This window comes from Arachis stenosperma, chromosome 9 (genome assembly GCF_014773155.1).
Source record: "Arachis stenosperma cultivar V10309 chromosome 9, arast.V10309.gnm1.PFL2, whole genome shotgun sequence".
Classification (NCBI taxonomy): domain Eukaryota; kingdom Viridiplantae; phylum Streptophyta; class Magnoliopsida; order Fabales; family Fabaceae; genus Arachis; species Arachis stenosperma.
In genome coordinates, this window is record NC_080385.1 from 122,806,056 (window position 1) to 122,877,651 (window position 71,596).

At 38.0% G+C, this 71,596-nt stretch overlaps 4 protein-coding genes and 2 non-coding genes across 7 annotated transcripts; 3 read left to right on the forward strand and 3 right to left on the reverse strand.

Annotated features, from left to right (window-relative positions):
- The first annotated feature begins 6,756 nt into the window (after positions 1–6,756).
- On the forward strand, positions 6,757–10,714 carry LOC130948620 (guanine nucleotide-binding protein subunit gamma 2). The gene is made up of 4 exons (XM_057877416.1): positions 6,757–7,414; positions 10,065–10,117; positions 10,211–10,255; positions 10,349–10,714. The coding sequence occupies exons 1-4, from the start codon at positions 7,280–7,282 to the stop codon at positions 10,431–10,433; spliced, it is 318 nt and encodes a 105-aa protein (XP_057733399.1). The 5' UTR covers positions 6,757–7,279; the 3' UTR covers positions 10,434–10,714.
- Positions 10,715–10,939: 225 nt separating this feature from the next.
- LOC130948619 (uncharacterized) lies at positions 10,940–14,090 on the reverse strand. The gene is made up of 2 exons (XM_057877415.1): positions 13,857–14,090; positions 10,940–11,299 (listed from the first exon to the last, which is right to left on the reverse strand). Exons 1-2 carry the CDS (start codon positions 14,046–14,048, stop codon positions 10,940–10,942), a joined length of 552 nt encoding a protein of 183 aa, XP_057733398.1. The 5' UTR covers positions 14,049–14,090.
- Positions 14,091–14,990: 900 nt separating this feature from the next.
- Positions 14,991–15,488, forward strand: LOC130949888 (B3 domain-containing protein At2g33720-like). Its single transcript, XM_057878494.1, has one exon. The coding sequence runs from the start codon at positions 14,991–14,993 to the stop codon at positions 15,486–15,488; it is 498 nt and encodes a 165-aa protein (XP_057734477.1).
- Positions 15,489–16,988: 1,500 nt separating this feature from the next.
- On the reverse strand, positions 16,989–19,380 carry LOC130947490 (uncharacterized). Of its 2 annotated transcripts, none has more exons than XM_057876193.1 (3): positions 19,176–19,380; positions 18,752–18,962; positions 16,989–17,577 (listed from the first exon to the last, which is right to left on the reverse strand). In XM_057876193.1, exons 2-3 carry the CDS (start codon positions 18,941–18,943, stop codon positions 17,218–17,220), a joined length of 552 nt encoding a protein of 183 aa, XP_057732176.1. In that variant the 5' UTR covers positions 18,944–18,962; positions 19,176–19,380; the 3' UTR covers positions 16,989–17,217. The 2 variants fall into 2 exon arrangements, with proteins under 2 accessions (XP_057732176.1, XP_057732175.1); XM_057876192.1 differs by having other exon boundaries at positions 18,752–18,989.
- Positions 19,381–28,925: 9,545 nt separating this feature from the next.
- On the forward strand, positions 28,926–29,033 carry LOC130952268 (small nucleolar RNA R71). The gene has a single exon (XR_009074448.1). It is a non-coding gene; the product is annotated as a small nucleolar RNA R71 (small nucleolar RNA).
- A 7,733-nt stretch (positions 29,034–36,766) lies between these two features.
- Positions 36,767–36,874, reverse strand: LOC130953439 (small nucleolar RNA R71). Its single transcript, XR_009075610.1, has one exon. It is a non-coding gene; the product is annotated as a small nucleolar RNA R71 (small nucleolar RNA).
- Positions 36,875–71,596: the final 34,722 nt, after the last annotated feature.

A 71,596-nucleotide genomic window follows, 5' to 3' on the forward strand; every position in this document is an offset into this window, starting at 1 on the left:
GGTGTGGTACTAGGTATTGGTTGGATTTGGTAAACGGGTAGGCATAAATACTAGGTAAACAATGTCCTTTACCATATATAACCACTACCATTTAGAAAAGGTCAATTTCATAGTACTTATAAATTATTGTCTAAATTTTGTCTAATTAATTTTTTGTAATAAATGTTAATTTTTTAAAAATTATTTATTTTTATATTTTTTAAATTAAATATTAATTTTTTATTTTTTTTAATAAATAAATACCACCTTTTTAGATACTATAGCATTTATCGAAAAAAATAAAAGCATGCATAATGAAATTTGAACTCCTATACGAAAGGTATGAAAGTAAGAATAATTAAAAGTAGGATAAACTAGTAAACTACCAAAATTTCCTAAATTATTTTGGTACTAATAAAAATATTTTTAAATTTTGTTATTAATAAAAATGCCTTCAAATTATTTTAAAATACAATAAAAAATGTCTAACATTAAATATATATTTTTTAAAAAAATTTTAGAAAATAAATTTTGATGCGATCTTTTATAACATAATTTAAAAAATGAGATATTTTTGTCCTTAAAATTTGATTAAATTTCGCTAAATATATCTTTTTTTGTGATTTGTTGGTCAATAAAAAACCAATAATACTTTTAAAAATACAAAGAATCTAGAAAAATCAACCTTTTATCTGATTTTTTGCGTGAATTTTCTAAATACTTATATAAATATTCTTATAAAATTTTAAATCAAATACATAAGTATTTTGTTAAATATAAAAATAGTTTGTCACATATAAAAAAAATAATATTTTTTAGATATTTTTGTTGTATTTTTAAATAATTTAAAAATATTTTTATTGACAACAAAATTTGAAAGTATTTTAATCAGTGTCAAAATAATTTAGGTATATTTTTTTGTGATTTATACGTAAAAGTATTTTAATTGAGTTGCTAGAGCCTTAAATTTAGACATTTAAACATATATTCATTGCTAAAAATTTCAACCAAGTAAATTTATATGGAGTGTAAGATTTAAAAGTTAAAAACTGGAGTTTATCATGCGTATATGCTCTTCATGGGACACGCACAAGATTTATCCTATTAGGCAATATGCATCCTTATTATACCTAAATTGCTAAATTCAACGTGGCTTATATTAGACATTAACAATGATTCATGCCTTCTCAAATTCATCATCAACTTTAAAGTATATATTTCTTAACTTAAAAAAAAAAATAAGCTGTCACTACAAGAAATATTATTTTTAGCGGTCATTTATTTTATTTTTAGCGGTAATAAAAATAGTCGCTAATACATTTACCGACAATTAGACATTAGCCGTGTTATGTTTTGTTGCTAAAAAATTTTAGTAGCAATTATAACATTTGCTGGTAAAGATCTTTTTAATGGCCACAATAAGTATATAATTTTTAACGACCATATTTTTAGCAATTTATATGGCCACCAAAAAAAATTTTAAAATTGCAATATTATTCACTTTTAGTGGCCATTACTATTGCCGCTAAAACCCATTTTACCGACAATTTATATGGCCACTAAAAATAATTCTAAAATTGTAATATTATTCACTTTTAGTTGTCATTACTATTGCCACTAAAATTTTAAATTTTTTTAATTGTACTCATTCTTAGAAATAATAACCTATCATTTTTCTAAAATTTTAAATTATTTTAACCATTAATTATTATTATTATACATAATATAAATATACTAAAATTAATTACTATAAAATAAAATATTTCATTAAATTCAATTAAATATTTATACACAAAGTTCTCTTGAAAAGTAATAAAGCATAATACAAATTTAAACAACACAAATACTACAAACCTATGTTACATCAATGATTAGCACATAGTTTATGATCAAAAGAAAACAAATAGAACCTAACACAGATGCAATACAATAATACAGGAGAGAATGAAGCAAAGTTTCCAATTGCTCAATTATGAGACTATTTATGTATGGATTGCTCCGCTACAATTCAACTCTTCAGCTTTGAACCAACTCTTTTTGCCTAATCAATTGAAAACCAGCTTTAACAAAAAGATTATAAACTGTAATGTGTCTATCAACATTTACGGTTTTAATAAGTTATTGGTATGAATTTATCCAAGACTCTACCAAGATCACATAAGAAAAAAAATCATTACCTTGACTATCTTTTATTACCATGCTGGAGATTTTCAAAACGATGCTACTTTTATTTGGTACCTATTGCTAGGTAAAATGATGTTGTTAAAGTGTAAACATTGGGTCACAGAAACTCGTTCGCCTTCTACACCTTCATTCTCATTCGTTCTTCTTCTTTTCTTTATCAATAGCGAAATGTTAAGATTTGAAATAAGTAAATTTTTTTGTATGTATTTTTTTCTCTTTTTTTTGTCCTCTCAGAAAAATGATCAAATCATTTTATTACTGTTTCAATAATTTTTTCAAGCTCCATCCTTTTATGATTATTTTTATTGCTTTCTACTTTAGTGTACCAGTTTTCATCTTCTTTTCCTTCTACGAAACCATCACAAGGCGCAAAATGAGTGCTATTATGGTAAATTCGACTTTGCTTCGAAAGATTACCCTTTTTCAAACCCCTAAAAAATCTTGTCATGGTTGTTGGACACTCAGTTTACATTAGTAGTAGCTGTGAGAAGATTGAAAAGGGGGATTCTTAGTTCTTGGAGTCGTATAAGAAGAATTCTGGTCAATCTGCAATTTTTATGAAGTATATTTAAAAAGGAATTGATATTAGAATGCTTTGCTTTTGTTCAATGGAGGAGAGACTCGAAAAAATGCCAGCCCTCGTAGCAAAGCACAAAGTTACTAGACTGTTGCAGATTGCAAGTGATGGTTTGGTGAATTTTTGTTTCCTTTAGTAACTATTTTTGTCATCATAGGAGTTGAAATTGGTCGTGTTCTCAATCTAGATATTATTCTTAATGTCAAGTAATTGCATATGATCGCCGAATTTTCATTAAGTAGAAGAAAAAGAAAAGTAAGAAGAAGAAGAACGCGACCTAAACATTGGGAATGAATTAGCATTTTATAAAACCGAAGGACCAAATTGAATTCAATTGTAATCTTGCCATATCATTTAATCGTTGAAAATCTCTAATGTGGCAAACGATAGCCACATTAGCACTCTGTCAACTGAGTCAGCATCGAAAATGATTTCAGAGACCATTATGGTATTTAAAACTAAATATAGGAGACTATTATGGTGAAATTGGAATAGCAAAGACTAAATTGAATAATCTGGTGAATCTTAACTACTACTATAAAAATTTATTTCATTTTAATTAATTTGGGTTAGGTAACTAATTAGATCACTTATCCATTAAAATAAATATTAAAATTTTAAATTCCATTTTATATATCTAACAACTAGTTAACTAATGACAAAAAATAAAAAATACTCTATGTATTAATATTTTTAATATACCAAATAATAAAAATTGTCTATTTTAAAAAAAATAGAAAGAAAAATAAGGACAGAGCCTCATTTATAGTAAAAAGGCAATGATCCCTCCAAGACTTTAATTCATTTTTATGAATTATATATAAATTTTAGTTTAGTTTAAAATTTTTATTTTAGTTCATTTTTTATGAATTAGTTTTTTAATTTTTTTTCTAAAATTTAACCTAATTCTACCGGTGGTAAAATTGCTTATTAATACATCATGCTTTATAAAGGAAAAGCATCAGACAAAGAGGAAATATATAAAATCAAATTTTGAAAAAATAATTTGGAAGAGTCTCTTATTAGTTATTGTAAAACAGTGATGTTATAAGTAAATTTTTTTTATAATTAAGTTTAATTAAATTGGTACAAATAAAAAATTATACGTATATATTATTGTTTGTTTTTTCGTGTTCTTTTAGTACACAAATTTTTATTGAAAAGTATAAAAATTTATTAACATAGCATAAAAATTTACACATAACATAAAAAATTTTGCAAAAAACAAAAATTTATCGATATAACATAAAAATTTATATACATAGCATGAAAATTTTTGTTTATAGTACATAAATTTTTGTTACGAATGTAATTTGTTAATTAGGTGAGTCAATGTTTTAGAGATATGGTCCTTTAAAATATTTTATGTTGTACATAAAAATTTCTATGCTGTGCATCAAAAAATTATATAATGTGCATTAGAATTTCTGTACTATATATATTTTGTTGGTTAGATATCAATATTTTGAATATGTAGTCTTTGAAAAATTTTTGTGATATGTACCAAGTTTTATATATTGTGTATTAAAATTTCTATGCTGTACGTATTTTATTGGTTTGGTGTCAATATTTTAGGTATGTGATTATTTAAAAATTTATGTATTGTATATCAAAATTTTTGTGATGTGAACATATATATAGAAGAAGAAGATGATGATAATGAAGAAGAAGACGACGATAATGATGATGATAATAATAATGGAGGATGAAAAGGAAAAAAAGAAAGAAAAGAAATCAAACAAAAACAAAAGAAGACGGTGTTGAAAAAGAACAAGAGAAAAAGATGACGACGACGATCACGAAAGAGGGAAAGGAGGGAAAAAAAAAAGATTAGCAACAATGCATATATACATATATTTAAGAGAAAAGGACAAATAAGTCCCTAACTTTTTTTTTTCTGCAGATATTTTTGTCCCCAAAGATTGAAAAATACATTTATATTCCTGACCCCTCCAAAACCTAGACAAATTTACTCCTTCCGTTAAAGTGACTCTGTTGGATCTGACGGAAAAGTCTGATGTGGCTCCCATTGCGCTGACCTAGCCGTTACGGGAGCAAACGTGGCATGGACCTTTTTAAAATAGGACATATTCGTCCTTCCATCCAAAACACGCCGTTTCAATGGAGCCCCAATCTTTCAAATTTAACATTTGGTTCATATTCAAACATAGTACTTCCAGTTCATCAACACTTCTCCTTTCATTCTTATTACTTTCCAGATTCTCACTTTGTTGTTCTGTGTTTACTGTTATTATTGTTGTTGGATTTGGTGGAAGCCATTAATGAAGCTTTGTTGTTGTTGCTACTGCTAGTGCTAATGCTACCACCACCACCATTGGCTTTTTCTGATAAAGAACTAAGAGCATGAACTTGAGTGTTCTTGAATAGTTCACTTAGCTTCAATCCACGCATTTTTGTTTTATGACTCCTTTTTTGGTTTTCTTGAATTCCTTTTGGATAAAGTTCTCACTTTAAAGAGACAGTAACATGAAGAGACAGTAACATGGAGTGTGAAAAACTTTGAGGGAGACAATGATGATGATGTTCATTCTCCTGCACGTGCTTCATTCTAAAACGAGAGAGGGAGGGAGAGAGAGAGATTTGAATTGAATTGTTACAAGTTAGTACAGATTAAAAAAAGGTTATAATTGTAGCAGAAAAGGGGAAAGAGAAGTTTGTTGGAATTTTGGTGATGCATTTTTTGAGAGAAAGATGATAGGGCGGAGTGGCTCGAGTCTCACACCACATGTTCCACTCTAAGTGGGTCGACGAGTGACTCGAGTCTCACACCACGTGTCTGGTTTGCAGAGCCAACCTCTTCCCACAATTGAGAGACTCCGTACATGGCACCGCTGCCGTCGTGGTTCCGAAGTTGACAAACGACTTGTCCTCGCCTTGTGATTTGGAATCGCAGAACCAATTCTTGTTCAAAGCTGAAATCCATCACCACCACCACCAACAACAACAACACACCTTCAGCTATTTCAAACCTTGTTGCATCTCTTTAGCTTCCTTCAACTGAAACCATTGAACCAACCATAGAACTTTTTCTTAAGCCAATCAACCTCATAGATTCCTTAGCAGAACTCTATAACAAAATGGAGTGTTCTTTTTCTTTTTCACCATCACAGCCACAGAAAGAAGCGTTGTTTTGGTTGTTGTTGTCGAATTGTGTTCCGATGAAGGGAAAGAAGAAAAGGAGGTGAAAGAGAAAGAAGGATAATTTCGTCATTTGGACGGTTATGCAAAACGGCGTCGTTTTGGAGTGGGAGGATGAATATATTCTATTTTAAAAAGGTCCATGCCATATGTGCTCCCGTAACGGCTAGGTCAGCGCAACGGGAGTTACGTCAGATTTTTTCGTCAAGTCCAACGGTGTCACTTTAACGGAAGGATAAATTTGTCCAAGTTTTGAAAGGGTCAGGGATATAAATGTATTTTTTAATCCTTGGAACGAAAACGTCTACAAAAAAAAAAGGTTAGGGACCTATTTGTCATTTTTTCTATATTTAAAGAAGAAGCGCGCTATAATTTAATTAAATACTTAATTAAAAAAATTTTGGCCATGTGATTTTATTAATTACCAAATTGAAAGAGCAAATAGAAAAGAAAAAAAAAAAGTAACCTTTGTTTTGTCTGTTTGTGAACGATTTAGTACCTTTTTTTATTTTATAACTCTTTCACTCACCGCACACTAATCAGAGGAAAAAAAAACCACCGTCACCAGTCACCACATGAACCACATGAGACTACTTTCAGTCCTCAAAACTCAAAAGAAGCCTCAAAGTTGGAATGTAAAGGAGAGAGGAAAATAATAAATGAATTTTTCTTTCTTTTTTCAAAAAGTTAATACATAGAGAAAAAGACAAAAAAGACACCACCCAAAAAAAAATTGGAGAAAACAAAAAAGGAAACAGCTTTTTCAGTTTTTCCTCCTCCAACTCCAACACAGCACAACAACGACAACTTCAACACACTCTTGAAACCCAAGTCCTCTATTGTCTATTCTGTTTTTCTTTTTTTCTTTTTTAATTTTTTTTATCACCCCATAAAAAATCAAAACCAAATTCCATTCCCAATGTGAAAACACTTCCAAAAGCTTGAGCCTTTGAATCATCCAACACACACCAACACCACAAAGCTGAAACCTTTTCTTCGTTTGCTCTTATTCATATTCTTATTCTTATTCTTCTTCTCTCCTTCTATTCCTACTCTTCGTCACCAACAAAACACATCTCTGACCTGTCTCAATCCGTGTCTTCAAAGTACAAACCTTAGTTAGATCCACTTGGGTCTTTATTGCAGAGGCTTCTTAATGGCCAACTCTTGATTATTCATGGGGTCGATCAATGATTTCTGTGTCATCCTTGTTCTCGTCAAAGATGGAGCCTTTGCATTCAAATATCCCTTCTTTTGAATCATAGGCTTTGTGAACTTTTCTGTGTGGGTGGGTGGAAGCTAGGGATCTTTCATTTCTCATTTCTTTTTCTTCTGTTTTTATTCAATTGCCACCATTTTTATATTTTTAAGCCTCGGAAAATGCAATCCAGTGGGCCTGAATCAGCAAGCCCCATCACAAACCGGGTTCAGTCCTTGTCTTCTGCTGAGACAAGAGGGAAGCATAGGGTACATGCAGAAGTGAAGAGGTTGGAACAAGAAGCAAGGTTCTTAGAGGTATCTTCTTGTTTTTTTCTCATCGTCAATCATAATGTTTTGGAGCTTTGTTATTTGGTGGTGGTGTTGCGAATTGGTTTTCTTTTTGTTTGTTCTGTCTCTATGTGTGTCGTTTACTTGTTAACCTTGTACTTTTTTTTTTCTCTCCCTATGGTTTGCTTTTGTTCTTCTGTGTGTTATGGTAAAATGGTATGTGAAAGTTTTGAACTTTTCTTTATTGTGATGTCAATACTGTTAGAGACAAATTTGTACACAGTGCCTCTGTTGGGAAATAGGTTAACAATTTAGTAGCTTTTGATTCAGTTTATTGATGGGGTAATGTTCTATCAGCTAGATTTTTGAATTTGATCTATGGAATTTAGCAAAACGCATGTTATGCAGTAAAACTTATCTTACTATTGATTTTGCTGGCAATCATAATATTTTTGAAACCTGACTTTTTTACAAAGTTGTGACTATATCATTTGTGGATTTAATTGTGCTTAGTGAATTTAATATTCTTTTAGATGGCAATTTTGTCTTGAGAAAGGTATGAGTATGGACATTGAAGCGGAGTCTCCGTCCAGATTCCCAGCATAGTTATTGAGTCTTAACATTAGAATCCCTTTTTTTTCTACTCTGCTTCTTTTATTTTATTTTATTTTATTTTATTTTCTAAACAATTCATATGCAATCTAATCATTCTCGGTGTATTGTCAATTTTATAACTGCAATAGTAGATTGATGATTTGAATGACAAGCTAAATGGATATTCTATTAATTTAACTTCTTTCTAATTGCATTTGAGCTGATTGGTGTTGCTTACACTTTTTACTTTTACCTTTTTTTCCCGTTCATTCTGTCAGAAATTACATGTAAGTCCATTTATTAGTGTCAAGGTGCATAAAATCTCTTAGATGACTTACAAATTAAGGGGAGTACAGTCTCATTGAGATGACATGATTTTGAGTTAGTTCGTGTTAATGTAGATGATGAATGTACCATCTTCCAATGACTTCCATTATGTTATTTTCTGAGAAGGGTTTATTTGAAATCGGTATTCATTCGAACATAGGTCTCACAGTTTACATCTCTCTCTCTCTCTCTCTCTCTCTCTCTCTCTCTCTCTCAAACTATATTTGGAAGCTTTTGGTCCTAAACATTTTGAGCCCAAAATAAGTTCATCCAAATACAAAAGTTATTTTCTATCGGTAATTTATTGGTTTAGCATTTGAATTTTTCATTCAGTTATTAACATCAACAACTGAAACATTCATACATTATCCGCGGAAAATAATTGATTCAAGCTGTCAATCTTAAATTGCGTCCTGATTCCGGAAGTAGAAGTTCTTCCAGTCTTATGATGCCTCTTTAGAGATTAAGGTAACATTCAAAATTCTGTGAGCATGAGCGACCAAAAGTTGGAAAATTATATCAGCTGTAATAAGGTTCACTCTGTTGAATTGTGGATTGAGGAGAATCCTGTATGAAGTTGATATAGATCGAACTGAAATTAGAGACCCTTTTCCTTTATTGTACTTATAACATTCTAGTTTAGTTGTACAACAATCTGGAAACATCACATTTGGGGTTTGTCAAACTATATATCAGAAAGAATTCCTTTTTGTGCTCATGTTCTGGAAAGTTAAGGATACACAATTATGCAATCACCACTGAATGTTCAGAGAGCTAACAAATCCTTTCTGCAATTATCTTTGTAACATCAAAGGACATGAGGATCAAAACAGTACTGCCAGGATATCTCATGGGCTCCCTAGGCTCTTTCACAGATTTGTCAATTGATACGGTTGATAGGGGCCACAGTAAGCCTTTTCAATTAATAGCAGTCATTGTGTCGAACAACGGTTACATCTTTTGAATATCAAGTCCATTCCTAGTTGAGATTAGCTCCATTTCAACATTTGAGGATTGAAGCAAGCATTAAGTTCTCAGATTATTAGGTTGACATCCATATTAGTTTCAAAACATTCTTTATGGTGGCCAGCTGTGTAGATTCGTTTCGAAGTGGATGTAGCATGGTATATACCCTAATGTCTAGCAGAACATCATTATTAAGATTCTTCTATAATTCTGAACACATGGTTTTCTGCACGCGTTTATAGGTTTCAGAATATTGTGTGGGGCTGCGGTCTGCGGTCTGCCTAGGTCCTAATACATGCTTTAAGAAAGAGAGTTGCTAAGTGTAGGACTAGATGAAAGACTATTGCAATTTCCGACATTGCCTTTTACCTTCTCTTTTTAGTTGTGTTGCGTACATGTCATCGGTGACCTGGGATGGAACGAAGATGGTTAGCACAAGGGTGTAGGTGAAGCAGCCTGTGAGCCTGGTGGAGATTTCATCATGTAAACAAACAATCCTTATTGCGATCTTAGTTCCACTTTGAGCTAAAACTCTCCGGAATCAACTTTTTGTTTTTTGTTTTTGTTTTTGTTTTTGTTTTTGTTTTTTTTTTTGTTTCACTATTACAAATATATGCTCATATTTTGAATATTCCGCGGAATTAAAAGTGCTTCGGCATTGTGTTGCTTTTGCTACAAATCTGTTGGTTTGTTTTAGTTATTTTCATCCTTTTCACATTCCTACCATTTCATTCTAGGTTTCTAAGTTATGCTGCAACTGTTTTTAACATTCACTATGAATCGAATGCAGGAAGAGCTGGAACAACTTGAAAGGATGGATAAAGCATCTGCACCATGCAAAGAGTAAGCTTGAAAACCAAAAAAAAAAAAAGACTATTGCACATTCAATTATAGTATATAACTCCTAACCTCCAAATGGTACTTTGTTTTTTGCAGAACACTCAGTAATGTGGAAACAAGACCCGATCCGTTACTACCAACGTAAAAATCTCCCTATAGCTTCATCTGTTTCGGTTGCATCAACTGTTTGAGAATTGTGTTCTAACAGAAGTTATGTTCATTCTAATTTGGCAGAACTATTGGCCCCCTAAATCCTTCATGGGATCGATGGTTTGAAGGCCCTCAAGAATCTAAAGGCTGCAGGTGCTGGATTCTCTGATGATCAATGGATACCTGCTATATTTCATTGACCAAGACCTCACCAAACACATTCTACAGTTTTACCCTTTCTTTTCTTTTTTCCTATTTTCTTTTTCACCCACCTTCTTTGATCCAGGATTGAGCAGAGAATTTGAGAGTTTTGAAACAGTATTGTTATTGGCAAATTTTAATGGAATGCTTCCTTGTGCAGATGACAATTTATAGTATAAACATAGCTATATGTGCTTCAGATCATAATTACCAATACCTTGTTAATGATTATTTGAGATTTTTTCTTTCCTTTTCACCACCATTGAATGTATGGTAAATAGAGTTTCAGTTTGATGATGCCTTTTGTTAAACGTTATACTTCACTTATGAAAAAAAGAAACTGAAACCAATTTACAATTAGCTTGTGTGATTCTCAAGTATAAAATGATACAAAGATTCTTTATCACTCATCACTTAAATTCAACACATGAAAAATTGAATCTCATCCAAAACACTAGAGTAACCCTTCTACAATCATGTTGGCACTTTGCCAGTTACTCGCCGGGCGATCCATCCAAGACCATCATACAACCCTTCTCCGGTGAGGGCACAGCAAGCTTGTATATGCCAATCATGATCCTTGATACTGTGAAGAGAGAGCGCATCGGTGATCTCTGCAGGGGTCATGGCATCCTTGATATCTTGTTTATTAGCGAAGACAAGAATGAGAGAATGCTGCAATTCGTCATGCCCCAGCAATCTGAAAAGTTCGTCTTTCATGATAGAGATCCTCGCTCTATCGCTACTGTCTATCACAGCAATTACCGCATGCGTTCCTCGGTAATATGTTGCCCATGATGTTCGGAGTCTTTCTTGTCCGCCGAGATCCCAGACCTGAAATGAATGACACAGAAAGAAGTACGTAAATAGGTCATCCTAAACCCCCTCAACAATGCATGCACTCTTAACAATATCAACAGCAAGATTGTAACAAATGTTATTACTGAAGTACCAAAATCATTCTCTTTTTTTAATTTTTTATGCGGCCTTCAATAAGATAAAGAAATAACAAAATCAAATAAAGACGTTACACCTCTTCAAATCATTTATGAACTATGACAAAACAGAGGTTATAATCCAATTCTTACCTTTCCAAGAAAGATTTGGCAGAAATTAATACTTACCAGGTTTGGATACCCTACAATAACAGCCAAGCCATGTCTCTCTATGTGGAATCATTCTGTTATATGGATCTAACAACGATATTAGAAATCCAATTCCTAAAGCATTCTATTAGAAATCACGTTGATGTTCGACTTCAAACTGGAAAAATTGAAAAGAACAACAGAAAACGTTTTCTTAAACCAAACAGACCCTAAATATCTCTTAATATATTCACCTATAGTTTCTCTAAACCTTGCTAAAACCTTTAGCTATTTAAGTGTATGTTTGGATTACGGTTTGTAAACGGAAGTTTGCATAAAATTAATTTTGCAAACTTGATTTTGATAAAAAATAAGTTTGGTAATTTTTATATTAAAATGGATTATAGTAAAATAAATGTTGTTTGGCTTATACCATTCAAAATCACTCTTAGATAAAAAATTATTAAAATGGACATCAACTTAAATTTTTTTTTTTATGTTATCCTATTATTTTAATGTAGATATTTAAATACATCTTATTAGTTAATTTTATAATAAAATTAATATTTACTTACTAAAATAAAAATAACATATAAAAATAGATAAAATATATTTTTAAATAAAAAATAAAAAATATAAATTATATATATATATATATATAAAAGAATATTTAATCAAATATGTTACATTTTCTAAGTATTAAATGTTATTTTAGTATTTTTTACATTGTATTCTTATTCTAGTACTCTCAATAATCTTATTCTTAATATTAATTTGGAATTCAACGTTTATGATTTTATTATTATCTATGATTAATTTTTTATTTAATTTATCTTTTTTAATGGAATCATATTCTATATTATAAAAAAATTACACTAAAACATAGTATACGAGAATTACAATTATAAAAAAGAATACTGAAAATAATAAAAAATTAAATATTTATTTTATAGTGATTGAAACAAATCTAAAAATTTTTGATGATCTTTTTATATAATATATTTTTAGTATTTTTGGTACTCGTTTTTTAGTATGTTATAATTTTTTTTATTATTATTTACAGTTAATTTTTTGTTTAATTTACTTTACCTAATAGAATTAATAAATTATATTATAAAAAGATAATAACAAACATAATACACAAAAATCACAATTATAAAAGTGTATAATGTCAAACAAATTATTGAAAAAAATAAAAATAATAATTAATAGAAAATAGAACTCATATAAATAGAAATAACAAGAATTTTATAATTAATACAATAACATATACAAAGGATAAAGTTGGTAAAAGGTAAATAAATTGTTAGTATCTATGGCTAAAAGCCAGTTAAGAAAACGCAGAAGCTACAAGTTGCTTCTTGTAAACGTAGTTTTGGCAGCAAAATCACTTCTGCGTTCATGAGAAAAAAATTTGCCAAACCAAAAATTAAAGCTTTCAAAAAATTTAAACGTGCTTCTTCCTTTCAAACGGGTTTCCCAAACACACCCTAAGTATACTCCATCTTCTACAAGCCTTCTGCATCAATAAAAATAGGAGTGTTTGCGGTGCGATTTGGTTCAGTTTTAAGGAAAAAAGTCATCCGATTCGAACGCTTAATTTATGTGTGGTGTGATTTGGATTGGATGAATTTTTTTGGAAATCCGATCCGATTCGATCCGATTACAAGCGGTTTGGATCGGTTTGGATCCAACAATAATGACATAACAAGTCTTAACAATATTTTAAAAAGCCAACGATAACATAACAATAGAAATAAAATTATAAGTTAGTTAAAATAAATAAATAAATAATATTTTGAACATAAAATATTTATTAAATAATAATAATACATGAATAATAGAAAAATATATAACAAATTGAATATGTTATAAGTATAATTGTAAATATAATAATAAAATAATAATATTATAACACATTGTGCGGTTTGGATTGGATTGGATTGGATCAGTTATTAAAATAGATCCGAAATTCGATCCAATCCAACAATTTGCAAAAAATATAATCCAATTAAATCCGAATTAGTACAGTTTTAATCGATTTTCGATTTAAATTGAATTGGATGAACGGTTTAATTTGGATCGGTTTAGATTTACACACCCCTAAATAAAACTGACTCCGCCTATTATTTCTATTTCATCAGACGAGTGAATGGCTAAGAAGCAACATTATATACACACACACACTAACAATGCTAAATACAGAAACATGGAAGGAAGCATTGAAGCAAGAATGCAAGATAAGCACATTAAAGCAAAGTGAATGGTGTGAATTGATGAAAGAAGGTTAAGTAAGTGAAAGGCACCTCAAATCGAATGTTCTTGTAGACAACCTCTTCAACATTGCTACCAACAGTAGGGTTGGTAGTGACAACCTCACCAAGATGCAACTTGTAAAGGGTAGTGGTCTTCCCAGCATTATCCAAACCAACAACAACAATCTTATACTCCTTTGCAGGGAACAACATGAACCAGAACCGCGATACCATTGCCCCCATCTTCTTCCAATTCCTCTATCTACTCAAACACTTTGATATTATTAACCTAAATCAAACACCGATTCTATTAAAACCCCATTAATTACGAACAAAAAGGGTATGTGAAAATCTAAACTATAACAAAAAAAGCATGCAACTTGCACCGAATCAAATCAAATGAATTTTAAGGGTTTGCAGATCGATCAAATGCCAAAATATAAAAAAGGCACGAAGGAGGAAAACAAAATCGAAAAAACCACGGTTTGTCTTGGCAAACATAAAATTTAGCTTTGATAAAATTCAAAAGATTTGTTCGGTTTAAAAAAAGATAAGATATTAAATGATTGATATCATTGCTTAGATAATTGATATAACTGATTAAAAGATTTAGATATGAAATTAATATAAATCAAACAACGACTCTATTAAAACCCCATTAATTATGAACAAAAAGGGTATGTGAAAATCTAAACTATAACAAAAAAAAAGCATGCAACGTGCACCGAATCAAATCAAATGAATTTTAAGGGTTTGCAGATCGATCAAATGCCAAAATATAAAAAGGGCACGAACGAGGGAAAAAAAATCGAAAAAACCATGGTTTGTCTTGGCAAACATAAAATTTATCTTTCATTAAATTCAAAAGATGTGTTCGGTTTAAAATAAAATAAGATATTAAATGATTGATATCATTGCTTAGATAAATGATATAACTGATTAAAAGATTTAAATATGAATTTAATATGAATGATAAATGAAATGGTACTTGAAACTTAACTTCCCGAAAATTAGTATATATAGGAGAGTATGGGTTCTTTCAAATAAGAAATGCAAAGTGATAATTATAATCCAAGAATGATGATAAAGAAGAGAAAGAGTTGCTGCTTGCATTTGAGATTGAGAAGTAGAGAGGAATGCGATTCTTGTGATCAAGAAAATTATGATTCTTTTACTTGCTTATCAATGGCGGTGGATGCATGTCCTGAAGAAACCTCTTCTTGTTTGGAGAGAATCAAGAAGACGAACAAGAAGAGGAAAAGGGAAGAAAACAAGAAACCGTCGTTTTCATGGGAATGTTCAACTGAGCTAATGATGTATGACGATCCATGGAAGCTGAAGAAGGTGCTGAACAGCAGCGACGTGGGGGGCATGAGTAGGCTGTTGCTTCCGAAGGAGATGGCGGAGCCGCTGGTGGCAGCAGTGTTGGGGTACGACGAGAACCAGAAAGAAGGAATGGAGGTCGAGATATGGGACGTTGACACACAGTCAATGCACAGTCTTGTGTTCAAGAGATGGGGTTCTTCTAGAAGCTATGTCTTCATGGCCAATTGGATTAAAGACTTTGTCAAAAGAAGGTCTCTCAAGTCCGGCCATGAGGTTGCCTTCCACTGGAATCCTTATGCCAACCGCTTTCATTTTTCTGTTCTCAAGGCTGCCACAGAGGAGGATTTCTCAAACTGAAACTATTTGCTTTGGAAGAAGAGGGAGACGAAAGGAGGAAGAAGACAAGAGATTCTTTTATTATTACATTTGTTGGTGTAAATTTTGCAGAAAGAACATGTCTCTTTTTCATTCTTTTTAGGCAAAATTTTGTTTAATATTTTCAGTAGTCTAACTTCTTTTACTTTCTCTTCTTCAATCCTTGTTTCTTATTATTTTTGTTATCAATAACACAAAATTGAACTATACAAAACTTTTTTTTTTCCAGACTTGCCTTGTAACAGATATATATTATATTTCTTTTCTTTCTCTCTTTCTCTTTGTTAAGGGTAAAATTATAACTAACTAATACCTTTCATAACATTCAGAATGATACTTAGAGGTTTCTTGGCGTTGCTGGTAATATTATTAAGTTATTAAAAGATCGAGTCTTAATTTTGCATTATTTAAAACTAGTGGAAATTTATTCTGTATGATGTTTAGTTTGTTCTTAATCCAAACTTGGTCCTTGCAGACTGGCAGACCGAACAACGTTTGTTAGGTTTTATAATTAAAGTTAAAGATTAAAATTATTTGGATAAGAAGTTATACTGAAACCAGAATCGAGTAAATCTGGTTTAGGTCAAAAACAACTATGGCGATTTTCTCACTCTAATGTGATCCTTTGTTCTATTATGCCATGCTGCATAATTTATAGGGTTACAAGTCCAGGGTTGGTAGCTCTCAAAACAAGTTCGGCATGATCAAGCTGTCTAACTGACATTGTTTTGTGCATGTGTGTTTAGGTTTTAGGGTTTAGTAGTGGCAATTATAAATAAATTGCAAATGTTGATTCCTAATCTCCACTTTGCTTTATTATTCCAATACTTGCCTCTTCGTTTGGGTGGATCTCTGTCTAAGTGTAAAGAAGAAAGCCTAACAGCAGTAAGGAAATAGTAGCCAACATCTCAGGTGAATGACAGGAATATAGTAATGTATTTTACAGTTTTATGATAAATTTTATACGTAGCTTTCTTGCTTGACAAGTTATGCGGTTGACACTTTGTTTCGCCTGTGTATACTAGTCATGATGCTACCTCCATCTGACTCTGTACATTGTTGCAGATGCAAAAGGAGCATGATTTAATTTCATTGCATACTCAATTCCAACATCATCCTGTTGCAGCTACAAAGGACATAGTTGAACAAAACTTCCAAGATGGTGGTATTGACCCACATAATGTTGAATCCGGAGAATTGAAGAAGCTTGATAGTTTTGTAATTTCTGTTATTTCGGAATAGGAATTTAAATTGTGATTGGTGTAATTTTAGAATAGCCATTTGAACGGGTATTTGTATAATTTTGCAACCATCTAATGACATTAGACAAAGAATTGGTACGGATCAGTGTACTTTAACGGACCATCATAGAAGTCCATCAAGGAATTTTCTCCTCCTAGCTTCAAAAAATAAAATAAAATAAAATAAAAAAGAGTTCGTTTTTTATTTTTTTAAGTCTTCTAGCTATTTAACATCCAAACATAAAACAAATTCTATCATAATCGATTTTAAAATTTCAAGTATATTTGTATACATATATAGTCAGCTATTGAATAAACTTTCATAACTAATCCAAACACACTTGTTTGGCTTGAGTGGTCGACTCTTCAAAGTATAAATGATACATATACTTTTGTAACTGATCAGTAATCACATCAATTCAGTACATGAAAAATGAATCTCGTTCAAAAGACTCCAGCAAATCCTACAATCATGATGGTGCCTTGCCGGTTACTCGCCCGGCAATCCATCCGAGACCATCATACAACCCTTCTCCAGTGAGGGCACAACACGCTTGTATATGCCAATCATGATCCTTGATGCTGTGAAGAGATAGTGCATCGGTGATCTCAGCAGGTGTCATGGCATCCTTGATATCTTGTTTATTGGCAAAGACGAGGATGACTGAGTGCTGCAATTCGTCGTGCCCCAGCAACCTGAAAAGTTCATCCTTCATAATAGAGATCCTTGCTCTATCGCTACTATCTATCACCGCAATCACAGCATGTGTTCCTCGATAATATGTTGCCCATGATGTCCGGAGCCTTTCTTGTCCGCCTAGATCCCAAACCTGAAATGAAGAAAACAGAGTGAGTAATACGGTCACCATGCACAGTAGCAAAGCTTGGAACTGTCTTACAACAAGCTAACTTCATGAAAATATGCAGAATGTATATTGTCACCAGGAATACAGGACAAATTTGAAAAATAATTAGCAAGAACTCGAACGAAGGTTGAAACTGTCAGCCTTTAGAAAACCAAAAGAATAGAAGTAGAAACATAGTTTTAAGTCATAAGGAGATGTCTTCCTTTTCAACTGTTGATTTAATTTGGGATAGTATCATTTGTCTTAGCTTCGCTTCAGTGCTCATGACATGTTTCTTTAGTGGATATTCAAAGAGATTGGCATGCACTGTTATAGCTAAGTAAGCTTTTTTTTTTATTTTTCCATCTTGATTCTTGGCTAATACCTTTTGTATCCATGCAAGGATGGCCGTCTTTTGGATGTTCTCTTATTCTTATAAAATTTCTTCTTCTATCCAAAGAAAGGTCTAACAAATGTTATCATCTTCCAGTAACAAACTAACCCCGTCCCTTCCTAACAATATACTAATGTAAAACAACTAAGACAAAATTAGTAACTGGTAAACTATTGAGAGGAGATCATTTCCACACAAACAGAAACATCCAACATTCAATTTAGTAGGCCAAAATGGTGTTTTGATATTTTGAGACTTAAGGGTATCCAAAACAGTCTTAGAAAACAGACATGAAAACTGATTAATATCCACAAATTTTGTCAACATCTTCAGTACACACGTTTCATCCAACTATCTCCAGAACAAGATTTTCAATCTTTTATGTTGGAAACCCAGAAGTTTGAAGGACTCAGATGATACCAAATGCAGTCTTTAGTAATTACCCTGTCATGCACTCATCATTCAAATCCTCCCACTCTTCTTCTTCTTCTTTTTTTTTTTTTTTTTTTTTTTTTTTTTTTTTTTTTTTTCTCTTTAGTAAGACCTTTAGCTGTATATGTTCTATGATAATCTATCATTCAAGCAAACCAATGAAAGACTGAGAAGAAACATTTATACACATACACAAACCCCTACCCGATCACCAACAATACTAAATAAGTAAACAACAGGTAGATGAAAGGGAAGCATTGAAGGAGGATAAGCACATTAAAACAAAGTGAATGGTGTGAATTGATGAAAGAAGGTTAAGTAAGTGAAAGGCACCTCGAATCGAATGTTCTTGTAGACAACCTCTTCAACATTGCTACCAACAGTAGGGTTGGTAGTGACAACCTCACCAAGATGCAACTTGTAAAGGGTAGTGGTCTTCCCAGCATTATCCAAACCAACAACAACAATCTTATACTCCTTTGCAGGGAACAACATGAACCAGAACCGCGATACCATTGCCCCCATCTTCTTCCAATTCCTCTATCTGCTCAAACACTTTGAGACTATTAACCTAAATCAAACACCGATTCTATTAAAACCCCATTAATTACGAACAAAAAGGGTATGTGAATATCTAAACTACAACAAAAAAGGCATGCAACTTGCACCAAATCAAATCAAATGAATTTCAAGGGTTAGCAGATCGATCAAATGCCAAAATATAAAAAGGGCACGAAGGAGGAAAACAAAATCGAACCTGGTAGCGGTTTTAAGGAAATTGAAAAAAGAAAGTGGAGCTGTTGGGTGCGATTGGAGTCGGATGAGATGGAATTGCAGTTGCAGGAACCCCAAAGTGTAAATCCATATATATATATATATATATATATATATATATTAGGAATTAATTCCATGAAGATGGCGAAAAAAGAAAGTGGGTATTGCCACTTTCCAGGAAGGTCATCAGTGACACCGTGGCTGCTAACTAATGCCTAAGGTAGCCCATATATGTCACCAATTAGCAAGGTTGAAAACTATGGCCAGTTTGGATTGATTTTCAAAGAAAGTATTTATTTTTTTATTTTTGAGATAAATATTAAATTAGTATTCAAAAGATTTTAACATTGATAAAATAATATCTGATTTTTGTTACTGATAAAATAATTTTTAAAAAATTTTAAAATTTGATAAAATCATAATAAACAAAAAATGCTGATGTGACCATCGAAAGAGAGCTCCGATGATGGCAAAGAATTTCGGCGACGTTTTCGATCTTCTTCTTCTTTGCCATGGTAAAAGGGGATGAATCGGCGAGATATTGCCATAGCGGAGGGGACGCGGAAGGGACACAACCACGTGTTGAAGAAGAAGATGCGGCGAATATAAGAATGCGACGAGGTACTGCTATGGGAAAAAAGACGCAGCAGTGTGCCATGGCGATGCGAAAAAAAACACGGCAGTGTGTTGAAGAAGTAGAAGCGGCAAACACGAAGAAAGTGGCGGGATGCAGCGGCGTGCCATGGCGGTCTTCTTCTTCAGCTGCCATGGCGGAAGGGGACGAAGCAGCGTATTGAAGAAGAAGAAGCAACGAACACGAAAAAGAAGGTTGTCGAAAACGTTGCGGAGCTCTCTACCATCATTGTAGCTTTTTTTTACCGCCACATTAGCGTTTTTTATTCGCTGTGTGACGTCATCTTTTCATGGTTTGGTGATTTTGTCAAATTTTAAAATCTTTTAGGGGTTATTTTGTTAATAACAAAAATCAGATACCATTTTATCAGTGCCAGAATCTTTCGGGTGCCGATTTGGTATTTACTTCTTAATTTTTTTAAGAAAGATATTTTTTTAGCAGACAAAAATAATTTTATATTTAGATAGATTTTTTAAACAGAATTTTTAAGAATTAAAAATATTTTTTATTTTTGCTTTTTTTAAAAGCAAGATATTATTAATTTTTAGAAAAAAATAAATAATTTGCTTTTATAATAAAAGTACTTTTTCTAAAAAATGTATTCAAATATGTTTTAAATTGGATAAAAGTAATTTATTTTTTAAGAAAAGTACTTTTTTTTTTCACTCAAAAAAGTCAATCCAAATTAATACTAAATCGGTTCTCGAATCACTCTAATTAGTAATGACTGGTTTATTAGTTTAACTGGTTTAATTGTGATTCAATTGAGAATAATTATTTTATAATAAAATAACAAATAAAATATAAACAAACACACTAAACCATAATTATAGTCTAATATAAATTTTAAAATATTACCTAAATTAAAACATTACATCAACTATAATATTATAATTTCATCTAAATACAAACTCAAAAATCAAATAAAAAAATCAAACATAAAATACTAATATCAAAGTTTGTCTCCAATGATTAAAATTCACGAGACATAAATTAAGAACAAAACAGCAATTCGATGTCAAGAACAATAAATTATATTCAGTGATACTGTCATCTAATCAATAACATAGTTTAATTAACATCAACTCAATAATAAAAACAATGAATTGAAGTTAACAATATAAATTAAAATCAAAACAACAATAATAAGATCAAGATAAAAAATAACAAGTATCAAATTAACAAATTATCAAAATATCAAAAACAACACAATAACTTAACAATTACAATTTATATGGATTAAGTTATTATGTGTACACATCTTCAGACACAAAATGAATTTATAACTATAAGCACTTCATCAAAATCCATATATATAGATCACAACTTTACAATTTGATTATTAATAATCCCCAAACAATTTTGTTTAAGTACTAAAAGAAAAAAATGGGGTAATAAGTACCAAGTCTTCATTAAGGATATAACAAGCAAGCTCATCATCCTAGCCATCATGCAAGCTCTTGTCTTTGACTAAATCTCCAACATCGATGTGGCAAAGCTCTGTTGCTTCAGCTAGAGCAGTACATGTCATAGATTTTTCTGTCCTCAGGGTACCGCTCACCAAAATGTTTAGCCTCTTCCTCCTATTTTTCTTTTCACCATCGCTACAACTTAAAAACCTGCACCAAAATAAGAAATTCAATTGGAAAACACTGTTCCAGTTCATGTCACATGCATTGTTACATTTCAAAGTGCTTTAGCCAATTAAAACTCAACAGGGGGATCCAAATATTTTAACAACTAATATTAAATCATTAATTATTCTAACAAAAAAAAACCCCACGCAATCATGCATAATAAAATAGCAAAATGCATGAAATTCAAAAATTGTAGAACAAAACCAAATATATAATTGGTCACAAAAAAATAAAATAAAAAAGTAACAAAAATTTATAAAAATTCAACAACTAAGCACAAACAACAAAAACCAACATCACAACAAGTAAGAGTTTCTGAGAATGGTCAAAGAGAAATAGAAAGGACTAAGAGAGGTACAATTTACAGACAAATTGAAAGTCTTGACAGTTCTCCTGAGAAAATGACATAAAGACAACTTTAGCGAAATGAATAAGAAAATCATGAAGTTTGAGGAAGAGATCAAGAAGATTGATGATATGGCGGGGGATGGGGTTTATGATGGAACAATGGAGGATAGAAGACGGGTGTTTGTGGCCTGCTGTGAGAAATGGTAAGTAAGGAAAAAACTACATTGGAAGCAGATGTCCCGCTCTAAACATACGATGGACATTGATAAAAACACGAGGTACTTTCACAACTTAGCTTCTGCGAGAAGGAGGAACAATAGGATTGATGTGCTACTCATTAATGGAAGACTGGTAAGGAACCAAGCTAGAATTAAGATTGCAATTAGAGACTTTTATAAGAGATTATATCTTCAGGAAGAGTCTCCTGTGGTGGGGTTCAGAAACGGCTTGGTGGAAAGGATTAGTAATGAGGATACTTTGGCGTTGGAGGTACAACTGTCTCCAGAGGAGGTTAGAGAAGCAGTATGAGATTGTGAGTCATTTAAAGCTCCAAGAAGTGATGGGTACAATATGAACTTCATCAAGAGGTGTGGTGCATGGAATTGTGATACACACTTTTCACAACTCCGATGTCACTAACCAGCAAGTGCACTGGGTCGTCCAAGTAATACCTTACGTGAGTAAGGGTTGATCCCACGGAGATTGCCGGCTTGAAGCAAGTCGTGGTTATCTTGTAACTCTTAGTCAGGATATTAATAATAATTCTCAGTTTTGATTGCAAAAGGTAAAAGAGCATGAAATAAATACTTGTTACGCAGTAATGGAGAATAGGTTGGAGTTTTAGAGATGCTCTTTCTTCTAAATCTCTGCCTTCCTACTGTCTTCTTCTTCACACATGCTAGACTCCTTCCATGGCAAGCTGTATGTTGGTGGATGGTGCACGAAATTGTGATCACTACAACTCCGCACAACTAACCAGCAAGTGTACTGGGTCGTCCAAGTAATAAACCTTACGCGAGTAAGGGTCGATCCCACAGAGATTGTTGGTATGAAGCAAGCTATGGTCACCTTGTAAATCTTAGTCAGGCAGACTCAAATGGGTATAGATGATGAATAAAACATAAAGATAAAGATAGAGATACTTATGTATATCATTGGTGAGAGCTTCAGATAAGCGTATGAAGATGCTGTGTCCCTTCCGTCTCTCTGCTTTCCTACTGTCTTCATCCAATCCTTCTTAATCCTTTCCATGGCAAGCTTATGCAAGGGTTTCACCGTTGTCAGTGGCTACCTCCCATCCTCTCAGTGGAAATGTTCAACGCACCCTGTCACGGCACAGCTATCCAGCTGTCGGTTCTCGATCGGGCCGGAATAGAATCCAGTGATTCTTTTGCGTCTGTCACTAACGCCCCGCCCTCAGGAGTTTGAAGCACGTCACAGTCATTCAATCATTGAATCCTACTCAGAATACCACAGACAAGGTTAGACCTTCCGGATTCTCTTGAATGCCGCCATCAGTTTTTGCCTATACCACGAAGACTCTGATCTCACGGAATGGCTGGCTCGGTTGTCAGGCGAGCGCTCGGTTGTCAGGCGATCAACCATGCATCGTGTATCAGAAATCCAAGAGATATTCACCCAATCTAAGGTAGAACGGAGGTGGTTGTCAGTCACACGTTCATAGGTGAGAATGATGATGAGTGTCACGGATCATCACATTCATCAAGTTGAAGAACAAGTGATATCTTGGAACAAGAACAAGCGGAATTGAATAGAAGAACAATAGTAATTGCATTAATACTCGAGGTACAGCAGAGCTCCACACCTTAATCTATGGTGTGTAGAAACTCCACCGTTGAAAATACATAGGAACAAGGTCTAGGCATGGCCATGAGGCCAGCCTCCCAGCGATCAAAAGATTCCAAGATCTAAAGATGTAAAATACAATAGCAAAAGGTCCTACTTATAGAGAACTAGTAGCTTTAAGGATTACAAAGATGAGTAAAAGACATAAAAATCCACTTCCGGGCCCACTTGGTGTGTGCTTGGGCTGAGCATTGAAGCATTTTCGTGTAGAGACTTTTCTTGGAGTTAAACGCCAGCTTTTGTGCCAGTTTGGGCATTTAACTCCCATTTTGGTGCCAGTTCCGGCGTTTAACGCTGGGAATTCTAAAGGTGACTTTGAACGCCGGTTTGGGCCATCAAATCTTGGGCAAAGTATGGACTATCATATATTGCTGGAAAGCCCAGGATGTCTACTTTCCAACGCCGTTGAGAGCGCGCCAATTGGGCTTCTGTAGCTCCAGAAAATCCACTTCGAGTGCAGGGAGGTCAGAATCCAACAGCATCTGCAGTCCTTTTCAGTCTCTGAATCAGATTTTTGCTCAGGTCCCTCAATTTCAGCCAGAAAATACCTGAAATCACAGAAAAACACACAAACTCATAGTAAAGTCCAGAAAAGTGAATTTTAATTAAAAACTAATAAAAATATACTAAAAACTAACTAAATCCTACTAGAAACATACTAAAAACAATGCCAAAAAGCGTACAAATTATCCGCTCATCACAACACCAAACTTAAATTGTTGCTTGTCCCCAAGCAACTGAAAATCAAATAAGATAAAAAGAAGAGAATATGCAATGAACTCCAAAAACATCTATGAAGATCAGTATTAATTAGATGAGCGGGGCTTTAGCTTTTTGCCTCTGAATAGTTTTGGCATCTCACTCTATCCTTTGAAATTCAGAATGATTGGCTTCTTTAGGAACTCATAATCCAGATAGTGTCATTGATTCTCCTAGTTAAGTATGATGATTCTTGAACACAGCTACTTATTGAGTCTTGGCCGTGGCCCAAAGCACTCTGTCTTCCAGTATTACCACCGGATACATACATGCCACAGACACATAATTGGGTGAACCTTTTCAGATTGTGACTCAGCTTTGCTAGAATCCCCAATTAGAGGTGTCCAGGGTTCTTAAGCACACTCTTTTTGCCTTGGATCACAACTTTATTTCTTTCTTTTTCTTTCTTTTTCTCTTTTTTTTTTTCGTTTTCTTTTCTCCCTTTTTTTTCGTTTTTCTCTTTTTTTTTTATTCACTGCTTTTTCTTGCTTCAAGAATCATTTTAATGATTTTTTAGATCCTCAGTAACATGTCTCCTTTTTCATCATTCTTTCAAGAGCCAACATTCATGAACCACAAATTCAAAAGACATATGCACTGTTCAAGCATACATTCAGAAAACAAAAAGTATTGCCACCACATCAAAATAATTAATCTGTTATAAAATTCAAAATTCATGCAATTCTTCTCTTTTTCAATTAAGAACATTGTTTATTTAAGAAATGTGATGGATTCATAGGACATTCATAACTTTAAGGCATAGACACTAAGACACTAATGATCATAAGACACAAACATGGATAAACATAAGCATGAAAATTCGAAAAACAAGAAAATAAAGAACAAGGAGATTAAAGAACGGGTCCACCTCAGTGATGGCGGCTTGTTCTTCCTCTTGAAGGTCTTATGGAGTGTTTGAGCTCCTCAATGTCTCTTCCTTGTCTTTGTTGCTCCTCTCTCATGATTCTTTGATCTTCTCTAATTTCATGGAGGAGGATGGAATGTTCTTGGTGCTCCACCCTTAGTTGTCCCATGTTGGAACTCAATTCTCCTAGGGAGGTGTTAATTTGCTCCCAATAGTCTTGTGGAGGAAGGTGCATCCCTTGAGGCATCTCAGGGATCTCATGATGAGAGGGGTCTCTTGTTTGCTCCATCCTTTTCTTAGTGATGGGCTTGTCCTCATCAATGAGGATGTCTCCCTCTATGTCAACTCCAACTGAATAACAGAAGTGACAAATGAGATGAGGAAAGGCTAACCTTGCTAAGGTAGAGGACTTGTCCGCAATCTTATAGAGTTCTTGGGCTATAACCTCATGAACTTCTACTTCTTCTCCAATCATGATGCTATGGATCATGATGGCCCGGTCTAGAGTAACTTCAGACCGGTTGCTAGTGGGAATGATTGAGCGTTGGATAAACTCCAACCATCCTCTAGCCACGGGCTTGAGGTCATGCCTTCTTAATTGAACCGGCTTCCCTCTTGAATCTCTTTTCCATTGGGCGCCCTCTTCACAAATGTCAGTGAGGACTTGGTCCAACCTTTGATCAAAGTTGACCCTTCTAGTGTAAGGATGTTCATCTCCTTGCATCATAGGCAAGTTGAATGCCAACCTTACATTTTCTGGACTAAAATCCAAGTATTTCCCCCGAACCATAGTAAGCCAATTCTTTGGATCCGGGTTCACACTTTGATCATGGTTCTTGGTGATCCATGCATTGGCATAGAACTCTTGAACCATTAAGATTCCGACTTGTTGAATGGGGTTGGTAAGAACTTCCCAACCTCTTCTTCGGATCTCATGTCGGATCTCCGGATATTCACTCTTTTTGAGTAAAAAAAAGGGACCTCGGGGATCACTTTCTTCAAGGCCACAACTTCATAGAAGTGGTCTTGATGCACCCTTGAGATGAATCTCTCCATCTCCCATGACTCGGAGGTGGAAGCTTTTGCCTTCCCTTTCCTCTTTCTAGATGTTTCTCCGGCCATGGATGCCATAAATGGTTATGGAAAAACAAAAAGCAATGCTTTTACCACACCAAACTTAAAAGGTTTGCTCGTCCTCGAGCAAAAGAAGAAAGAAGAGAGTAGAAGAAGAAGAAATGAGAAAGAGGGGAATGGCTTTGTGTTCGGCCAAAGAGGGGGAGAAGTGGTGTTTAGGTTGTGTGAAAATGAAGGAGTGAAGAAGGGTTTATATAGGAGAGGGGGGCTCATGGTTCGGTCATGTATGGGTGGGTTTGGGAGGGAAAGTGGTTTGAATTTAAATGGTGAGGTAGGTGGGGTTTTATGAAGGATGGATGTGAGTGGTGAAGAGAAAGAGGGTGGTGGGGTTGGTGGGGATCCTGTGGGATCCACAGATCCTGAGGTGTCAAGGAAAAGTCATCCCTGCACCAAATGGCATGCAAATTTGCGTTTTTAGCCAATTCTGGCGTTAAACGCCGGGCTGGTGCCCATTTCTGGCGTTTAACGCCAGGTTCTTGCCCTTTCCTGGCGTTTAACGCCAGTCTGGTGCCCCTTTCTGGCGTTAAACGCCCAGAATAGTGCCAGACTGGGCGTTAAACGCCCAACTGCTAGCCTCACTGGCGTTTAAACGCCAGCAGGTTCTTCCTCCAGGGTGTGCTGTTTTTCTTCCTATTTTTCATTCTGTTTTTGCTTTTTCAATTGATTTTGTGACTTCTCATGATCATCAACCTACAGAAAACATAAAATAACAAAGGAAAATGGATAAAATATAACATTGGGTTGCCTCCCAACAAGCGCTTCTTTAATGTCAGTAGCTTGACAGAGGGCTCTCATGGAGCCTCACAAATGCTCAGAGCAATGTTGGAACCTCCCAACACCAAACTTAGAGTTTGAATGTGGGGGTTCAACACCAAACTTAGAGTTTGGTTGTGGCCTCCCAACACCAAACTTAGAGTTTGACTGTGGGGGCTCTGTTTGACTCTGTTTTGAGAGAAGCTCTTCATGCTTCCTCTCCATGGTGACAGAGGGATATCCTTGAGCCTTAAACACAAAGGATTCTTCATTCACTTGAATGATCAGTTCACCTCTGTCAACATCAATCACAGCCTTTGCTGTGGCAAGGAAGGGTCTGCCAAGGATGATGGATTCATCCATGCACTTCCCAGTCTCTAGGACTAGGAAATCAGTAGGGATGTAATGGTCTTCAACTTTCACCAAAACATCTTCTACAAGTCTATGAGCTTGTTTCCTTGAGTTGTCTGCCATCTCTAGTGAGATTCTTGCAGCTTGTACCTCAAAGATCCCTAGCTTCTCCATTACAGAGAGAGGCATGAGGTTTACACTTGACCCTAAGTCACACAGAGCCTTCTTGAAGGTCATGGTGCCTATGGTACAAGGTATTGAGAACTTCCCAGGGTCCTGTCTCTTTTGAGGTAATTTCTGCCTAGACAAGTCATCCAGTTCTTTGGTGAGCAAAGGAGGTTTGTTCTCCCAAGTCTCATTTCCAAATAACTTGTCATTTAGCTTCATAATTGCTCCAAGGTATTTAGCAACTTGCTCTTCAGTGACATACTCATCCTCTTCAGAGGAAGAATACTCATCAGAGCTCATGAATGGCAGAAGTAAATCCAATGGAATCTCTATGGTCTCATTTTGAGCCTCAGATTCCCATGGTTCCTCATTGGGGAACTCAGTGGAGGCTAGTGCACGCCCATTGAGGTCTTCCTTAGTGGCGTTTACTTCCTCTCCTTCCTCTCCAAATTCGGCCATGTTGATGGCCTTGCACTCTCCTTTTGGATTTTCTTCTGTATTGCTTGGAAGAGTACTAGGAGGGAGTTCAGTAACTTTCTTGCTCAGCTGTCCCACTTGTGCCTCCAAATTCCTAATGGAGGACCTTGTTTCAGTCATGAAACTTTGAGTGGTTTTGATTAGATCAGAGACCATGGTGGCTAAGTCAGAGGGGTTCTGCTTAGAATTCTCTGTCTGTTGCTGAGAAGATGATGGAAAAGGCTTGCCATTGCTAAACCTGTTTCTTCCACCATTATTGTTGTTGAAACCTTGTTGAGATCTCTGTTGATCCTTCCATGAGAAATTTGGGTGATTTCTCCATGAAGAATTATAGGTGTTTCCATAGGGTTCTCCCATGTAATTCATCTCTTCCATTGAAGGGTTCTCAGGATCATAAGCTTCCTCTTCAGATGAAGCATCCTTAGTACTGCTTGGTGCATTTTGCATTCCAGATAGACTTTGAGAAATCAAATTGACTTGTTGAGTCAATATCTTGTTCTGAGCCAATATGGCATTCAGAGTATCAATCTCAAGAACTCCTTTCTTCTGATTTGTCCCATTGTTCACAGGATTTCTTTCAGAAGTGTACATGAATTGGTTATTTGCAACCATTTCAATTAGTTCTTGAGCTTCTGTAGGCGTCTTCTTCAGATGAAGAGATCCTCCAGCAGAGCTATCCAAAGACATCTTGGATAGTTCAGAGAGACCATCATAGAAAATACCTATGATGCTCCATTCAGAAAGCATGTCAGAGGGACATTTTCTGATTAATTGTTTGTATCTTTCCCAAGCTTCATAGAGGGATTCTCCATCCTTCTGTCTGAAGGTTTGGACTTCCACTCTAAGCTTACTCAATTTTTGAGGTGGAAAGAACTTTGCCAAGAAGGCATTGACTAGCTTTTCCCAAGAGTTCAGGCTGTCTTTAGGTTGTAAGTCCAACCATATCCTAGCTCTGTCTCTTACAGCAAAAGGGAATAGCATAAGTCTGTAGACCTCAGGGTCAACCCCATTAGTCTTGACAGTGTCACAGATTTGCAAGAATTCAGCTAAGAACTGATGAGGATCTTCCAATGGAAGTCCATGGAACTTGCAATTCTGTTGCATCAGAGAAACTAATTGAGGCTTAAGCTCAAAGTTGTTTGCTCCAATGGCAGGGATAGAGATGCTTCTCCCATAGAAGTCGGGAGTAGGTGCAGTAAAGTCACCAAGCACCTTCCTTGCATTGTTGGCATTGTTGTTATTTTCGGCTGCCATGTCTTCTTCTTCTTTGAAGAATTCGGTTAGGTCCTCTACAGAGAATTGTGCCTTAGCTTCTCTTAGCTTTCGCTTCAAGGTCCTTTCCGGTTCAGGATCAGCTTCAACAAGAATGCCTTTGTCTTTGTTCCTGCTCATATGAAAGAGAAGAGAACAAGAAAATATGGAATCCTCTATGTCACAGTATAGAGATTCCTTGAGGTGTCAGAGGAAAAGAAAAATAGAAAGAAGAAGTAGAGAATTCGAACTTAGTGGGATAGAGTTCGAATTGTGCATTGAGGAGGAGTGGTACTCCATAAATAGAAGGATGTGAGAAGGGGGAAAGAAATTTTTGAAAATTAAGTAAAAGATTTTAAAAACATTTTGAAAAATTGATTGATAATTTTCGAAAACTAAAAGTGGGAAAGAAATCAAGTGATTTTTTGAAAAAGATTTTGAAAAAAAAATATATATGATTGAAAACTATTTTTGAAAAAGATGTGATTAAAAAGATATGTTTGAAAAATTATGCTTTTAAAAAGATGTGATTGAAAAGATATGATTTGAAAACAATTTTTTAAAAAGATTTGATTTTAAAATTAATGACTTGGCTAACAAGAAAAGATATGATTCAAACATTAAACCTTTCTCAACAGAAAAGGCAACATATTTAAAATGTTCAATCAAATCATTAATTGTTAGCAAGTATCTTTGAAAAAGGAAAGAAATTGATTTTGAAAAAGGTTTGATTGAAAAGATATGATTTGAAAAAGATTTGATTTTGAAAAACTTTGAAAACTTGAAAAAAATTTGCATTAAAAACAGAATCTTCCCTCTTGTGCCATCCTGGCGTTAAACGCCCAGAATGGTGCACATTCTGGCATTTAACGCCCAATGCACTACCTTTTTGGGCGTTAAACGCCCAACCAGGCACCCTGGCTGGCGTTTAAACGCCAGTCTGTCCTTCTTCACTGGGCGTTTTGAACGTCCAGCTTTTTCTGTATAATTCTTCTGCAGTATGTTCTGAATCTTCAATTCTCTGTATTATTGACTTGAAAAGACACAAATTAAAAATATTTTTGGATATTTAATAATAAAAAATGCAACTAAAATCAAATAACAATGCATGCAAGACACCAAACTTAGCAGTTTGTATACTATTGACACTAACAAAATGAGAATGCATATGACAAACAACAGAAATACTCAAGTCAATAGAATTCAAAGATCAAAACAAGGAAATCATCAAGAACAACTTGAAGATTAATGAAGACACATGCATGAATTCGAAAAATGCATGAAGAACAGAAACATGCAATTGACACCATACTTAAAATGAGGCACTAGACTTAAACAAGAAATATTTTTGGTTTTTATGATTTTGTAAATTTTTTTTTTTGGATTTTTTGAAAATTAAGTGGAAAAGAAAATAAAGGTATCAAAATTCTTAATGAGAATTCCAGGAATCATGCAATGTTAGTCTAAAGCTTTAGTCTAAAGAAATTAGACATGGCTAGCCAAGCTTCAGCAGGACATTACATTCAAGAGCTAAATTGATGAGAATCAATCAGCTTTGGTGATGATAAAAACATCACCTTGAAACACTAGAATTCATTTTTAAGAACTCTGAAAAAAAATACCTAATCTAAGCAACAAGATGAACCGTTAGTTGTCCATACACGAAACAATCCCCGGCAACGGCGCCAAAAACTTGGTGCACGAAATTGTGATCACTACAACTCCGCACAACTAACCAGCAAGTGTACTGGGTCGTCCAAGTAATAAACCTTACGCGAGTAAGGGTCGATCCCACAGAGATTGTTGGTATGAAGCAAGCTATGGTCACCTTGTAAATCTTAGTCAGGCAGACTCAAATGGGTATAGATGATGAATAAAACATAAAGATAAAGATAGAGATACTTATGTATATCATTGGTGAGAGCTTCAGATAAGCGTATGAAGATGCTGTGTCCCTTCCGTCTCTCTGCTTTCCTACTGTCTTCATCCAATCCTTCTTACTCCTTTCCATGGCAAGCTTATGCAAGGGTTTCACCGTTGTCAGTGGCTACCTCCCATCCTCTCAGTGGAAATGTTCAATGCACCCTGTCACGGCACGGCTATCCAGCTGTCGGTTCTCAATCGGGCCGGAATAGAATCCAGTGATTCTTTTGCGTCTGTCACTAACGCCCTGCCCTCAGGAGTTTGAAGCACGTCACAGTCATTCAATCATTGAATCCTACTCAGAATACCACAGACAAGGTTAGACCTTCCGGATTCTCTTGAATGCCGCCATCAGTTCTTGCCTATACCACGAAGACTCTGATCTCACGGAATGGCTGGCTCGGTTGTCAGGTGAGCGCTCGGTTGTCAGGCGATCAACCATGCATCGTGTATCAGAAATCCAAGAGATATTCACCCAATCTAAGGTAGAACGGAGGTGGTTGTCAGTCACACGTTCATAGGTGAGAATGATGATGAGTGTCACGGATCATCACAATCATCAAGTTGAAGAACAAGTGATATCTTGGAACAAGAACAAGCGGAATTGAATAGAAGAACAATAGTAATTGCATTAATACTCGAGGTACAGCAGAGCTCCACACCTTAATCTATGGTGTGTAGAAACTCCACCGTTGAAAATACATAGGAACAAGGTCTAGGCATGGCCGTGAGGCCAGCCTCCCAGTGATCAAAAGATTCCAAGATCTAAAGATGTAAAATACAATAGCAAAAGGTCCTACTTATAGAGAACTAGTAGCTTTAAGGATTACAAAGATGAGTAAAAGACATAAAAATCCACTTCCGGGCCCACTTGGTGTGTGCTTGGGCTGAGCATTGAAGCATTTTCGTGTAGAGACTCTTTTTGGAGTTAAACACCAGCTTTTGTGCCAGTTTGGGCGTTTAACTCCCATTTTGGTGCCAGTTCCGGCGTTTAACGCTGGGAATTCTGAAGGTGACTTTGAACGCCGGTTTGGGCCATCAAATCTTGGGCAAAGTATGGACTATCATATATTGCTGGAAAGCCCAGGATGTCTACTTTCCAACGCCGTTGAGAGCGCGCCAATTGGGCTTCTGTAGCTCCAGAAAATCCACTTCGAGTGCAGGGAGGTCAGAATCCAACAGCATCTGCAGTCCTTTTCAGTCTCTGAATCAGATTTTTGCTCAGGTCCCTCAATTTCAGCCAGAAAATACCTGAAATCACAGAAAAACACACAAACTCATAGTAAAGTCCAGAAAAGTTAATTTTAATTAAAAACTAATAAAAATATACTAAAAACTAACTAAATCCTACTAGAAACATACTAAAAACAATGCCAAAAAGCGTACAAATTATCCGCTCATCAGTGGATCACCGTTGTCAATGGCTACCATCCGTCCTCTCAGTGAAAAAGATCAATGTACATGGCTAATCATCTGTCGGTTCTCATTTGTGTTGGAAAAAGATCCATTGATCCTTTTGCGCACTGTCACTGCCCCCAACAGTCATGAGTTTGAAGCTCGTCACAATCATCCCTTTCCGGATCCTACTCAGAATACCACAGACAAGGTTTAAACCTTTCGGATCTCAAGAATGCTGCCAATTGATTCTAGCTTATACCACGAGACTCTGATCTCACGGATTTGAATGCTCTATTGTCAGGAGAGGCAATCAAACTCGTGAACCCGGAACCCAAGAGATATACACTCAATCTAAGGTAGAACGGAAGTGGTTGTCAGGCACGCGTTCATAAATTGAGAATGGTGATGAGTGTCACGGATCATCACATTCGTCACGGTTAAGTATGAGTGAATATTTTAGAACAGGAACAAGCGTGATTGAATAGAAAACAAAAGTAATTGCATTAATTCATCGAGACACAGCAGAGCTCCTCACCTCCAACCATGGAGTTTAGAGACTCATGCCGTAGAAGATACAAATTCAGATGTGAAAAATGTCATGAGGTCCTGAAAACAATATCTAAAAATAGTTTTTATACTAAACTAATAACCTAGGTTTACAGAAAATGGGTAAACTAAGATAGATAGTGCAGAAATCCACTTCTGGGGCCCACTTGGTGTATGCTTGGGCTGAGCATTGAAGCTTCCATGTGTAGAGACTTTTTTTGGAGTTGAACGCCAGGTTACTGCCTGTTTCTGGCGTTTAACTCCAGTTTTTATGCCAGTTCTAGCGTTTAACGCCAGAATAGTGTAGAAAGCTGGCGTTAAACGCCTGTTTGCGTGATCTCATATCAGGCAAAGTATGAACTATTATATATTGCTGGAAATCCCTGAATGTCTACTTTCCAACACAATTGAGATCGTGCCAATTGGGCTTCTGTAGCTCCAGAAAATCCATTTCAAGTGCAGGGAGGTCAGAATCCAATAACATCTGCAGTCCTTTTTCAGCATCTGAATCAGATTTTTGCTCAGGTCTCTCAATTTTAGCCAGAAAAGATCTAAAATCACAGAAAAATACACAAACTTATAGTAAAGTTCAGAATGTGATTTTTGCATAAAAACTAATGAAAACATAATAAAAAGTGAATAAAATATACTAAAAACTACCTAAAAACAATGCCAAAAAGCGTATAAATTATCCGCTCATAACAACACCAAACTTAAATTGTTGCTTTTCCCCAAGCAACTGAAAACAAAATAGGAAAAAAATAAGAGAATATACTATAAATTCCACAATATCAATGAAGCTTAGTTCTAATTAGATGAGCGGGGCTTGTAGCTTTTTGCTTCTGAACAGTTTTGGCATCTGATGAGCGGATAATTTGTACACTTTTTGGCATTGTTTTTAGTATGTTTTTAGTATGATCTAGTTAGTTTTTAGTATATTTTTATTAGTTTTTAGTTAAAATTCACTTTTCTGGACTTTACTATGAGTTTGTGTGTTTTTCTGTGATTTCAGGTATTTTCTGGCTGAAATTGAGGGACCTGAGCAAAAATCTGATTCAGAGACTGAAAAGGACTGCAGATGCTGTTGGATTCTGACCTCCCTGCACTCGAAGTGAATTTTCTGGAGCTACAGAAGCCTAATTGGCGCGCTCTCAACGGCGTTGGAAAGTAGACATCCTGGGCTTTCCAGCAATATATAATAGTCCATACTTTGCCCAAGATTTGATGGCCCAAACCGGCGTTCAAAGTCACCTCAAGAAATTACAGCGTTAAAAAGTATTGATCACAATTTCGTGCACCAAGTTTTTGGCGCCGTTGCCGGGGATTGTTCTTGTGTATGGACAACTGACGGTTCATCTTGTTGCTTAGATTAGGCATTTATTTTTTTTCGAAATTCTTGAAGATGAATTCTAGAGTTTCATGATGATTTGCTGAAATCTGGCTGGCTGTAAAGCCATGTCTAATCTCATTGGACCGAGGTTTCAACTTATCATCACAAGAGCTTGTTGATCTTGCTTTTGGAGCAGTGATCTGCTAAGGCTTGGCTGGCCTTTGGCCATGTCTAGTGTTTTGGACCGAAGCTTTCTTTGAAAGCTTGGCTGGCTGTGAAGCCATGTCTAATTCCTGGACCGGAGTCTTAGACTAGCATTGCACTGATTCCTGGAACTCTCATTAAGAATTTTGATATCTTTTTCCACTTAATTTTCGAAAATCACAAAAAAATTTACAAAAACCATAAAAACCAAAAATATTTGATGTTTCTTGCTTGAGTCTAGTGTCTTATCTTAAGTTTGGTGTCAATTGCATGCATTCATTCATGTGTCTTAAGATCTTCAAATAATTCTTGATGATTTCTTACTCTGATCTTTAAATTCTTTTGACTTGAGTGTTTATGTGTCTCATGTAGTGTCAGTAGTATACAAACTGCTAAGTTTGGTGTCTTGCATGCATTGTTATTTGATTCTTGTTGCATTTTGATTATTAAAAAATCCAAAAATATTTTTAATTTGTGTCTTTTCAAGTCAATAATACAAAGAATTGAAGATTCAGAACATACTGCAGAGGAATTATACAGAAAAAGCTGGGCATTCGAAAATGCCCAGTGAAGAAGGCAGACTGGCGTTTAAACGCCAGCCAGGGTACCTGGTTGGGCGTTTAACGCCCAAAAAGGGTGCATTTTGGGCGTTAAACGCCAGAATGGATACCATTCTGGGCGTTTAACGCCAGGATGGTGCTAGGGGGAAGATTTTGTTTTTCAAATCAAATTTTTTTCAAGATTTCAAAGTTTTTCAAAATCAAATCTTTTTTAAATCAAATCTTTTCAATCAAATGTTTTCAAAATCAATTTCTTTCCTTTTTAAAAGATACTTACTAACAATTAATGATTTGATTGAACATCTCAAGTATATTGCCTTTTCTGTTGAGAAAGGTTTAATGATTGAATCATATCTTTTCTTGTTAGGCAAGTCATAAATTTTTAAAATCAAATCTTTTCAAAATTGTTTTCAAATCATATCTTCTCAATCACATCTTTTTAAAACCATAACTTTTCAATCAAATCTTTTTAATCACATCTTTTTCAAAATAGTTTTCAATCAAATCTTTTTAATTTCTAATTTCAAAATCTTTTTCAAAAATCACTTGATTTCTTTTCTACTTTTATTTTCGAAAATCAATTAGTGTTTTTCAAAAATGTTTTCAAAATATTCTAATTAATTTTCGAAAAATTACTTCCCTCCTTCTCACATCCTTCTATTTATGGAGTACCACTCCTTCTCAATGCACAATTCGAACCTTATCTAATTAAAGTTCGAATTCTTCTTCTCCTTCTTCTTTCTATTTCTCTTTTCCTCTGACACCTCAAGGAATCTCTATACTGTGACATAGAGGATTCCACATTTTCTTGTTCTCTTCTCTTTCATATGAGCAGGAGCAGAGACAAAGGCATTCTTGTTGAAGCTGACCCTGAACCTAAAAGGACCTTGAAGAAAAAGCTAAGAGAAGCCAAAGCACAACTCTCTTTAAAGGACCTGACCGAATTCTTCAAAGAAGAAGAACTCATGGCAGCCGAAAATAACAACAATGCCAACAATGCAAGGAAGGTGCTGGGTGACTTTACTGCACCTACTCCCGACTTCTATGGGAGAAGCATCTCTATCCCTGCCATTGGAGCAAACAACTTTGAGCTTAAGCCTCAGTTGGTTTCTCTACTGCAACAGAATTGCAAGTTCCATGGACTTCCAATGGAAGATCCACATCAGTTTTTAGCTGAGTTCTTGCAAATCTGTGACACAGTCAAGACTAATGGAGTTGACCCTGAGGTCTACAGACTGATGCTATTCCCTTTTGCTGTAAGAGACAGAGCTAGAATATGGTTGGACTCTCAACCTAAGGATAGCCTGGACTCTTGGGAAAAGCTAGTCAATGCCTTCTTGGCAAAGTTCTTTCCACCTCAAAAATGGAGCAAGCTTAGAGTGGAAGTCCAAACCTTCAGACAAAAGGATGGAGAATCCCTCTATGAAGCTTGGAAAAGATACAAACAATTAATCAGAAAATGTCCTTCTGACATGCTTTCTGAATGGAGCATCATAGGTATTTTCTATGATGGTCTCTCTGAACTGTCCAAGATGTCCTTGGATAGCTCTGCTGGTGGATCTCTTCATCTGAAGAAGACGCCTACAGAGGCTCAAGAGCTCATTGAAATGGTTGCAAATAACCAATTCATGTACACTTCTGAAAGAAATCCTGTGAACAATGGGACAAGTCAGAAGAAAGGAGTTCTTGAGATTGACACTCTGAACGCAATTTTGGCTCAGAATAAAATATTGACTCAACAAGTCAATTTGATTTCTCAAAGTCTGTCTGGAATGCAAAACGCACCAAGCAGTACTAAGGAAGCTTCATCTGAGGAAGAAGCTTATGATCCTGAGAACCCTTCAATGGAAGAGGTGAACTACCTAGGAGAACCCTATGGAAACACCTATAATTCTTCATGGAGAAATCACCCAAATCTCTCATGGAAGAATCAAGAGAGACCTCAACACGGTTTCAACAATAATGGTGGAAGAAACAGATTTAACAATGGCAAACCTTTTCCATCATCTTCTCAGCAACAGACAGAGAATCCTAAGCAGAACCCCTCTGACTTAGCAACCATGGTCTCTGATCTAATCAAAACCACTCAAAGTTTCATGAATGAAACAAGGTCCTCCATTAGAAATTTGGAGGCACAAGTGGGACAGCTGAGCAAGAAAGTTACTGAACTCCCTCCAAGTACTCTCCCAAGCAACACAGAAGAAAATCCAAAAGGAGAGTGCAAAGCCATAAACATGGCCAAATTTGGAGAGGATGGAAAGGAAGTGGACGCCACTGAGGAAGGCCTCAATGGGCGTGCACCAACCTCCAATGAGTTCCCCAATGAGGAACCATGGGAATCTGAGGCTCATAATGAGACCATAGAGATTCCATTGGACCTACTTCTGCCTTTCATGAGCTCTGATGAGTATTCTTCCTCTGAAGAGGATGAGTATGTCACTGAAGAGCAAGTTGCTAAATACCTTGGAGCAATCATGAAGCTAAATGACAAGTTATTTGGAAATGAGACTTGGGAGAATGAACCTCCTTTGCTCACCAAAGAACTGGATGACTTGTCTAGGCAGAAATTACCTCAAAAGAGACAAGATCCTGGGAAGTTTTCCATACCTTGTACCATAGGCACCATGACCTTCAAGAAGGCTCTGTGTGACTTAGGTTCAAGTGTAAACCTCATGCCTCTCTCAGTAATGGAGAAGCTAAGGATCTTTGAGGTACAAGCTGCAAGAATCTCAGTAGAGATGGCAGACAACTCAAGAAAACAAGCTCATGGACTTGTAGAGAATGTTCTGGTAAAGGTTGAAGACCATTACATCCCTACTGATTTCATAGTCCTAGAGACTGGGAAATGCATGGATGAAACCATCATCCTTGGCAGACCTTTCCTAGCCACAGCAAAGGCTGTGATTGATGTTGATGGAGGTGAACTGATCATTCAAGTGAATGAAGAATCCTTTGTGTTTAAGGCTCAAGGATATCCCTCTGTCACCATAGAGATGAAGCATGAAGAGCTTCTCTCAAATCAGAGACAAACAGAGCCCCCACAGTCAAACTCTAAGTTTGGTGTTGAACCCCCACATTCAAACTCTAAGTTTGGTGTTGGGAGGTTCCAACATTGCTCTGAGTATCTGTGAGGCTCCATGAGAGCCCTCTGTCAAGCTACTGACATTAAAGAAGCGCTTGTTGGGAGGCAACCCAATATTATATTTTATATATTTTCTTTTGTTATTTTATTTTATTTTGTAGGTTGATGATCATAAGAAGTCACAAAATCAATTGAAAAAGCAAAAACAGAATGAAAAACAGGAAGAAAAACAGCACACCCTGGAGGAAGATGCTGCTGGCGTTCAAACGCCAGTAAGCCTAGCAGTTGGGCGTTTAACGCCCAGTCTGGCACCATTCTGGGCGTTTAACGCCAGAAAGGGGCACCAGACTGGCGTTAAACGCCAGAAAAGGGCAAGAACCTGGCGTTAAACGCCAGGAATGGGCACCAGCCCGGCGTTTAACGCCAGCAATGGCTCAAAACGTGATTTTGAGCAACATTTGGTGCAGGGATGACTTTTCCTTGACACCACAGGATCTGTGGACCCCACAGGATCCCCACCAACCCCACCACCACTCTCTCTCTTCTTCCCCCATTCACCAATCACCTCAATACCTCTTCCCAAAAAACCCCTCACCTATCAAATCCCATCTTTCTCTTCACCACTCACATCCATCCTTCATAAAACCCCACCAACCTCACCCTTCAAATTCAAACCACTTTCCCTCCCAAACCCACCCATAATGGCCGAACCCCATTCCCCCTCTCCTATAAATACCCTTCTTCACTCCTTCATTTTCACACAACCTAAACAACACTTCTCCCCCTCTTTGGCCGAATACACCACCATCTCCCTCTTCCTCATTTCTTCTTCTTCTACTCTCTTCTTTCTTCTTTTGCTCGAGGACGAGCAAACAGTTTAAGTTTGGTGTGGTAAAAGCATTGCTTTTTCGTTTTCCATAACCATTTATGGCATCCAAGGCCGGAGAAACCTCTAGAAAGAGGAAAGGGAAGGCAAAAGCTTCCACCTCCGAGTCATGGGAGATGGATAGATTCATCTCAAGGGTGCATCAAGACCACTTCTATGAAGTTGTGGCCTTGAAGAAGGTGATCCCCGAGGTCCCCTTTTCACTCAAAAAGGGTGAATATCCGGAGATCCGCCATGAGATCCGAAGAAGAGGTTGGGAAGTGCTTACCAACCCCATTCAACAAAGTCGGAATCTTGATGGTTCAAGAGTTCTATGCCAATGCATGGATCACCAAGAACCATGATCAAAGTGTGAACCCGGATCCAAAGAATTATCTCACAATGGTTCGGGGGAAATACTTGGATTTTAGTCCGGAAAGTGTGAGGGTGGCGTTCAACTTGCCTATGATGCAAGGAGATGAACATCCTTACACAAGAAGGGTCAACTTTGATCAAAGGTTGGACCAAGTCCTCACAGTCATATGTGAAGAGGGCGCACAATGGAAGAGAGATTCAAGAGGCAAGCCGGTTCAATTGAGAAGGCATGACCTCAAACCCGTGGCTAGAGGATGGTTGGAGTTTATCCAACGCTCAATCATTCCCACTAGCAACCGGTCCGAAGTTACTCTAGACCGGGCCATCATGATCCATAGCATCTTGATTGGAGAAGAAATGGAAGTTCATGAGGTTATAGCCCAAGAACTCTACAAGGTGGCGGACAAGTCCTCTACCTTGGCAAGGTTAGCCTTTCCTCATCTCATTTGTCACCTCTGTTATTCAGTTAGAGTTGACATAGAAGGAGATATCCCCATTGATGAGGACAAGTCCATCACCAAGAAAAGGATGGAGCACACAAGAGACCCCTCTCATCATGAGATCCCTGAGATGCCTCAAGGGATGCACTTTCCTCCACAAAACTATTGGGAGCAACTAAACACCTCCCTAGGAGAATTGAGTTCCAACATGGGACAACTAAGGGTGGAGCACCAAGAACACTCCATTCTCCTCCATGAAATAAGAGAAGATCAAAGAATCATAAGAGAGGAGCAACAAAGGCAAGGAAGAGACATTGAGGAGCTCAAGCACTCCATAGGACCTTCAAGAGGAAGGAAGAGCCGCCATCACTAAGGTGGACCCGTTCCTTGATTTCCTTGTTCTTTATTCTTCTGTTTTTCGACTTTTTGTGCTTTATGTTTGTCCATGTTTGTGTCTAGTGATCATTAGTGTCTTAATGTCTTAGTGTTTATGCCTTAAAGTTATGAATGTCTTATGAATCCATCACCTTTATTGAAAAAAAAAAAAACGTGCTTAATCGAAAAGGAAAAGAATTGCATGAATTTTGAATTTTATAACAGTTTAATTATTTTGATGTGGTGGCAACACTTTTGTTCTCTGAATGTATGCTTGAACAGTGTATATGTCTTTTGAATTTGTGGTTCATGAATGTTGGCTCTTGAAAGAATGATGAAAAAGGAGACATGTTACTGAGGATCTGAAAAATCATAAAAATGATTCTTGAAGCAAGAAAAAGCAGTGAATACAAAAAAAAAGGAAGCAAACGAAAAAAAAAACCGAAAAAAAAGAGAAGAAAAAAGAAAAAAAAAGAAAGAAATAAAGTTGTGATCCAAGGCAATAAGAGTGTGCTTAAGAACCCTGGACACCTCTAATTGGGGACTTTAGCAAAGCTGAGTCACAATCTGAAAAGGTTCACCCAATTATGTGTCTGTGGCATGTATGTATCCGGTGGTAATACTGGAAGACAGAGTGCTTTGGGCCACGGCCAAGACTCAATAAGTAGCTGTGTTCAAGAATCATCATACTTAAACTAGGAGAATCAATAACATTATCTGGATTCTGAGTTCCTAAAGAAGCCAATCATTCTGAATTCCAAAGGATAAAGTGAGATGCCAAAACTATTCAGAGGCAAAAAGCTAAAAGCCCCGCTCATCTAATTAATACTGATCTTCATAGATGTTTTTGGAGTTCATTGCATATTCTCTTCTTTTTATCTTATTTGATCTTTAGTTGCTTGGGGACAAGCAACAATTTAAGTTTGGTGTTGTGATGAGCGGATAATTTGTACACTTTTTGGCATTGTTTTTAGTATGATCTAGTTAGTTTTTAGTATATTTTTATTAATTTTTAGTTAAAATTCACTTTTCTGGACTTTACTATGAGTTTGTGTGTTTTTCTGTGATTTCAGGTATTTTCTGGCTGAAATTGAGGGACCTGAGCAAAAATCTGATTCAGAGACTGGAAAGGACTGCAGATGCTGTTGGATTCTGACCTTCCTACACTCGAAGTGGATTTTCTGGAACTACAGAAGCCCAATTGGCGCGCTCTCAACGGTGTTAGAAAGTAGACATCCTGGGCTTTCCAGCAATATATGATAGTCCATACTTTGCCCAAGATTTGATGGCCCAAACCGGCGTTCAAAGTCACCTCAAGAAATTCCAGCGTTAAACGCCGGAACTGGCACCTAAATGGGAGTTAAACGCCCAAACTGGCATAAAAGCTGGCGTTTAACTCCAAGACAAGTCTCTAAACGAAAATGCTTCATTGCTCAGCCCAAGCACACACCAAGTGGGCTCGGAAGTGGATTTTTATGTCATTTACTCATCTCTGTACACCTTAGGCTACTAGTTTTCTATATATAGGACCCTTTTGCTATTGTATTGGACATCTTGGTAGCTATCTTCTAATTTTATGCTATCTTAGATCATTTGGGAGGCTGGCCATTCGGCCATGCCTAGACCTTGTTCTTATGTATTTTCAACGGTGGAGTTTCTACACACCATAGATTAAGGTGTGGAGCTCTGCTGTACCTCGAGTATTAATGCAATTACTATTGTTCTTCTATTCAATTCCGCTTGTTCTTTGTCCAAGATATCACTTGTTCTTCAACTTGATGAATGTGATGATCCGTGACACTCATCATCATTCTCACCTATGAACAAGGTGACTGACAACCATTCTTGTTCTACAAGCATATGAGGCTTAGTGAATATCTCTTGGATTTCTGATTGCACGATGCATGGTTGATCGCCTGACAACCGAGTGCTCGCCTGACAAATGAGCCAGCCATTCCGTGAGATCAGAGTCTTCGTGGTATAGGCAAGAACTGATGGCAGCATTCAAGAAAATCCGGAAGGTCTAACCTTGTCTGTGGTATTCTGAGTAGGATTCAATGACTGAATGACTGTGACGTGCTTCAAACTCCTGAGGGCGGGGCGTTAGTGACAGACGCAAAAGAATCACTGGATTCTATTCCGGCCTGATTGAGAACCGACATATGAATTCCGCTATGACCGTGACAGGGGCATATGCAATCGCTTTCAATGAGAGGATGGGAGGTAGCCACTGACAATGGTGAAACCCTACATGAGCTTGCCATGGAAAGGAGTAAGAAGGATTGGATGAAGACAGTAGGAAAGCAGAGAGACGGAAGGAAAGGCATCTTCATACGCTTGTCTGAAGCTCTTACACCAATGATATACATAAGTATCTCTATCCTTATCTTTATGCTTTATTCGTTTATCACTATACCCATTTGAGTCTGCCTGACTGAGATTTACAAGGTGACCATAGCTTGCTTCATACCACCAATCTCCGTGGGATCGACCCTTACTCACGTAAGGTTTATTACTTGGACGACCCAGTGCACTTGCTGGTTAGTTGTGCGAAGTTGTGTTTATGCCATGGTATTGAGCACCAAGTCTTTGGAGTCATTACTAGGGATTGTTTATGTTTTGAAAAGTATTGATCACAATTTCGTGCACCAGCATCTCACTTTTTCCTTTGAAGTTCATAATGATTGGCATCTATATGAACTCAGAACTAAAATAGTGTTATTGATTCTCTTAGTTTAGTATGTTGATTCTTGAACACAGCTACTTTATGAGTCTTGGCCGTGGCCCTAAGCACTTTGTTTTCCAGTATTATCACCGGATACATAAATGCCACAGACACATAACTAGGTGAACCTTTTCAGATTGTGACTTAGCTTTGCTGAAGTCCCCAGTTAGAGGTGTCCAGAGTTCTTAAGTACACTCTTTTTGCTTTGGATCACGACTTTAACCACTCAGTCTCAAGCTTTTCATTTGTACCTTCATTCCACAAGCACATGGTTAGGGACAGCTTGATTTAGCCGCTTAGGCTTGGATTTTATTTCCTTGGGCCCTCCTATCCATTAATGCTCAAAGTCTTGGATCCTTTTTACCCTTGCCTTTTGGTTTTAAGGGCTATTGGCTTTTTCTGCTTGCTTTTTGGTGCACGAAATTGTGATCATCAACAATGGCGCCAAAGACTTGGAGCTCTCAAACGTGAATCACACTTTGTCACAACTTCACACAACTAACCAGCAAGTGCACTGGGTCATCCAAGTAATAAACCTTACGTGAGTAAGGGTCGATCCCACGGAGATTGTTGGTATGAAGCGAGCTATGGTCATCTTGTAAATCTCAGTTAGGCAGATTCAAATGGTTATAATGGTTTTCGAATATAAAGATAAATAAAGCATAAAATAGAGATAGAGATACTTATGTAATTTATTGGTGGGAATTTCAGATAAGCGCATGAAGATACTGTGTTACTTTTGAATCTCTGCTTTCCTACTGCTTTCATCCGATCATTCTTACTCCTTTCCATGGCAAGCTGTATGTTCGGGTTTCACCGGCATCAATGGCTACCTCCCGTCCTCTCAGTGAAAATGGTCCAAATGTGCTGTTACCGCACGACTAATCATCTGTCGGTTCTCGATCATGTTGGAATAGGATCATTGATCCTTTTGCGTCTGTCACTACGCCCAACACTCGCGAGTTTGAAGCTCGTCACAGTCATCCTATCTCAGATCCTACTCAGAATACCACAGACAAAGTTTAGACTTTCTGGATCTTAGGAATGGCCGCCAATAATTCTAGCTTATACCACGAAGATTTTGATTAAGGAATCCAAGAGATACACACTCTAGCTCTTGCTTGTAGAACGGAAGTGGTTGTCAGGCACGCGTTCATAAGGACGGATGATGATGAGTGTCACGGATCATCACATCCATCAGGTTGAAGTACGAGTGATATCTTAGAACAAGAATAAGCTTGAATTGAAGAGAAGAATAATAGTAATTGCATTAATACTCGAGGAACAGCAGAGCTCCACACCTTAATCTATGGTGTGTAAAAACTCTACCGTTGAAAATACATAAGTGATGGTCTAGGCATGGCCGAATGGCCAGCCCCCATGAAGGTCTAAAATCACATACACTGATTAAAGATCCATCCAAAGACCAATGGTCTAAGAGACCCGGTCAAAAAAGACAGACCTAGTACAATAGTAAAAAGTTCTATTTATACTAAACTAGCTACTAGGGTTTACAAAAATAAGTCTAAGTGCAGAAATCCACTTCCGGGCCCACTTTGGTGTGTGCTTGGGCTGAGCTTGAGCTTTACACGTTCAGAGGCTTCTCTTGGGGTTAAGCTCCAAGTTGTAACGTGTTTTTGGCGTTTAACTCTGGTTTGTGACGTGTTTCTGGCGTTTTACTCCAGAATGCAGCATGGAACTGGCGTTGAACGCTAGTTTGCATCATCTAAACTCGAATAAAGTATGGACTATTATATATTGCTGGAAAGCCCTGGATGTATACTTTCCAACGCATTTAAGAGCGTGCCATTTGAAGTTTTGTAGCTCCAGAAAATCCATTTTGAGTGCAGGGAGGTCAGAATCCAACAGCATCAGCAGTCCTTTTTTAGCCTGAATCAGATTTTTGCTCAGGTCCCTCAATTTCAGCCAGAAAATACCTGAAATCACAGAAAAAAACACAAACTCATAGTAAAGTACAGAAATGTGAATTTTGCATAAAAACTAATAAAAACATCCCTAAAAGTAGCTAGATCCTTCTAAAAACTACCTAAAAACAATGCCAAAAAGCGTATAAATTATCCGCTCATCACTTTTTCTTTTTCTTTATTTTTCTTTTAATTTTCGCCACTCCCTTTTTTTCACAAGCTTTGTTATTCACTGCTTTTTCTTACTTCAAGAATCAATTTTATGATTTTTCAGATTATTAATAATATTTTTCTTTTTCATCATTCTTTCAAGAGCCAACAAATTTAACATTCATAAACTCCACTATAAAAAATATGCACTATTCAAGCATTCATTCATAAAATAAAAAGTATTGCCACCACATCAATATAATTAAACTAATTTCAAGATAAAAATTGAAATTTATGTACTTCTTGTTCTTTTGTAATTAGGAACATTTTTCATTTAAGAAAGGTGAAGGATTTATGGGACATTCATAACTTTAAGGCATAGACACTAGACACTAATGATCATGTAGTAAAGACACAAAACATAGTCAAACATAAAGCTCAAAACCGAAAACAGAAAAACAAATAGACAAGGAGATTAAGGAATTGGTCCACCTTAGTGAGGGTGGCGTCTTCTTCCTCTTGAAGAATCAATGGTGTTCTTGAGCTCCTCTATGCCTCTTCTTTGCCTTTGTTGCTCCTCCCTCATGGCTCTTTGATCTACAGTTAAATGCTCTACCACTGAACTATGGCCCCTTCAGATGAACCTCTCAATCTCTCATGACTCGGGGGGTGGAAGCAACTGCTTTCTTTTTCCTCTTTCTAGAGGTTTCTCCGGCCTTAGGTGCCATAAATGATTATGGAAAAACAGAAAGTAATGCTTTTTTCTATACCAAACTTAAAAGGTTTGCTCGTCCTCGAGCAAAAGAAGAAAGAAGGGAGTAGAAGGAGAAGTGGAGGAGATGGAGGTTTGTGAATGGGTGGGTTTGGGAGGGGAATGGTTTGAATTTGAATGGTGAGGTAGGTGGGGATCTTAGGGAAGAGAGAATGAGGTGATTGGTGAAGGGTATTTGGGGAAGAGTGTTATGAAAAGGTGTGAGGGAGAGAGAGAATGAGTTGAGGTTGGTGGGGATCCTGTGGGATCCACAAATCCTGAGGGGTCAAAGACTTCTCATCCCTGCTCCATTTAGGCGTGCAAAATGCCCTTAGAGTGCAATTCTGGCATTAAACGCCAGGTTGCAGCCTGTTTCTGGCGTTTAATGCCAACTCTTCTTCCCTTTCTAGTGTTTAACACCAACTTGGTTCTCTGTTCTGGCGTTAAACGCCCATTCTGCTACTCTTACTGTCATTTAAATGCCAGTAAGTCTGTCCTCAAGGGTGTGCTATTTTTTATGCTGGTTTTGATTCTGCTTTAATTCTGCAGCTGGTTTTATGACTCCACATGATCATCAACCTAAAGAAAACATAAAATAACAATGGAAAATGAAATGAAAAAGTAATTAACATAGATAATTAAGATTGGGTTGCCTCTCAATAAGCGCTACTTTACTGTCAATTGCTTGACATTACTGAGACTTATAGTTTGCAATGTCTGCAAACTATGGAGCTTCCTGAATAGTAAACAATTGCTCATCCGAAAAGGTTTCAGAGATCTCAGTAGGAGGGAGGGACGCTCCTGCTACTGGTTCTATCCAGGACCGGTGATCAACTACTTAATTCTCTGTCCCTTTTCTGTCTCTTATTTCTATATCAAACTCCTGCAGAAGTAACACCCATCTTATGAGTCTGGGTTTTGAATCCTGCTTTGTGAGGAGATATTTTAGAGCAACATGGTCAATGTACACAATCACTTTTGATCCTACTAAGTAAGATCTGAACTTGTCAATGGCATAAACCACTACAAGCAATTCCTTTTCTGTGGTTGTGTAATTTTTCTGCGCATCATTTAAAACACGGCTAGCATAGTAAATGACATGCAGAAGCTTGTCATGCCTCTGTCCCACTACTGCACCAATAGCATGGTCACTGGCATCACACATTAATTCGAATGATAATATCCAGTCTGGTGCAGAAATGATAGGTGCTATGACCAACTTAGCTTTCAGAATCTCAAAGGCCTGCAAACACTTTGTGTCAATGACAAATGGTGCGTCAGTAGCTAGCAGATTACTCAGAGGTTTTGCAATTTTTGAAAAATCCTTTATGAACCTCCTGTAGAATCCTGCATGCCCCAGAAAACTTCTGATTGCCTTAACATTGGTGGGTGGTGGTAATTTTTCAATTACCTCTACCTTAGCTTGATCCACCTCTATTCCTTTGTTCAAAATTTTATGCCCAAGGACAATTCCTTCAGTCACCATAAAGTAACATTTTTCCCAGTTTAAAACCAGGTTAGTCTCTTGGCACCTTTTCAGAACAAGTGCTAGATGATCAAAACAGGAGCTGAATGAGTCTCCAAATACTGAGAAGTCATCCATGAAGACTTCCAAAAATTTTTCCACCATATCAGAGAAAATAGAGAGCATGCATCTCTGAAAGGTTGCTGGTGCATTGCACAGACCAAAAGGCATCCTTCTGTAGGCAAATACTCCAGATGGACATGTGAATGCTGTTTTCTCTTGATCCTGAGGATCTACTGCAATTTAGTTATAGCCTGAATAGCCATCCAAAAAGCAGTAATAGTCATGACCGGCTAGTCTTTCTAGCATCTGGTCTATGAATGGTAAAGAAAAAATGATCCTTTCTGGTGGCTGTATTGAGCCTTCTATAGTCAACACACATACGCCACCCTGTAACTGTTCTTATAGGAACCAGTTCATTCTTTTCATTATGAATCACTGTCATGCCTCCCTTTTGGGTACAACTTGGACAGGGCTCACCCAGGGGCTATCAGAAATAGGATAAATAATCCCAGCCTCTAGTAATTTAGTGACCTCTTTCTGCACTACCTCCTTCATGGCTGGATTCAATCGCCTCTGTGGTTGAACCACTGGCTTAGCATTATCCTCCAATAGGATCTTGTGCATGCATCTAGCTGGGCTAATACCCTTAAGATCACTTATAGACCACCCAAGAGCTGTCTTGTGTGTCCTTAGCACCTGAATTAGTGTTTTCTCTTCCTGTGGCTCTAAAGCAAAGTTTATGATTACAGGAAAAGTGTCACCTTCTCCCAGAAATGCATATTTCAGGGATGGTGGTAGTGGTTTGAGCTCGGGTTTAGGAGGTTTATCCTCTTCCTGAGGAGTTTTCAGAGGTTCTTTTATTTCCTTTGGTTCCTCCAGATCAGGCTGAACATCTTTAAAGATGTCCTCTAGCTCTGATTCGAGACTCTCAGCCATGTTGATCTCCTCTACTAGGGAGTCAATAATATCAACACTCATGCAGTCTTTTGATGTGTCTGGATGCTTCATAGCTTTGATAACATTCAACTTAAACTCATCCTCATTGACTCTCAGGGTTAATTCCCCTTTTTGGACATTAATGAGGGTTCGTCTAGTTGCTAGGAAAGGTCTTCCTAGAATGAGAGTTGCACTCTTGTGCTCCTCCATTTCCAGTACTACAAAGTCAGTGGGAAAAGCAAATGGCCCAACCTTGACAATCATGTCCTCAATTACAACTAATGGATATTTAATGGAGCCATCAGCAAGTTTAATACAGATCCAAGTTGGTTTGACCTCTTCAGTCAATCCAAGCTTTCTGATAGTGGATGCAGGGATTAGGTTGATACTTGCCCCAAGATCACATATAGCTATCTTGGTACAAGCACCCTCTAATGTGCATGGTATCGTAAAGCTTCCGGGATCCTTAAGCTTCTTTGGTAAGCTTTTCAGAATGACTGCACTTCATTCTTTAGTGAAAAACTTTTTCAGTTTCTCTCCAATCCTTCTTATGACTTAAGATCTCTTTAATGAACTTAGCATAAGCGGGTATTTGCTCAAGTGCCTCTGCAAACGGAATCTTTATTTCAAGAGTCTTGAGATAGTCTGCAAAGCGAGCAAATTATTTATCCTGTTCTGCTTGGCAAAGTTTTTGAGGATAAGGTATTTTGGCTTTATACTCTTCAACCTTAGTTGCTGCAGGTTTATTTCCTACAGAGGTGGTTGAAGCAGCCTGCTTAAGGGGGTTATTATCAGCACTTGCAAGTGTCTGACCTCTCTTTGGCTTTATACTCTCATTGGAACATATAGAGATAGTTTATCAAAGCACAGGAAAAAGGCTCACAGTGAGAGGGGACAAGATGAGGCACTATAATTATCAGCCACCTTAATAGAGAACCAATGTCAAGCTAGTGACAATAAAAGAGCGCTCCATGGGAGGCAGCCCATGATTTAGCTTTCTTGCTTTTACTTCTTTTATATCAATAACTAATGGTTTTTCTAGTATGAATTTAGGCCTTCATGAATAAATTTTCTAGCTGCATATAACATTCAAAAGCATATGTCTGACTTCTATGTTTGGTGTGCCTAAGGGCACTTTACAAATGAACTTTCAAGCGTAATGCTCATATTACCATCTTAAGATATATACTCATTCAGTTTCTTGAGGTATGTAGCCAAACATTAAGTTTGGTGTCCCACATATGCTATGAGTTCAAAGAAGGTCAAATTTGTTTTAAAGCCAAAATTCATAAAAAGAGGAACCATGTTTTACATTACTTTCAATTTATGTTTTTAAAGTAGAAAATAGAGATGTCTTCTATGAGGAATATACTAACCATGACAGAAATTAATTGGGTTTCATATGAACCATTTGATATAAAACAAGTTTGGTGTTCACCAAAATTGTATTTAAATTCAAAGGGGGGCATAGTTGGTTATTCATAAGTAAGGAACATGTAGCAAAAATTTTTTTTTTCTTACTTTTCACTTGCTGACCGCCACCTTTCTAAAATCGGATTTTGTTTCTTATTGTTGCTTTGTTAAAATGGATAGGTATGAAGAAGATTGAGGAAAGGACAAAACCATACAGTGTACAGTTGTCATAAGGAGGAAAATGAGTCACATGTGTTTGGAAATTGCTTTTTGGGAAGCACAAATCTGCAAGGTTTAGCACCTAAAAGACCGAACCATATGCCCAATAAAAAGGTGGTCCTTGTCTTCATTCATCTTTACATGCACACCATTCATTCCCATACTCTCAAGAGCATCTTCACCATCCATTCTTCAACAATTTTTGCTATTGGTGCACGAAATTGTGATCACTACTTTTCACAACTCAAATAATCCCTAGTAATGGCCCCAAAGACTTGGTGCTCAATACTATGGCATAAACACAACTTCGCACAACTAACCAGTAAGTGCACTGGGTCGTCCAAGTAATAAACCTTACGCGAGTAAGGGTCGATCCCATGGAGATTGTTGGTATGAAGCAAGCTATGGTCACCTTGTAAATCTTAGTCAGGCAGACTCAAATGGTTATGGATGTTATATGAATAAAACATAAAGATAAAGATAGAGATACTTATGCAATTCATTGGTGAGAATTTCAGATAAGCGAATGGAGATGCTTTGTCCCTTCCGTCTCTCTGCTTTCCTACTGTCTTCATCCAATCCTTCTTACTCCTTTCCATGGCAAGCTGTATGTTGGGCATCACCGTTGTCAATGGCTACAGTCCCGTCCTCTCAGTGGAAATGTTCAACGCACCCTGTCACGGCACGGCTATCCAGCTGTCGGTTCTCGATCATGTCGGAATAGAATCCAGTGATTCTTTTGCGTCTGTCACTAACGCCCCACAATCGCGAGTTTGAAGCTCGTCACAGTCATTCAATCATTGAATCCTACTCAGAATACCACAGACAAGGTTTAGACCTTCCGGATTCTCTTGAATGCAGTCATCAATTCTAGCTTATACCACGAAGATTCCGGTTAAAGAACCCAAGAGATATCCACCCAATCTAAGGTAGAACGGAGGTGATTGACGGTCACACGTTCATAGGTGAAAATGATGATGAGTGTCACGGATCATCACATTCATCAAGTTGAAGAACAAGTGATATCTTGGAACAAGAACAAGCGGAATTGAATAGAAGAACAATAGTAATTACATTAATACTCGAGGTACAACAGAGCTCCACACCTTAATCTATGGTGTGTAGAAACTCCACCGTTGAAAATACATAAGAACAAGGTCTAGGCATAGCCGTGAGGCCAGCCTCCCAAAGAGGGTTCAATCATAAAACATGATCAAAAGATGAAAATACAAATAGCAAAAGGTCCTATATATAGAGAACTAGTAGCCTAGGGTTTACAAAGATGAGTAAGTGACATAAATATCCACTTTCGGGCCCACTTGGTGTGTGCTTGGGCTGAGCATTGAAGCATTTTCGTGTAGAGACTCTTCTTGGAGTTAAACGCCAGCTTTTGTGCCAGTTTGGGCGTTTAACTCCCACTTTGGTGCCAGTTCCGGCGTTTAACGCTGGGAATTCTGAAGGTGACTTTGAACGCCGGTTTGGGCCATCAAATCTTGGGCAAAGTATGGACTATCATATATTGCTGGAAAGCCCAGGATGTCTACTTTCTAACGCCGTTGAGAGCGCGCCAATTGGGCTTCTGTAGTTCCAGAAAATCCACTTCGAGTGTAGGAAGGTCAGAATCCAACAGCATCTGCAGTCCTTTCCAGTCTCTGAATCAGATTTTTGCTCAGGTCCCTCAATTTCAGCCAGAAAATACCTGAAATCACAGAAAAACACACAAACTCATAGTAAAGTCCAGAAAAGTGAATTTTAACTAAAAACTAATAAAAATATACTAAAAACTAACTAAATCCTACAAAAAACATACTAAAAACAGTGCCAAAAAGCGTACAAATTATCCGCTCATCACAACACCAAACTTAAATTGTTGCTTGTCCCCAAGCAACTGAAAATCAAATAAGATAAAAAGAAGAGAATATGCAATGAACTCCAAAAACATCTATGAAGATCAGTATTAATTAGATGAGCGGGGCTTTAGCTTTTTGCCTCTGAATAGTTTTGGCATCTCACTTTATCCTTTAAAATTCAGAATGATTGGCTTCTTTAGGAACTCAGAATCCAGATAGTGTTATTGATTCTCCTAGTTAAGTATGATGATTCTTGAACACAGCTACTTTATGAGTCTTGGCCGTGGCCCAAAGCACTCTGTCTTCCAGTATTACCACCGGATACATACATGCCACAGACACATAATTGGGTGAACCTTTTCAGATTGTGACTCAGTTTTGCTAGAGTCCCCAATTAGAGGTGTCCAGGGTTCTTAAGCACACTCTTTTTGCCTTGGATCACAACTTTATTTCTTGCTTTTTCTTTCTTTTCCTCTTTCTCTCTTTTTTCGTTTTTTCCTTTTTTTTCGCTTCTTCTTTTTTTTTTTTGTATTCACTGCTTTTTCTTGCTTCAAGAATCATTTTTATGATTTTTCAGATCCTCAGTAACATGTCTCCTTTTTCATCATTCTTTCAAGAGCCAACAACTTTAACATTCATGAACCACAAATTCAAAAGACATATGCACTGTTTAAGCATACATTCAGAAAACAAAAGTATTGCCACCACATCAAAATAATTAATCTGTTATAAAATCTGAAATTCATGCAATTCTTCTCTTTTTCAATTAAGAACATTTTTTTTAAGAAAGGTGATGGATTCATAGGACATTCATAACTTTAAGGCATAGACACTAATGATCATAAGACACAAACATGGATAAACATAAGCATGAAAATTCGAAAAACAGGAAATTAAAGAACAAGGAGATTAAAGAACGGGTCCACCTTAGTGATGGCAGCTTGTTCTTCCTCTTGAAGGTCTTATGGAGTGCTTGAGCTCCTCAATGTCTCTTCCTTGCCTTTGTTGCTTCTCTCTCATGATTCTTTGATCTTCTCTAATTTCATGGAGGAGAATGGAGTGTTCTTGGTGCTCCACCCTTAGTTGTCCCATGTTGGAACTCAGTTCTCCTAGGGAGGTGTTGATTTGCTCCCAATAGTTTTGTGGAAGAAAGTGCATCCCTTGAGGCATCTCAGGGATTTCATGATGAGTGGGATCTCTTGTTTGCTCCATCCTTTTCTTAGTGATGGGCTTGAGGTCATGCCTTCTCAGTTGAACTGGCTTCCCTCTTGAATCTCTCTTCCATTGAGCGCCCTCTTCACAAATGTCTATGAGGACTTGGTCTAACCTTTGATCAAAGTTGACCCTTTTTGAGTTTGAAAGGGATCTCGGGGATCACCTTCTTCAAGGCCACAACTTCATAGAAGTGGTCTTGATGCACCCTTGAGATGAATCTCTCCATCTCCCATGACTTGGAGGTGGAAGCTTTTGCCTTCCCTTTCCTCTTTCTAGAGGTTTCTCTGGCCTTGGATAATGGTTATGGAAAAACAAAAAGCAATGCTTTTACCACACCAAACTTAAAAGGTTTGCTCGTCCTCGAGCAAAAGAAGAAAGAAGAGAGTAGAAGAAGAAGAAAATGGAGGAGATGGAGGAGGCTTATGGTTCGGCCAAAAGGGAAGAAGTAGTGTTTAGGGTGTGTGAAAATGAGGGAGTGAAGATGGGTTTATATAGGGTGAGGAGAAGGATGGGGTTCGGCTATGGGAGGGTGGGTTTGGGAGAAAAAGTGGTTTGAATTTGAATGGTGAGGTAGGTGGGGTTTTATGAAGGATGGATGTGAGTGGTGAAGAGAAAGATGGGATTTGATAGGTGAAGGGTTTTTGGGGAAGAGGTATGGAGGTGATTGGTGAATGGGTGAAGAAGAAAGAGGGTGGTGGGGTTGGTAGGGATCCTGTGGGGTCCACAGATCCTGAGGTGTCAAGGAAAAGTCATCCCTGCACCAAATAGCGTGCAAAAATGCATTCTGAGCCAATTCTGGCGTTAAACGCCGGGCTGGTGCCCATTTCTGGCGTTTAACGCCAAGTGCTTGCCCTTTTCTGGCGTTTAACGCCAATCTGGTGCCCCTTTCTGGCGTTAAACGCCCAGAATGGTGCCAGACTGGGCGTTAAACGCCCATCTGCTAGCCTTACTGGCGTTTAAACGCCAGTAAGTTCTCCTCCAGGGTGTGCTGTTTTTCTTTCTGTTTTTCATTCTATTTTTGCTTTTTCAATTGATTTTGTGACTTCTCATGATCATCAACCTACAGAAAATATAAAATAACAAAGGGAAATAGATAAAATATAACATTGGGTTGCCTCCCAACAAGCGCTTCTTTAATGTCAGTAGCTTGATAGTGGGCTCTCATGGAGCCTCAAAAATGCTCAGAGCAATGTTGGAACCTCCCAACACCAAACTTAGAGTTTGAATGTGGGGGTTCAACACCAAACTTAGAGTTTGGTTGTGGCCTCCCAACACCAAACTTAGAGTTTGACTGTGGGGGCTCTGTTTGGCTCTGTTTTGAGAGAAGCTCTTCATGCTTCCTCTCTATGGTGACAGAGGGATATCCTTGAGCCTTAAACACAAAGGATTCTTCATTCACTTGAATGATCAATTCTCCTCTGTCCATATCAATCACAGCCTTTGCTGTGGCTAGGAAGGGTCTGCCAAGGATGATGGATTCATCCATGCACTTCCCAGTCTCTAGGACTATGAAATCAGCAGGGATGTAATGGTCTTCAATCTTCACCAGAACATCCTCTACTAGCCCATAAGCTTGTTTTCTTGAGTTGTCTGCCATCTCTAGTGAGATATTTGCAGCTTGTACCTCAAAGATCCCTAGCTTCTCCATTACAGAGAGAGGCATGAGGTTTACACTTGACCCTAAGTCACACAGAGCCTTCTTGAAGGTCATGGTGCCTATGGCGCAAGGTATTGAGAATTTCCCAGGATCTTGTCTCTTTTGAGGTAATCTCTGCCTAGACAAGTCATCCAGTTCTTTGGTGAGCAAAGGAGGTTTGTTCTCCCAAGTCTCATTACCAAATAACTTGTCATTTAGCGTCATGATTGCTCCAAGGTACTTGGCAACTTGCTCTTCAGTGACATCTTCATCCTCTTCAGAGGAAGAATACTCATCAGAGCTCATGAATGGCAGAAGTAAATGCAATGGAATCTCTATGGTCTCAATGTGAGCCTCAGATTCCCATGGTTCCTCATTAGGGAACTCATTGGAGGCCAGTGGACGTCCATTGAGGTCTTCCTCAGTGGCGTTCACTGCCTCTCCTTCCTCTCCAAATTCGGCCATGTTGATGGCCTTGCACTCTCCTTTTGGATTTTCTTCTGTATTGCTTGGAAGAGTACTAGGAGGGAGTTCAGCAATTTTCTTGCTCAGCTGTCCCACTTGTGCCTCCAAATTTCTAATGGAGGACTTTGTTTCAGTCATGAAACTTTGAGTGGTTTTGATCAGATCAGAGACCATGGTTGCTAAGTCAGAGTGGCTCTGCTTAGAATTCTCTGTCTGTTGCTGAGAAGTTGATGGAAAAGGCTTGCCATTGCTAAACCTATTTCTTCCACCATTATTGTTGTTGAAACCTTGTTGAGGTCTCTGTTGATCCTTCCATGAGAAATTTGGATGATTTCTCCATGAAGAATTATAGGTGTTTCCATAGGGTTCTCCCAGGTAATTCACCTCTTCCATTGAAGGGTTCTCAGGATTATAGGCTTCTTCTTCAGATGAAACATCCTTAGTGCTGCTTGGTGCATTTTGCATTCCAGACAGACTTTGAGAAATCAAATTGACTTGCTGAGTCAATATTTTGTTCTGAGCCAATATGGCATTCAGAGTATCAACCTCAAGAACTCTTTTCTTCTGATTTGTCCATTGTTCACAGGATTCCTTTCAGAAGTGTACATGAATTGGTTATTTGCAACCATTTTAATGAGCTCTTGAGCTTCTGTAGGCGTCTTCTTCAGATGAAGAGATCCTCCAGCAGAGCTATCCAAAGACATCTTGGACAGTTCAGACAGACCATCATAGAAAATACCTATGATGCTCCATTCGGAAAGCATGTCAGAGGGACACTTTCTGATTAATTGTTTGTATCTTTCCCAAGCTTCATAGAGGGATTCTCCTTCCTTCTGTCTGAAGGTTTGGACTTCCACTCTAAGCTTACTCAATTTTTGAGGTGGAAGGAACTTTGCCAAGAAGGCATTGACTAGCTTTTCCCAAGAGTTCAGGCTTTCTTTAGGTTGTGAGTCCAACCATATTCTAGCTCTGTCTCTTACAGCAAAAGGAAATAGCATAAGTCTGTAGACCTCAGGGTCAACCCCATTAGTCTTGACAGTGTCACAGATTTGCAAGAATTCAGCTAAAAACTGATGAGGATCTTCCAATGGAAGTCCATGGAACTTGCAATTCTGTTGCATTAGAGAAACTAATTGAGGCTTAAGCTCAAAGTTGTTTGCTCCAATGGCAGGGATAGAGATGCTTCTCCCATAGAAGTTGGCAGTAGGTGCAGTAAAGTCACCCAGCACCTTCCTTGCATTGTTGGCATTGTTGTTGTTTTCGGCTGCCATGGGTTCTTCTTGTTTGAAGATTTCTGTTAGGTCCTCTACAGAGAGTTGTGCCTTAGCTTCTCTTAGCTTTCGCTTCAAGGTCCTTTCAGGTTCAGGGTCAGCTTCAACAAGAATGCCTTTGTCTTTGTTCCTGCTCATATGAAAGAGAAGAGAACAAGAAAATGTGGAATCCTCTATGTCACAGTATAGAGATTCCTTGAGGTGTTAGAGGAACAGAAAAAATAGAAGGAAGAGGGTGAAGAATTCGAACTTAGTAAGATAGAGTTCGAATTGTGCATTGAGGAGGAGTGGTACTCCATAAATAGAAGGATGTGAGAAGAGGGGAAGAAATTTTCGAAAATTAAGTAAAAGATTTTGAAAGCATTTTGAAAAACACTGATTGATTTTCGAAAACCAAGAGTGGAAAAGAAATCAAGTGATTTTTGAAAAAGATTTTGAAATTAGAAATCAAAAAGATATGATTGAAAACTATTTTGAAAAAGATGTGATTAAAAAGATATGATTGAAAAGTTATGGTTTGAAAAACAATTTAAAAAGATTTTATTTTAAAAATTAATGACTTGCCTAAGAAGAAAAGATATGATTCAAACATTAAAACCTTTCTCAACAGAAAAGGCAACATACTTGAAATGTTGAATCAAATCATTAATTGATAGCAAGTATTTTTGAAAAAGGAAAGAAATTGATTTTGAAAACATTTGATTGAAAAGATATGATTTGAAAAAGATTTGATTTGGAAAAACTTTGAAAACTTGAAAAAAATTTGCATTAAAAACAGAATCTTCCCTCTTGTGCCATCCTGGCGTTAAACACCCAGAATGGTATCCATTCTGGTGTTTAACGCCCAAAATGCTACCCTTTTGGGCGTTAAACGCCCAGCCAGGTATCCTGGCTGGCGTTTAAACGCCAGTTTTTCCTTCTTCACTGGGCGTTTTGAACGCCCAGCTTTTTCTGTATAATTTCTCTGCTGCATGTACTGAACCTTCAGTTCCCTGTATTATTGACTTAAAAATAGAACTAAGATCAAATAAACAATGCATGCAAGGCACCAAACTTAAAATAAGACACTAGACTTAAACAAGAAACATAAAATATTTTTTTGGTTTTTATGATTTTGTAATTTTTTTTTGGATTTTTTTCGAAAATTAAGTGGAAAAGAAAATAAAGGTATCAAAATTCTTAATGAGAATTCCAGGAATCATGCAATGTTAGTCTAAAGCTTTAGTCTAAAGGAATTGGACATGGATAGCCCAGCTTCAGCAGGACATTGCATTCAAGAGCTAAATTGATGAGAATCAATCAGCTTTGGTGATGATAAGATCATCACCTTGAAACACTAGAATTCATTCTTAAGAACTCTGAAAAATACCTAATCTAAGCAACAAGATGAACCGTCAGTTGTCCATACTCAACAATCCCCGGCAACGGCGCCAAAAACTTGGTGCACGAAATTGTGATCACTACTTTTTACAACTCAAATAATCCCTAGTAATGGCCCCAAAGACTTGGTGCTCAATACCATGGTATAAACACAACTTCGCACAACTAACCAGCAAGTGCACTGGGTCGTCCAAGTAATAAACCTTACGCGAGTAAGGGTCGATCCCATGGAGATTGTTGGTATGAAGCAAGCTATGGTCACCTTGTAAATCTTAGTCAGGCAGACTCAAATGGTTATGGATGATATATGAATAAAACATAAAGATAAAGATAGAGATACTTATGCAATTCATTGGTGAGAATTTCAGATAAGCGAATGGAGATGCTTTGTCCCTTCTGTCTCTCTGCTTTCCTACTGTCTTCATCCAATCCTTCTTACTCCTTTCCATGGCAAGCTGTATGTTGGGCATCACCGTTGTCAATGGCTACAGTCCCGTCCTCTCAGTGGAAATGTTCAACGCACCCTGTCATGGCACGGCTATCCAGCTGTCGGTTCTCGATCATGTCGGAATAGAATCCAGTGATTCTTTTGCGTCTGTCACTAACGCCCCACAATCGCGAGTTTGAAGCTCGTCACAGTCATTCAATCATTGAATCCTACTCAGAATACCACAGACAAGGTTTAGACCTTCCGGATTCTCTTGAATGCAGTCATCAATTCTAGCTTATACCACGAAGATTCCGGTTAAAGAACCCAAGAGATATCCACCCAATCTAAGGTAGAACGGAGGTGATTGACGGTCACACGTTCATAGGTGAGAATGATGATGAGTGTCACGGATCATCACATTCATCAAGTTGAAGAACAAGTGATATCTTGGAACAAGAACAAGCTGAATTGAATAGAAGAACAATAGTAATTGCATTAATACTTGAGGTACAGCAGAGCTCCACACCTTAATCTATGGTGTGTAGAAACTCCACCGTTGAAAATACATAAGAACAAGGTCTAGGCATAGCCGTGAGGCCAGCCTCCCAAAGAGGGTTCAATCATAAAACATGATCAAAAGATGAAAATACAAATAGCAAAAGGTCCTATATATAGAGAACTAGTAGCCTAGGGTTTACAAAGATGAGTAAGTGACATAAATATCCACTTCCGGGCCCACTTGGTGTGTGCTTGGGCTGAGCATTGAAGCATTTTCGTGTAGAGACTCTTCTTGGAGTTAAACGCCAGCTTTTGTGCCAGTTTGGGCGTTTAACTCCCACTTTGGTGCCAGTTCCGGCGTTTAACGCTGTGAATTTTGAAGGTGACTTTGAACGACGGTTTGGGCCATCAAATCTTGGGCAAAGTATGGACTATCATATATTTCTGGAAAGCCCAGGATGTCTACTTTCCAACGCCGTTGAGAGAACACCAATTGGGCTTCTGTAGCTCCAGAAAATCCACTTCGAGTGCAGGGAGGTCAGAATCCAACAGTATCTGCAGTCCTTTCCAGTCTCTGAATCAGATTTTTGCTCAGGTCCCTCAATTTCAGCCAGAAAATACCTGAAATCACAGAAAAACACACAAACTCATAGTAAAGTCCAGAAAAGTGAATTTTAACTAAAAACTAATAAAAATATACTAAAAACTAACTAAATCCTACTAAAAACATACTAAAAACAGTGCCAAAAAGCGTACAAATTATCCGCTCATCAGCTATAAATAAGCCCCCACACTACAACCGTGTTGCATCCTTCCACCCATACTTCTTTTTGCATCCAAGAGTTTAGTTCTTACATTCCTTGAGAGCATAAGCTAGTAACCGTGTTTTGTTGGCTCCAAACCATACTTGTTGTCTTTGATTTTATATCCTTGCTTCACCTTTAAGCCAAACTCTCACTCTAGGCCAAACTCTCACTCTACAAGCCACATTAGTCACCCTTCCTCACCATTCCTCAACCCTCTATTCGGCCAACACTTAAGGTAGCCATGGCATCTTCCTCAAGCTTCAAAAGAAGGAGAGGAAAGGAACCTGTTGTTGAGGAAAGTGAAGACAATTATGATCAATGGAAGTTCAAATCAAGGTTCCACCAAATGCAACTTGAGTGGATGACAGCAAAAGGGATACTTCTAGAGATCCCTTTCTAGCTGTCCGATGATGAATGCCCCGAAATAAAAGCCAAAATAAAAAAGAGGAAATGGGAGGCTCTTACCTCACCAATCACCAGGATCAATGCAAGAATCATATGGGAGTTTTATGCCAACACGGCAAGGCTGGATACAACCATTGCCCCAACTTACAAGAGTTATGTAAGGGGTGTGGAGGTGGATTTTAGTCCAAAGACTATCATGAAGGTCTTAGGACTGAGGGCTGCACACTTTGATGAACCAGATTATCAAGAGAGAATAAATGGTGATCCAGATTATGATGAAATTGCTGGTGATATCTGTGTGATTAATGCCGACTGGGAGAGGGAAAATCATAGAAGGCATAAACATTTGAAAAGGGGCGGATCACTCTCTTGAAGCAAAAGGGTGGTATGAACTTATAAGGAGATCAATTTTGGGCACTGTAAATACCTCATAGGTCACCAAGAAAAGGGTCGTCATGTTGCACTACATTGTGGTAGGAGGAGAGATAAAGGTCCATGAGATCATTGCAAAGGATATTCAAAAGATCTCAGAGAAAAATTATGCTGAAGCCTAGCTACACTACCTGTTCCGGGGGTTACCTGAAATCGAAGGTCGATCTCGGATGTGATCTGCTGTTGTGGCTGGAGCTGTTGTGTCCAACTTGTTGGACTTGGCGGTACTGCTGATCCTTCGTCACCGGAGGATGGTGGTACCTGCAAGAGACTCTTATGCTTAAGTTAGCACGTGCTTTAGGCAGAATTTTGTGTAGAATCAGTGAGTGAGTTATACCTGGGTGCTCCAGTGTATTTATAGTAGTGTAGAGTGACCTTTCTTTGAGATAAGATAGTTACCTTATCTTATCCTTTGAGTGAAGTCATCTTATCTTCAGGGGAACCGCCCTATCTTTCTAGGCTTTTGCGGCCTTTAGATTGGGCTGTTTTTCTTCATTTGGGCCTGCTTTGGGCTCCCATGGAGATTTGGCCGAACTCTTTGAGAAGAGGTCCGTGGTGACCTAACCTGAAGAGGTCGGACATTCGTGTCTTTGGTCAACCCGAGTCACATAGCTCGACCCAGGGTATGAACAGTACCCCTGCTCGAGTTTGATCTCTCTCTTGAGGTCGTGTCTTCAAGCTTCGACCCCTTTTGAGGAGTTCGTGCTCGAGCTTTTGCCTTTGGTCGATCTTTTGTTTTGCTTCTTTGAATACAAAGCGTTTCTTTTCTTTATTTTTATCCGTAGCGCACGTTTTTGTTTTCTTGGAAACGTGCGAGGGTTTAATGCCCATTAATTCTCTTTGCCGTTTCTTGCTTTTCCCTCTTTTGTATTTTGAATTTCAAAGAATCAGTTTTTCCGTTTCCATTTCTCCCTTCTCTTTGTTTTTGTTTGTTACTTTGCTTCGCTCCTCTACCCCCTCCGTTTTTGCGTCTTCGTGCTTCCCATTTTCCTTGCCCCAAAAATGGTTGTTGGCATAGATTCATCGTTGTTTCGGTCTTCGAGCAGTTATCGCCCTCTCTTTCTGCAGGTTGGTCTTCCTTCCTTATATTTTGATAATTGCACATTTTATCTTGTTTGGGGAGAATGTGTGCCTTCTGCTCTTTGTACAACTTTTTGCTTGTCACTTTTTCTGTCTCTTTTCGTGGTTGCATGCCCTTGTGCAAAGTTTTGGCCTTTGCGAAATTGTTGGTAGATTGAGGTTGTAGCTTTGATGATTTTTGTTGGTGATGATGACTTTCTTGCTGTTTGTCAGAGAAGAATTGTCTGTTTTCTTGTTAAGAGATGTTAGGGCGTAAAATGTCGATTTTCTTCTTTCTAGGTTCTTGCCTTGTTACTGCCTCCAAAGGGTGCCCCTGGACTTTAGTGTGAGTCTTGGAGTTTCCCTTTTACTATCGTATCTGATACTTACTATTTACTTTCTTTGTCCGAGTTGTCTCCATACTTGCCCGAGTTGTTTGGCAGTAACCTATTTTTTCTTTTTTCTTCTTCTTATTGTAGGAATAGTTGGCTTATGTCTTCCCGTAAAAATATTGTTGAGATGTCTACTAAGGTTCCCAAAGGAATGTCTAACTGGCTAGATTCCATAGTGTTGATGTGCGTTACCGTGGCTGATCCTGAGTACTGTGTGCGGCTTAGGAGGTTTCATAGAATTTGTAGTAATAGGGATGAAGAAAAGAATTATGAGTTGGTGTCGCCTGACCCTAAGGAGAAGGTTAGTTTTCTCCCTTGACTCAAGGGGAACGACCCTTTTTCTATGCATATGACTACTTTTTTTGTCAGCTGAATATCACCATTTCTTTCACCCCTTTTAAGACCGATCTGTTGTGGTCCTGTAATGTAGCCCCTTCCCAGCTCCATCCAAACTCATGGGGTTTCATAAAAATCTTCCAATTGTTGTGCCAGGAATTGGATATTCGACCTACCTAGATTCTTTTTCTCTATCTTTTTGTGTTGACGAAACCTGGGGTAGCTAAGAAGAAAGTTTCATGGATTTCTTTCCGAGCTACCTAAGGAAAGAAAGTTTTCTCTATGTATGATGAGTCCTTTAGGGACTTTAATAACTATTATTTCAAGGTCTGAGCTGTTGAGGGTGTTCACACTTTTTTCTTGGATGAGAATAATGAGCCTACCTTCCCCTTATGCTGGCAAAAGAATGTAGTAGTTCCTAGGTACTCTTGGGAAAGCCTGGATGAGGTCGAGCAGGCTTTTGTGAATGTGTTAAAGGAGAATTGGAGAGAGTCTCCTCATCTCGACACGAAGAGGTTCCTAGGAGATCCTTCCCTTCTTTGCGCTGAACTGGGTAGTGGCCGGATTTCTTTTAGCTTAGCTTTGCTTGTTTGTTTTTTTTTTTGCCGATCTATCCCTTTCTTATTCATAACTTAATTTTGCTGTTTTCCTTTTTTAGAGATGGTGAAGTCTACGGATTCCATGAAGGCCTATTGTCGGGCTAAGAAGGCAACTACTGCTCAGAACATCTTGGCGAAAGGTTCCGGAGAGGGATCTTCTCAAGTTCCTCTGAAGATGCCAACCTCAGACACTTCTGGTCAGAGGAAGGTCATTCCAACTCCTCAGGTTCGCGTGGTTCCCTCTGACCCTCTCTAGCCAACCTCTGGCGCTACCTCTTCTCCTACTGCTGGTCCTCCTCAAAAAAATCAGAAGACTATTGGTCCCTATGACTTGGATGCCCCTGATTTTGATGCCGTGGAGTTTGTTGATAATCAGATTGCTCCTTATGGCCAACTTTCAATGGATGATGTGTCCATCCTTTATCACTTGGATTTCATTACCAGCAATAGTATTTGGATGGCCCATATGGGTGCGGCTTTGTTCTGCATGGTCCAAGATTCTCCGGTCCATGCGACGAAAGCCTTTATGAAGAATGCCAAGTCCAAATTCAATAGAATCAAGGGTTTAAAGGATGAGCTTGACGCTAAGGTGACCAAGTTGGAATTGGATGTGGAGAGGGAGAAATCTCGTGCTACTACTGCGGAGGCTGCTGCAAACCTAGCCGAGGAGATGACCAAGAAGTCGAAAGAGAGCTACACCCGTATTTATGCCGAGGTATTGGAGACCAGGGAGAGGCTTGAGTCTGCCCATGCTGATTATGCTGAGCTTCAGGGTCATCTGGTGGGTAGTGTGACCGATGCTTACGAGAACTTAAAGGCCCAAGTCTAGGTTCTTGCCCTTGAGCTCGACCTGACTCTCTTTGGCCTGGACAATATTGTGGAAAACGGCAAGATAGTCCCTGCCCCAGACGATGAAGATGATGATCTTCCTCGTGCGTCTCCGGGAAAGGCCTCAGCAGCTTCAGCTTTTGCCATCCCTTCTGTAGTCCTCCATCAAGAGCCCGAGCTTGATGTGCAGATCCTGAACTGGGCGGATGGAACTGTTGATGCTGTCCCGATCTCGTCCATTCCACCTACTCTGGCAAAGAATGCTTCTGTTGAAGGGGACTTGAATCCTTTGTGATTTTTGTGTATTTGTATAGTCCGGTTTGTGGACTTTGAACTTGTTTTATGTAACTTTCTCTCTGACACTCATTGCTTTTCTTAGCGAATTTATTTTGGAAAAAAAGAAAACACTTTGAACTTTTGAGGCTGAGCTTCAGGTGGCCTTTTGAGTCCTTTATGTTTTTATTACGATAGCTGTGTTTCTCTGATATGTTGATCATGCCTTTGCAGCTTTTGCAAATCTTTATAGAGAGTTGGTACTCTTATGTCCGACCTCTTTTTGATTGTTTCTATTTTTTGTTTGGACGGGGTGATTCATTGGCAAACTTGTCCGACAACTTTTTAGTGTTCTCGTAGAACCTTTTTAGTTATTCCGAACAATTTTGATAGCCTTGTCGTGGAGTCATGGCTTTTTGGTCAAAGTTGTGTCCCTTTTAGCACACTTTTTTGGGGCCTTAGGTTGTTTTTCAACCTTCTTTGGCCTTCTCCTTTCTTTGAGGTTGTCCGTGGGCTTTTTGATTGCGCGACCTCTTTGTCTAAGCTTTTTAGTCATGTTCCAACAAATTTTTAGGTAGTGTTCCCAGGGGAACCTTTCCTTTATAGTTTAGTTTGGACGACTTTTTTAGCTTTTCCACTGGCTCTGTACATTTGCTTTTTGAGTAGTGTCTTTTTTCAAGACTTCGTAGCAAAGCACTTCTGGCCTTTCTCTGGTTGTTGTAAGATGTCTTTGTCCCTTTTTAGTGATCCTTTAAGAAGGTTTGACTTCTCTTGTCAGTCCTTCTTAAGTTATTTTTAGTAGCCCATTTTTAATCAGACCTCATCATGCCGCTTTTTATGGGTTACTTTTTATAACTTCTTGCATTAATCCATTTTATCGCTTTCACTTTGCCGACCTTTTGGTGATCGGACGATGAATTTGGTTTTCACCTTGCCGACCTCTTTGTAATCGGGCGATGAATTTGGTTTTCACCTTGCCGACCTCTTTGTAATCGGGCAATGAATTTGGTTTTCACCTTGCCGACCTCTTTGTAATCGGGCGATGAATTTTGCGTTTAGATTAATGCGTCTTGGTAAGGATACTTTTTAGGGAATCTGAAAAAATTTATTCAAATAGAAAATAAAAATATAGACAAGAATATATACATATGAGTGCTTACCCTTCTAGGTCGGGCAATTTTATAGATATTGACCTGGCGCCTCATTAAAAAACCCTTTCGGGAAAAAGCGTGCACCTTGACCTAAGATCTTTATTACTTTCTAACTATAGTACCTTCTTAGGTTCCAGGTATGCCATGACCTTGGTAGCTCTCGACCCTCAAGGTCGGACACCTTGTAGTAGCCTTTTCCCAGTATCTCTACAACTTGGTAAGGTCCTTTCCAGTTTGCTGCTAGCTTCCCTTCTCCTGATCGACCTGCTCCGATGTCATTTCGGATTAGGATGAGATCGTTGTTGGCAAAGCTTCGCGAGACTACCTTCTGATTATACCTTGAAGCCATTCGACGCTTTAACGCTTCCTCTTTAATCCAAGCTCTTTCTCGGACCTCTGGAAGTAGGTCGAGCTCTTCCCTTTACATTTGGGAGTTGGCCTCTTCATTGTAGAGGATCCTTCTTGGGAATCCTTCTTCTATCTCTACCAGGATCATTTCCTCCACTCCGTAAGTGAGTCGGAAGGGTGATTCTCCTGTTGTGGAGTGTGGAGTTGTCCAATATGCCCATAGGACTTGTGGGAGCTCTTCAGCCCAAGCTCCCTTCGTGTTCTGTAGTCTTCTTTTTAACCCAGCCAGTATGACTTTATTGGCAGCTTCTGCCTGTTCGTTGGCTTGCGGGTGTTCTATGGATATAAATTGGTGCTTTATTTTCAAGTCAGCTACCAAATTCTTGAAACCTGTATCAGTGGAGTTGGAGTAAGGAACCCCAAACCTTGTGATAATGTTTCTATATAGAAACTTCCGACTTCTTTGGGCGGTGGCAATAGCTAGGGGCTCTGCCTCAATCCACTTTGTGAAATAGTCTACCCCTACAATGAGAAACTTGACTTGTCCCGACCCCTGGGGGAAGGGTCCGAGGAGGTCGAGCCCCCACTTTGCGAATGGCCAGGGCGATGTTATACTGATGAGCTCTTCTGGTGGAGCGATATGGAAGTTAGCATGATTCTGACATGGTGAGCATGTTTTGACGAACTCTGTTGCTTCTTTTCCTAAGGTCAGCCAGAAAAAATCGGCTCGGAGTACCTTTTTAGAAAGAGCTCGTGCCCCTAAGTGGTTGCCACACATACCACTATGTACTTCTTTCAAGACTTTCCTTGTATTGGAGGTCGACACACATTTTAGGAAGGGTATTGAGATCCCTCTCCTATATAAGATGTTGCCCACTATGGTGTAGTATTGTGCCTCTAGTATTAGCCTTTTTGCCTCCTTCTTATCTGTGGGAAGTATTTCTGACTTGAGGTAGTTGATTATTGGAGTCATCCATCCTTGATCCTGACCTGATATGGTTAGGACCTTTTCTTCCTCTGAGATCGATGGACTTTGCAGTGTTTCTTGGATGAGGCTTCTATTATTGCCCCTGGGTTTGGTGCTGGCTATTTTTGAGAGCGCATCAACTCGGGCATTCTTTTTGCGAGGGATGTGTTGGACCTCGTATTCCCCAAACTGTCCGAGCTATTCTTTGGTCTTGTCCAGATATTTCTTCATGGTAGGATCCTTAGCTTGGTAGTTCCCTTCTATTTGTGAGGTAACTACTTGTGAATCGCTGAAAATGGTAAGCTTTTGAACTCCTACCTCCTTAGCTAGCCTCAAACCAACCAATAGTGCCTCATATTCAGCCTGATTATTTGAGACAGGGAATTCAAACTTTAGTGATAGCTTGATTTGGGTTCCTTGATCACTTTCTATAATTACACCTGCACCACTATCGATTTTGTTTGAAGAGCCATCCACGTAGAGATTCCATTTTGTGCGTGTTCCCAGGGTGTCAGTGTATTTCGCGATAAAGTCGGCCAGGTATTGTGATTTGATAGCTGTCCGATCTTCATATCGAAGATCGAATTCGGATAACTCGACTGCCCACTATAGGATTCTTCCTACTAAGTCTGTTTTCTGTAGGATGCCTTTTATGGGCTAGTGGGTCCGAACCCTGATAGTGTGAGCTTGAAAGTACGGGCGAAGTCGTCGAGAAGTGAGTATGAGGGCGTATGCGAACTTTTCTATCTTTTGATAGTTTAGTTCGGCCCCTTGTAGGGCCTTGCTAATGAAGTAGATGGGTTGTTGCCCACTTTCGTCTTCTCTAACTAGTGTGGAGTCTATTGCTCAACTTCCCACTGCGAGGTATAAGATGAGTTCTTCATTTTCTCGGGTTCGAGTAAGAATGGGTGGTTGTCCCAAGAATTTCTTGAAATCTTGGAAGGCTTGTTCGCACTGAAGTCCATTCAAACATCTTTCCCTTCCTTAGTGTTGCATAAAAGGGGAGAGATTTTATGGCTGACCCGGTTAGAAACCTAGACAGGGCTGCCGGTGTTCCGTTGAGTTGTTGTACCTTTTTGACACAGCTCAGACTTTTCATGTTGAGTATAGCCTGGCACTTATCTGGATTTACCTCGATTCCTCTTTGTGTGAGCATGAAGCCCAAGAATTTGCCAGCCTCTACTACGAATGTGCACTTTGCGGGATTAAGTCGCATACCAAGCTTTCTTATGGTGTCGAACACTTTGATTAGGTCGAACAACAATAATTCCTCAATTTGTGTTTTTACTAGTATGTCGTCTACATAAACCTCCATTAGGTTCCCATTATGGTCTGCAAAGACTTTGTTCATCAGTCATTGGTAGGTTGCTCCTGTGTTTTTGAGCCCAAATGTCATGACAATATAATAGTAATTCGCCTTTGGAGTTAGGAATGAGGTCTTTTCTTGATCTGGTGGATACATAGGGATTTGGTTGTATCCTGAATAAGCGTCCATGAAGGAGAGGTACTTGTATCTAGAAGAGGCATCCACTAGAGTGTCTATATTTGGGAGTGGGTAGGGATATTTCGGACAGGCCTTGTTAAGATCGGTGTAATCGGTGCACATCCGTCACTTTCCATTTGACTTTTTTACCAAGACAACGTTAGCTAGCCATAATGGGTACTTGACCTCACTTATGAACCCTGCCTCCAGTAAGGCTTGGACTTGCTCTTCCATAGCTTGGGATCTTTCTGGCCTGAGCTTCCTGTGTTTCTGTTGCACGGGCCGAGATCCAGGGTATACTGCCAGCTTATGGCACATTAGCTTGGGATCTATGCCTGGCATGTCTGCTGCCTTTTATGCGAAGAGATCGGCATTATCCTTTAAGAATTATATCAGTGGCTCCTTTAAGTCTCCTTTCAAGGTTGCCCCTACGTTTGTTGTCTGATCTAGGGCATCGCCGATCTGTACTTCTTCAGTTTCGCCTTCGGGCTACGGGCGAAGCTCTTCGCGAGCTCGAACTCCCCCGAGTTCGATGGTGTTGATCTCTTCTCCTTTGGGATCGCCTTTAAGGTTCAGGCTTTCGTTGTAACAGCATCGCGTGAGTTTTTGGTCTCCTTTTATGGTGGAGATCCCATCTAAGGTTAGGAACTTCATGCACAGGTGTGGAGTGGAGACCACTGCGGCGAGCTGGTTTAGCATCGTCCGACCTATTAAGGCATTATAAGCTGAGTTCATGTCGACTACAATATAGTCTATGTTCAGTGTCCTTGACCGGGTTCCTTTTCTAAAGGTCGTATGCAATGAGAGATATCTTAATGGTTGAATCGGAGTATCTCCGAGTCTGAATAAACTATTCGAATATGCTCTGAGCTCTTTATCTTGCAATCCGAGCTTGTCGAAGGCGGATTTGAACAAGATGTCTGCGGAGCTTCCTTGATCTACCAACGTTTGGTGAAGATTAGCATTGGCGAGTATGATGGTAATGACCATGGGATCATCGTGTCCTGAGATGATGCCTGTGGCGTCTTCTCGAGTAAAGGTAATAGGGGGAGGTCGGGCAATCTGTCCCCTTCTCCAACATGATATACCTCTTTGAGGTGTCTTTTTCAGGATGATTTAGAGATCCCTCCTGGTGCACGAAATTGTGATCATCAATGGCGCCATCAACATGGTACGCTCAATTGCAATCTCAACTCTTTATCACAACTTCGCACAACTAACCAGCAAGTGCACTAGGTCGTCTAAGTAATAAACCTTACGCGAGTAAGGGTCGATCCCACGAAGATTGTTCGTATGAAGCAAGCTATGGTCATCTTGTAAATCTCAGTCAGGCAGATTCAAATGGTTATGAATGATTTATGAATAAAGCATAAAATAAGGATAGAGATACTTATGTAATTCATTGGTGAGAATTTCAAATAAGCGAATGGAGATGCTTTGTCCCTTTCGTCTCTCTACTTTCCTACTGTCTTCATCCAATCCTTCTTACTCCTTTCCATGGCAAGCTGTATGTTGGGCATCACTGATGAGCGGATATTTTATACGCTTTTTGGGGGTAATTTCATGTAGATTATAGTATGTTTTAATTAGTTTTTAGTAGAATATTATTAGTTTTTAGGCAAAAATTATATTTCTGGACTTTAGTATGAGTTTGTGTATTTTTCTGTGATTTCAGGTATTTTCTGGCTGAAATTGAGGGAGCTGAGCAAAAATCTGATTTAGGCTGAAAAAGGACTGCGGATGCTGTTGGATCCTGACCTCCCTGCACTCGGAATAGATTTTTTGGAGCTACAGAAATCCAATTGATGCGCTCTCAATTGGGTTGGAAAGTAGACATCCAGGTCTTTCCAGCAATATATAATAGTCCATACTTTGCACGAAGATAGATGACGTAAACTGGCATTCAACGCCAGTGTCATGTTGCAGTCTGGCGTCCAGCGCCAGAAACAAGTTACAAGTTGGAGTTCAACGCCCAGAACACGTTACAACCTGGCGTTCAACTCCAGAAACAGCCCAAGCACGTGGGAGGCTTAAGTCTCAGCCCCAACACACACCAAGTGGGCCCCCGAAGTGGATTTCTGCACCAATTATCTTAGTTTACTCATATTCTGTAAACCTAGGTTACTAGTTTACTATTAAAACAACTTTTAGAGAATTATTTTGTATCTCATGACGTCTATAGAACTGGATTTTATATTCCTTGGCAGCATGAGTCTCTAAACTCCATTGTTGGGGGTGAGGAGCTCTGCAGCGTCTCGATGAATTAATGCAATTATTTCTATTTCTCCATTCAAACGTGTGTGTTCCTATCTAAGATGTTCATTCGCGCTTAATTATGAAGAAGGTGATGATCCGTGACACTCATCACCTTCCTCAATCCATGAACGTGTGTCCGACAACCACCTCCGTTCTACATCAGATTGAATGAGCTTCTCTTAGATTCCTTAATCAGAATCTTCGTGGTATAAGCTAGAATTGATGGCAGCCACTCTTGAGGATCCGGAAAGTCTAAACCTTGTCTGTGGTATTCCGAGTAGGATTCAAGGATTGAATGGCTGTGACGAGCTTCAAACTCGCGATTGCTGGGCATGATGACAAACGCAAAAGGATCAATGGATCCTATTCCAACATGATCGAGAACCAACAGCTGATTAGCCGTGCTGTGACAGAGCATCTGGACCGTTTTCACTGAGAGGATGGGAGGTAGCCACTAACAATGGTGACACCCTACATACAGCTTGCCATAGAAGGAACTTTGCACTTTTCCATGGATGGAATATTACATTACAGAAATTCAGAAGACAAAGCATCTCCAAAACTCCAACATATTCTCCATTACTGCACTACAAGTAATTATTTCACGCTCTTTTATTTCTCTAATAATTCAAACTAATAATTTTAATTGAAATCCTAACTAAGAATAATAAAATAAACATAGCTTGCTTCAAACCAATAATCTCCGTGGGATCGACCCTTACTCATATAAGGTATTACTTGGACGACCCAGTGCACTTGCTGGTTAGTGGTACGAGATCATAAGAAATCTTGATTTTGATATTTAGATTAGAATTTCGTGCACCAAGTTTTTGGCGCTGTTGCCGGGGATTGTTCGAGTTTGAACAACTAAAGGTTTATTTTATTTCTTAGATTAGGAAGATTTTGGCAATTGGGTCAGAGTCTTTTATTTTCTTTTCAAAAATATTATTTTTCTCTATTAACTTTTAATTTTTCGTGAATCTAGTGTTTTGTTCTAAGTTTAGTGTCAATTGCATATTTTATATTTTTCGTTAAAAATTTTCGTATTAGAGTTCTTTGTTCTTCTTTGATCTTCAAGTTGTTCTTGTTTATTTTTCCTGTTTGATCTTTAATTTTTCTTATTCTATGTCTTTTCTTGTTTCACTTGTGTTCTTTTTAAAGCATTAATCTTCCAAAAGGAATATACCTATTTAGAACAAGTGTTACATTTACTCCCAATTGGTTAGAGCGTTGGTCTATGTTCTTGGCAATTGGACATCTTCTTTTTAAAATCTTTTTTTCAAAAATAATTTTTCTTGATTTAATCTTGTGCCAAACTTTAAGTTTGGTGTTTTCT

Excerpts from the sequence above, each read along its gene's own strand:
- LOC130948619 (XM_057877415.1), bottom strand. The coding sequence starts at position 14,048 with ATGGGGGCAATGGTATCGCGGTTCTGGTTCATGTTGTTCCCTGCAAAG. Across the intron at positions 11,300-13,856 it reads ACAAGAACATTCGATTTGAG|GTCTGGGATCTCGGCGGACA; the intron begins GTGCCTTTCACT and ends CATTCATTTCAG.
- LOC130947490 (XM_057876193.1), bottom strand. The coding sequence starts at position 18,943 with ATGGGGGCAATGGTATCGCGGTTCTGGTTCATGTTGTTCCCTGCAAAG. Across the intron at positions 17,578-18,751 it reads ACAAGAACATTCGATTCGAG|GTTTGGGATCTAGGCGGACA; the intron begins GTGCCTTTCACT and ends TCTTCATTTCAG.
- LOC130948620 (XM_057877416.1), top strand. The coding sequence starts at position 7,280 with ATGCAATCCAGTGGGCCTGAATCAGCAAGCCCCATCACAAACCGGGTT. Across the intron at positions 10,118-10,210 it reads GCATCTGCACCATGCAAAGA|AACACTCAGTAATGTGGAAA; the intron begins GTAAGCTTGAAA and ends TGTTTTTTGCAG. Across the intron at positions 10,256-10,348 it reads CCCGATCCGTTACTACCAAC|AACTATTGGCCCCCTAAATC; the intron begins GTAAAAATCTCC and ends CTAATTTGGCAG.
- LOC130949888 (XM_057878494.1), top strand. The coding sequence starts at position 14,991 with ATGGCGGTGGATGCATGTCCTGAAGAAACCTCTTCTTGTTTGGAGAGA.